Raw genomic sequence first — 72,089 nt, forward strand, 5'->3', positions numbered from 1 at the left:
CGAGTTCCAGTCATCTAGGTCTGAGTGTCTACCTAGAGCTACCGGAGACCTGTTTGAACATCCTCGCTGCTCATGGCAACCACCGCAATCCTTTAGGCAGATCACCTTGCCTTCTTCGTCGGAATATCCAAAAATCCCATCATATCTATATGCAAGGACGTGCAGCTCCTTAACGTTGCTGCTGAAAGACACAAGCGTAGAAAATGTCCGTTTTCCATAGCTCTCAACGGCTTCCGATGGATTTGGTGGATGGCTTCTGAGGTAGGGCATCAAGTCTACCACCCTTGAGTGAGTCGAGTCACTGCTAATCTCGAGGTTAACGGGCCACTCGCTCAAGCTGATTTTTGTTTTCAAATACTCCAGAAGAGCTGACTTTGTTCCTGTCCGAAGCACAACCATTCCAGATATGGCACATCTCTGGAATATAGAAGATGCATATGGAAGAAGCTCATGGGAAAGCAAATTCTTTAGATGGTGAAGTCCTCTTTCGCCTGTAAAGTCAACACTCACCAATACCCTTTTGACAGTTTGAAGTTCAACATTGGTAAGGCTATTTACAGCACTAGAAGTATTGGTTGCTTTTTTCTGTTTCACCTTCTCATTATTCATGACCTTTACTTTGCTAAAGGCACCTTTTTCACCGTCCAAGTAGCGATCAACCGCTCTGATTCCAACATATCGCACACTGAGGAGACTGTCAGCTATCTCACTATCAACTGTCTCAAGCGTATAAATATTCAGCATATCTTCGTCAGTGGATCGAAAGGGATTGAGCCTGGTTTCCAGAACAGACTTCACTTTATCAACAGCCATTTGTTGCCGCAGAACGAAGGAAGGGCGATCTTCGTGGTGAGAGGAGTCAAACTCAGTCCGGGGAACAATGCGTAGCATCTCAGTGAATGTAGACGAGACTGAGGCACAGAACGGAAGAGTTAAAGTCCACTTCACCAGTGTCAACTCATTCATGGTAATACCCGTCATTCCACCTTCCGTTTTTGAATCTAAATTAATGGTAGATTCTACAGCATGGTCTGGGGATATGCAGTTGAATTTTGCCTCTTCACATTGAACAGTCCACTGTGGAATGCCTGATCTACTTCTTGAGGTAAGCCCTGCATCTCAGCCAGGTACTCAATCAAGCAAGTGCCATACTTATAGTGACCACATGCAACTAAATAAGGAAGCATTTTGCTAGCTCCTTCAAGATGGACATCCCAGTCACCAGATCTGTCACTGTACAAAAACTGCCACAGAACCAGTACCATTTCTTTGTACTGCTTCCAGAACTTGTGGGTTTTTGAGCGTGCACGAGAAGTCTCGAACCTTTCTAACCACGGGGACAATGCGGTAAGTTTTTCCTTTAGACAGTTCAAGTTCTCATCACCCTCTCTTGAGATCTTCAGGTTTTGCAGTAAATCTCCCATTTCTTCAAAGATAGTGATGCACGATGAATCGTCTGATTCTGCGCAAAAAGCTTCGAAAGCTTCCCAGTACAGAATGGATATTGCCTCGAGGACTAACGTATGAGCAGCGAGAGCTTTATAGTACGGTTTACCACTCATCACTTTCTTTGCGGTTCCTTCCAACAGAATCCCAGCCTCGTAAATCACTTCTTCTAGACCCGAGCACTTCATTATATGACCGATGGCACCCATGAAGTTCATTAAAATATGAAGACCGCCCATTCTGAGGACAACGTCAGAATATGCTTCAGGATTTCTGACTCTCAGAGCATGAACGATTTCATATACGGCCTGGCCACATGTGACGACGGTGTAACTCAGTCCCAGTTCTCTGGCAGTTTTCTGGAAAGACTTAATGACTTCTTCCACGACTGCTGGGTTCGAGGGAGAGTGGGGAACCACTGGCAGGTATCCGATTCTGGTAACAGGAATATCACCCTTACAGCCATACACTGCTGAGAAACACTTGAAACCAAAATATGGTTGAGATTCTGCCGAGTCACTTGATACATTAATGAGCTGCATCGGCAAAGCTCTACAAAGAAGCCAGATCGTGAAAAAGTCTGAAACGGGAACTTTCTGGTCACCTGACAAACCAATGAGATCGCTGCGTTTATCGGTCGCCTCTATTTTTCTCTTGAGGTACATCTTCCCAAACTTTCCAGGCTGAATCAGATTTGAAGACGACAGGGAAGGGTTTCTGTTCCAACTTTTCTTCAAAGAACACGCTTTCTTTAGTGGGCCGTCCGTGTTTGGTTGCATAATGATGCTTGTCGTAAAAATTGGGTCAATCCGCTTTTCTGTCAATAGTTCAAAAACGAGAAGAGTTAGAGAATTTCTGGATCAGTCATTTTGTAGGACAATAAATTTCCTACCGAAGCCATTAAAAAAAAATACACCTCAGTCAGGCAAATTTTCAAGATGGATCAAGATTAATCCAAAAGAGAGATAAATTGTGTTAACTTTTTCGTCGAAATTTTGTGATTACAACTGAACAGCAAAAGATAAAAATATTTTGAAAAGAGAATATAATTCTTTATTTGATTACCTTCGATCTGAGGTATAGCTGAACAATTTTGGAGTAACCTGTATTTTTTTATCGATTTTAATATAATTTTTGCCAGTTAAGATGGATTTTTAGGGAATTTGAAGAAATGTGGATGTCGCACCCATTTGTCGACTATATAACGCCGATTTTCGTTTTCAGCATGGTCGATTGCATTAGATTGCACACTCAAACCTTCTGCTGCTTGCTGATCACCTCAATCCTTAAATATCAACATTTCTCTCGTGTGGCTCCCTGACTAGTACTAATTTTTTTTTTTTGACAATACAAAGTTTAAGTAACTCGCTATAGTCGCCAGAAGTGCAAATGCTAAAAATTATGCAGAAAAGATTTAATATATTTTTTTTTTTTGTAGAGGGTGAACAACCTTTTAATTGTGTTTTATGGCGAGGTGGTTCTTATAAACTTACTTTTTTTGTATCAATATTTCTAATTGACTTTAATTTCAATAGAACTCATCAGATTTTATATTAAATTAAAGTCCATGTCCACTACCTACCCACGACTTAGAAATTGTTGCAGTTCCCTTTAAATTGTTGGTATTTCTTTGTCCACAAGTTTATCGGAGTAACCTTTCATGTACACCCCCCCAAAAAAAATCCTAGATCCGCCCCTGACGTGGCGGGTGGGTAAATATTCACTAGGGAAAGGAGAAGTAGTACAAGGGTTATGCACGATATTGTTGGCAAAATAATAAGGAAATTTGTACTCTCATTTCCTTAAGGGTGACTATATTTGCTCTCCGAAGAAGGGAAATGTAAGGCCCTTTACCCTGTTTGAAAATAATTCTTAGACACGTTTTTTGAACTGCCTCTATTCTGTCCCACAATTCATTGGACATGCCAGAATGGCAAACAGAGAAACAGAAAAAAAAACACAAAAAAAATGTATTAATCCAAAAACGTTCAGAAATAAAATGAAAAAAAAAACAAGTTTTTGAACTGAAAGTAAGGAGCGACATTACAACTTAAAACAAGCAGAAATTACTCTGTATATTAAAAAGTTTTCTCCCTTCTCAATGCTCTCCTCCTTACGCTAAAGTTTTTTTACTGTTTTAAAAAGTAAACTTAAGAAAAAGAGTCAAACTTTAGCGTAAAGAGCAAGGTGTTGAGGGAGGAAAAGCCCCTTTGATATACGGAGTAATTACTGTTCGTTAATTTTGCTCCTTACTTTCAGTTAAAAAACTTCTTTTATCATTTTTTTTTCCAACATAAAGCGAACTTACCAGTAGAGGTAGTTTCGAACAGTTCGTGGTAACGAACTGTAGTAAGGAGCGACCCGGCTCAATAGTAACCAAAGCTCTAAAAAACATAATTTTGATATCAAGAGTTACATCTCAAGAATCGCACTGTTATGCCGATTTTAAATATGTGAGTTTCATCATCAAGTTTAGTCTTACCCATCAAAAGTTAGGAGCCTAAGAAAATTTACCTTATTTTCGAAAGTGAGGGAACCCCCCTAAAAGTCATTTAATCTTAAAGAAAGTAACACCATCAGATTCAGCGTATCACAGAACGTTATTGTACAAGTTTCAAGCTCCTATCTACAAGAATGTAGAATTTTGTATATTTTGCCAAAACACAAATCCCAGATGCGTGTTTATTTATTTAATTCTTTTTTCCAAGGGTGATTGTACCGACCCAGTGGTCTTAAAATTTTGCGAGAGGGCTCATTCAAATGGAAATGAAAAGTTCTAGCGCCATCAAAATCCTGATATAGCCATTTTATTCAGCATAGTTGAAAAACCTTATAATTATGTCTTTCAGGACGACTTACTCCCCCAAATTCCCCATGGGAGAAGCTGCAAGTTAAAAACTTTGACCAGTGTTTGCACATAGTAATGATTATTGGGAAGTGTACAGACGTTTTCAGTGGGATTTTTTGGTTGGAAGGAGGGGTTGAGAAGAGGAAGTTATGTTGGGGAAACTTTCCATGGAGGAATCTGTCATGGGGAGGAAAATTTCCATGAATGGGAGGGGGCAGGACTTTCTATCATGATTTAAAAAAACAATGAAAAAATAAATATGAAAAAGTGTTTTCAACTGAAAGTAAGGACCAGCGGTAAAACTTAAAAAGAACAAAATATATTACACATATAAGGGGTTCATTTCCTCCTAATCTCTCACTCTTTACGCTAAAGTATTTTTTAGTAATTTCAATTATTTATTCTACGGCCTTTGTGATTCAGGGGTCATTCTTAAGGATTTAGGACAAAATTTAAGCTTTAGTGTAATGAGCGAGGTATTGACAAGTGGGCGAGCCCCCCTTATACACGTAATAGATACCTGCGAATATAGAAGTTCGTTAGGTAAGCTAATTCGTAAGTTACGTATATTTTTACTAATGAAAACCATCGTAAAAAACTAAAAGCTCTAGTTGCCTTTTTAAGTAGCAAAAAATTGGAGAGCAGCTGGGTCTCCTTCCCCGCTCATTTTTCTCAAAATCGTTCGATCAAAATTATGAGAAAGCCGTTTAGCCAAAAAAATAAAAATTCAAATTTCGTTTTAATTATTCATCTGCGCAGAGCCGAAATCAAAACATGGATTAACTAAAAAAACGTTCAGAAATTAAATAAAAAACAATTTTTTTTAAATGAAAGGCAGGAGTAACATTAAAACTTAACGAACAGAAATTACTCCGTATATGATAGGGGCTGTTCCCTTCTCAACGCCTTGCTTTCTACGCTAAAGTTTGACTCTGTCTCACAACTCTCCATTTAAAAAAAAAAAAAACTTGCCATTTTGAAAAATAAAAAAATTTACTATGACGTTTAGGGGTATTTCCCCTTATTTTCCAAACTCGTAACTCGAAGAAGAGGGGGATATGTTGGGTGAACTTTCCTTGGAGGAATCTGTCATGGGGGAAGAAAATTTTCATGAAGGGAGCCCAGGATTTTCTAGTATTATTTAAAAAAAAATAATGAAAAAATATATATGAAAAAGCTTTTTTCAACTGAAAGTAAGGAGAAGCATTAAAGCTTAAAACGAACAGAAATTATTAAGAATACGATAGGCTCACCTCCTCCTAATACCTCGCTCTTTACGCTAAAGTATTTTTAGTAATTTCAACTATTTATTCTACGGTTTTTGTGATTTAGGGGTCATTCTTAAGAAATTGGGACAAAATTTAAGCTTTAATGTAAAGAGCGAGGTACTAACGAGGGGGTGAGCCCCTTCGTATACGTAATAAAAACATGAGAATACGGAAGTTAGTTACGTAAGCTAATTTGTAAGTTACGTATATCTTTTACTAATAAAAAGATTCGTAAAAAATTTAAATTTTTAGTTGCCTTTTTAAAAAACCAAAAAATCGGACGGCAACTAGGCATCCTCCCCCGCTCCATTTTTTCTCAAAATCATTCGATCAAAACTATGAGAAAGCACTTTAGATAAAAAAATAAATATTAAAATTTCGGTTTAATTATTCATCTGCGGAGAGCCAAAATCAAAACATGCATTGATTCAAAAACGTTCAGAAATTAAATAAAAAAAAACAGTTTTTTTAACAGAAGTAAGGAGCGACATTAAAACTTAAAACGAACAGAAATTACTTCGTGTATGAAAGCGGCTGCTTCCTCATCAACGCCCTGCTCTTTACGCTAAATTTTTTACTGTTTTAAAAAGCAGAGTTGAGAGAAAGAGTCAAACTTTAGCGTAAAGAGTGGGGCGTTGAGGAGGAAACAGCCTCTTTCATATACGGGATAATTTCTGTTCGTTCTAAGTTTTAATGTTGCTCCTTACTTTCACTTAAAATACTTTTTTTTTTATCTAATCATTAAAAAGTACGGATAAAGGTTCTGAAAGAATGTCTGCAAAGGCTTTAAAGGATTTGAGAAATAAACTAGCTAATTTGATCCTCCTAACTCATAAAAGCATATTGGTATTTTTAATCGTACTAATAAGAACTTTGGGAATTACTCGAATAAAAATTTAAATGATAGTTGAGATGCAACTGAATTTGGGGCACGGATTTTTACTTTGAATTTGATTTTAGGGAGTCAAGTGAGACTTAATTTTTCTTGGAATTTGGTTAGTAATTTCCGTTGGAATTTGGTAAATCGACACGGGTCTGTTTAGAGGGCATTTCCTGTCATGCCCCAAAGGATTTTGTAAAGTTTTGAAATACTTGGCTTTCCTGATTGGGAGTTCCAGGACAGTTTTTGGCTTGGTTACATACATAAATAAAATTGGGTGGTTTAATCTGACAATGAAATACAACAAACTTTCGGTTAGATCGTATAATCTCCACTTCTCGCCCATTTCTAGCTATATTTTATATTTTATTTCATATTTTAATTACCCTACATCGCTCACTACTCTACATACTACCTATCCTTTTTGAAGCTATAGCACTTTCCTTTCTACCAAAACAATAAAATCGCTACTTTACTATTTTACTTCCTCACAACCAATTAGCATTTTATTTACATGTGCCAAGACATCAATTTGGTTTCAAATATGATGTTTTCTAAAGAACATAGAGCTGGATTGCGCTCAAAACTCATCTTCAAATGCGAATCATGTCATGAGGAAGCCACAATTCTCACAGAAAAACCCCTTGCTCCTAGAAGGCTTAAAAAAAAAGACTCAACGAAAACCGTAGTCAAAAAACGGAAAAGGACTGATTTTGATAGTGTGAATACTATCAGAAAGAAACACAAAAAAGAAACAGGAACAGTAAGTGTCAACAAAGAGGTAGTGATTGGTGCAATAAATGGTGGAATGACTCACGCCCAGGTTCAAGAACGTTTCTCTACCATTGGAATAAATACCCCGTCTCAAAAAGTCTTTACGAAATTTGAGAAAGAAATTTGCGTAGAATTGGAAAAAGTTCTCTATGACTATCTTATCGAAAATGGGAAAACCGAGCGAAGGATGGCACTGGAAGCAGGTGAGAAAATTCACCCAAATGGAGCTGTTGAAACATGTGTTATAGTTGATGGAAGCTGGTGTACACGAAGTTATGGGAATAGATATCGTGCACTCTCAGGCTGTGGAGTGGTGATAGGTTTCTATTCGAAGAAACTCGTAAATCTAGGAATTAGGAACAAATATTGCTGTACTTGCGTGAAATACAGGCATCAAGTTAATAGATCTGTTCCTGAACATACATGTTTTATGAACTGGCAGGGGCCCAGTACAGGTATGGAGTCAAATATATTAGTTGACGCATTCCGAATAGCAACATCCATGCACAATCTAAGATATGCTCGATTTGTTGCCGACGGCGATTCCAGTACCCATTCTGAAATTATAGTAAGGGTACCATATGGCAGAAATGTAGAAAAAATTGAGTGTGCTAATCATGCGTACAAATGCTTGAAAAACAGACTATATAAGATGCAGCATGAAAATGCCGAATGCAGAAGATTTCTTAGTGCCGCAATAATAAAGAAAATGTGATATTTTGCCAGAAATGCAATTGTATGTGCCACCACAGAGAAGAGAAGCGTGAAGGATCTCATCAGTGCGCTGAAGGCAATTCCTCTACATTTTTTCCGTGGCGACCATAGATTTTGTCCTACACGCTGCTCGTTCTCCGGGAAAGTTCTACAGGTCAATCCTGAAGACACCCCTAGCAACATCTTTCTCAGCCATGTGTATTCAGCATTTGATACGCTGACCAGAAGGGCTCGTCTCCTGATAGGAAACCACACGAGCAACCTGGCAGAATATTTTATGAGCATAGTTGCAAGGCTTCTAGGTGGCAAAAACATCATGGTTAGCCAAAGTGCGCGATATACCACCCGTGTTAAAGCAGCAGGAATCCGATTTACGAAAGGTCACTCAGCTCGCCTTGAAATATTTCGAAGAACTGTAGGATCTACACAAGGTAGGCAGTTGAAAAAACTTACACAACAGCGGGCCATGACTACTGCTCGACGTAAAAAACTGTCTGCTAAAAAGCACCTTTTCACTAATGCTTCCACAAAACTCCCTTCAAAAGAAATCAGGGAGCCAACCGGAGCAGACAAAAACTACGGCTCGAACGCAACTGCTCCGGATCTTGATTGCAGTGCGCTCGAAATTGCAAAAACAGATTTTTTGACTCGTCTTCAATGTACTGCAACAGATATCCTCAGTATCAAAAAAGCCACTAGGCTTCAGAGAAATTCTATCGATAATAGCTGGATAGAATACAGAAAAAACAGAATTACAGCTTCCGTAGCTGGTGCTGTTTGTAAAAGGCGGTTGAAGACTGTGGGCTCATTAGTTCGGCAGCTGCTGTATCCCAGAAACCGCCAAATAAAGGCAATGGAGCATGGTCAGATGTATGAGCCTGTAGCTATTGCAGCTTTTGCAAAGAAAATGGGTTGCATTGTGAACTCTGCTGGGCTTTTCATTCACAAGGAATATGGGTTTCTAGGGGCCAGTCCGGACGGGATAGCAATTTTCCTTCGGGTGAGAAGGCTCTTTTGGAGGTGAAGTGCCCTTTGACAGCAAAAGGGCTTACATTGGAAGAGTGGATAGCGCTTAAAAAAAATACATGTCTAGAAAAGAAAGTTAATTGTGAAATAAAGCTGAAAAGAACACATGACTACTATTACCAAATTCAAATGCAATTGGAATGTTGTGACATTGATTTTGTATACTTTGTAATATTTTTAGGGGAAGAGGAATTATATTATGAAAAGATTGGTCGTGGCCGTGAATTCTGGTCTAACAAAATGCTGCCAAATCTAAAAAATTTTTATTTTGTGGCACTGTTACCAGAAATTGTCGACGGAAGGCTGCCAAGAAGTATGGAGATACGAGAACCGTTTATATAAATCCAACTGTGCTAGGTATGGGTAGTTATCATGTGTCATTACAGTCTTATCCGAATACAAATTCAGATATACAAATACTCAAGCAACAATCGAACTTTAGAATATTTTTTAATGAACCCGTATGGATAAGCTAAATAAAAAGAACAAGTTTTTTTTTAACTGAAAGTAAGGAGCGACATTAAAACTTAAACGAACAGAAATCACTTCGTATATGAAAGGGGCTGCTCCCTCCTCAACGCCCCGCTCTTTACGCTAAAGTTTTTTACTGTTTTAAAAAGTAGAATTGAGAGAAAAGGAGTAAAACTTTAGCGTAAAGAGCGGGGCGTTGAGGAGGGAGCAGCCCCTTTCACATGCGAAGTAATTTATATTCGTTTTAAGTTTTAATTTTGCTCCTTGCTTTCAGTTAAAAACATGTCTTTTTTTCATTTAATATCTGAACGTTTTTGAACTAACGCATGTTTTGATTTTGGCTCTCCACAGATGAATAATTAAAACGAAATTTCATATTTATATGGCTTTCTCATAATTTTGATAGAATCACTTTGAGAAAAAAGGAGCAGGGGAGGAGGCTTAGTTGCCCTCCAATGTTTTGGTTACTTAAAAAGGCAACTAGAACTTTTAATATTTTACGAACGTTTTTGCCAGTTGATCAAACAATTTGTGGTAACGAACCGTATGTAAGGAGTAACCCCGCTCAATTGTAACCGAAACTCTAGAAAACGGAATTTTGTTACCAATATAAACATCAAAAGAATCAGATTTTAAATATATAAGCTTCATCGAGTTTAGTCCTATCCATCAAAAGTTACATGCCTGAGAATACTCGCCTTATTTTCAAGAAAAGGGCGAAACACAAAAGAGGCACAGAATCTTAATAAAATCACACCATCAGATTCTATGTATCGGAAAACCTTGCTGTAGAGGTTTCAAGATCCTACATCTGCACTAATGAGAAATTTCGCATCGACCCAAATATACTAGAATTTCGCAAGAGGTTTTATCTGAACGGAAATTAAAAGTTCTAGTGCTCTTTTTGAGTGACCAAAGAAATTGAGGAGCAGCTAGGCCCCATCGCAAGTTCATTTTTTCCCTAAGGTAACCGGATCAAAATTATGAGACAACAATTTTGTTCAGCATAGTCGATATACCTAACAACCATGTCTTTGAGGACGGCTTAATCCCCCCGGGGAAAGGACTGCAAGTTATGAGCTTTTCTCATTGTTTACATATAGCCTAGTATTATTTATTGGAAAGTATGCAGATTTTTGGGGAGGAGTTTTCGCTCATGAGGGGGAGAGGGGGAGGGGGAGAGGGTCTTGAAGCTAAAGTATCTTTAGTAATTTCAAAAGAGCTATTCATTGTAATTAAACGGCCTTTGTGATTCATTGGTCATTTCTAAAGAATTGGAAACAATTTGAACTTTTTGCGTAAAGAGTGAGGTATTGATGAGGAGCAGACCCCCTCATATTACGTATATAAGGATCTTTGTCCCATTGTCAAAAATTTGCTCTTTACGCTAAAGTTTGACTCTTTTTCACAACTCTACTTTATAAAATCATGAAAAATTTCAGCGTAAAAAGCGGGGCGTAAAGGAGGGGACAGTCCCTTTCATATACGGAATTATTTTGTGTTAGTTTTAAATTATAAAGCAGTCCCAAGCTGCTATAAGGACTTTATACCCAGGTTTCAATAACATTTTCCATATCCACTTTAGAAGCTGAGTGCTGGCAATAAATCCTTTATCTGAAGTTTTGGGTTTTAAGGCAAATAATAATTATAGTAAGAATACCAACAACGTAGCATCAGAAACTTGTAGTCACCTACAGGATGAGTAACGAGCGTCAAAAGCTACAAATAAAAAGGATCAGTAGCAACGCCATAAAATTGGCTAACAACCCAGGTCCCCATGGATTCATGCACTATGCTATCCGCCAGCGTACTTTCAGCACTTTAATAGATCCAAAATCAGGGGGTTTGGGGGCATCTGGGGAGGTGTATCTTGACCCATAATTTGGATTCACCAGCTTTTACCTAAGCACATCTTAAAACAGTAAGAATATAGAACCTATGTGATGTCTCATAGTGATATAAGGTCGCCAATGACTGTTGTTACAAATCTATTCAAGGTAAAAATTATAGCTACAATGCTTTTTGTGGATTTGCTTCCTCTTTTTTTATTCAAAACGAATTTGCGAAGAAAACTACTTTGTTGTATGCAGAAAACATTTTACTTGTTCAATGGAAAGGGTGTATCTAAAGTTTCTGCTTTTCTAAAGCTATCGAGTATTTACGTAGACAAATTACCCTAGATAGCCTAAAGAGAAACTTATTACGACCAATACAGCAGTTTTTCTCTTCGTTCAGACAATATAGAATTGCTATGAAAAATACTGTAGTTACCCTAATATATTTATCAGAACTATAGTGGAGTTTTATGATGAACAAATGTTTGCTGTTCCGTCTGACGATGGGGAACTTAGTGCGTGGTGCAAAGTCAACCCAGATACTCGACAAGAAGTACAACAAAGCTACACACAGTACAACACAGCTACACTTGCTCCTCTTCCACCCCAATCTATTCAGAGCTTCCCTCTTTACCTAATTCAGAGCCCCCCTCTTTACCTACCACAAAGAAGTTCCAATTTCCTTTAATTTCTTTTTTCCTTCCAATTTCCTTCCCCAGTACTGTTTTTACTGCTTATATCCTTCAGATCTGCAATTTTATATGTGACATCCAGTTGAGTGAGAATCGTACTTTATTTGATATGGACTTCTCAGACGACATAGCACTCCTTTCTCACTTAAGAGAGGAGCTTCAGTATGTTATAAAGGATCTTTCAAAAGTAGGCTAATGAATGGGTTTGCCAACAAGCAGGCAGAAGACAAACATCATGTGCAATAATGTAAATAACCTATCTGCTGAGCTGCTGATAGTTATAAGAAATTGAAAAGATTGAGAAGTTTAAATATCTTGGGTGTCTATGGAGGCCTAAGTGTGAAATTGCCACACTCACTCCTTGCCCAGGAAGTGCCTTTGATAAGTTAAGAAATGTCACTTTCTCTGTGAAGCTCAAATTGAAGCTGTTCAACAGTAATTTTCTGTCATTACTAATGTATGGTTGTGAATGTTGGGTGCTGATAAAACAGTTAAAAAATTAAGCTTAGGTCACTGCTATTTCATGAGAAAGATCTATAAATAACAGTTCGAATAGTAATAAATCCTTTTATTAGACAGGGAAAAAACAATGAAAAATAGACCGGATATTTCGATCACATGTACAGTAATTTTCGTACATATCTATGTCGTACATATGGGGAAAAGATCTTTAGTGAAATAGTCCGAAAACTGACAGAAAAAAAACTATAGAAGATATTTGCTTTGCTATTCTTATTTAGTGACATTCTGTCAGGTAAAAATACTTAAATATAAAAGTTTAATAAAAAGATATTTAACTCTATTTGCAGCTACAAATCGTTTGTGGGGAGCACGCCTCACAGATTTGGAGTTTTAGCCAAAATAATCAAGCACATGCAAAAGAGACATCTGGAAGGAGAAGACCACCCCCTAAGTCTTGACGAAATATTAGATTAGACGACTCTATGCGAATGTGTGAAGGTTGGGTGCTGACGTGCTTCTGGACGCAGAGCTAACACTCTGCGTCCCACATTAAAAAGCTGATATCAAACCCAATGATAAGAAACAAAAACTACCAATAGTAGTAGAATTTTACTGCACCAGCAAGCTGCCTGAAGCCAACACAGCTACACAGACTCCTCTTCCACCCCAACCTATTCAGAGTCTCCCTCTTTACTTACTCCAAAGAAGTTCCAATTTCCTTTAAATCCTTTATTATGACCTCCTCCCACCCTATTCAGAGAAGACCATCTTTTCGTTTGGTCAAAAAGTAGGTCGACTCAGAATAGGATGGGAGGAGGTCGTAATAAAGGATTTAAAGGAAATTCACGTCCAGAAACTCTGAACTCACCAAAGTACTGAACCTCCCCCCTAACTCCCCCAGAGAGCGTGGATCCAGTCCGGTTACGTCATTCACATATCTACGACATTTACTTATTCCACCCACCAAGTTTCATCCCGATCTCTTCATTCTAAGGGTTTTCCAAGCTCCCCCCTCCAATGTCACTAGATCTGGTCTGGATTTACAATAAGAGGTCTGAGACATGAGTTCCTTCTAAACATCAAATTCAAAAATACCATACGAACGGTCACCCGTTCTTAAGTTGAAACTACCTCAATTTTTCTAATTTTTCCAAATTAACACACCTCCAAATCTCCCAAAGAGAGAGGTTTCAGTCTGGTTATGTCAGTCATATATATATGACTTGTGCATATTCTTCCCACCAAGTTTCATCCTGATTTCGCCACTCTAAGCGTTTTCCAAGATTCCCAGTTCCCCCCTGCAGCTCACCTCAGTGACACTGAATCCAGTCGGGATCTAAAATGAGAGATTTGAATTACAAGATCCTTCTAAATATGAAATTTCATTAAGATCTGATCACTCTTTCGTAAGTTAAAAATACCTCATTTTTTCTAATTTTTTGGAATTAATCCTCCCCCCAACTCCAACAAAGATAATGAATACATTCCAGTTATGTCAATTACACATATAGGACTTGTGCTTATTTTTCGCAACATGTTCCATCCTGATCCCTCCACTCTAAGGGTTTTCCGAAATTTTAGGTTCCCCCCTCCAACTCCCCCCAATGTCACCAAATCCAGTTGGAATTTAAAACAAGAGCTTTAAAACATGATATCCTTCTAAATTTTTCCAATTTTTCCGAATTAACACCCCCTCCAACTCCTCCAAGGAGATCACATTCAGTCCGGTTATGTCAATCATATATCTATGACTCCAGTTTATTCTTCCCACCAAGTTTCATCCTGATCTCTCCACTCTAAGCGTTTTCCAAGATTTTCGGTCCCCCCCCCCAACCCCCTCAATGACACTGGATCCGGTCGGGATATAAATAAGAGATTTTAGTTATAAGGTCCTTCTAAATATAAAATTTCATAAGGATCTGATCACTTCTTCGTAAGTTAAGAATACCACTTTTTTTTCTATATTTCTTTAATTGACCCTTCCCCAACACCTCTAAAAAGAGCGAATCCGTTCTGGTCATGTCAAGTACGTATCTAGGACTTGTGTTTATTTTTCCCACCAAGTTTGATCCCGATCGCTCCACTCTAAGTGTTTTCCAAGATTTTAGGTTCCTCCTCCAATTCCCACCAATGTCAACAGATCCGGTTGGGATTTAAAATTAGAGCTCTGAGACATAATATCCTTTTAAATATCAAATTTTTATTAAGATCTGATCAACCGTTCGTAAATCAAAATACCACATTTAACAAAAAATACCTTGCTTGCGGTTAAAAAAAACTTGTTCTTTTATTTAATTTTTGAATGTTTTTGAATTAAGACATATTTTGATTTCGGCTTGCATTTGAATAATTAAGGCAAAATTTGAATTTTTGCTTTGCTAAATGGCTTTCTCATAGTTTTGATAGGAGGATACTTATAAGGATAGGGATTTGGAAGGACGCCTAGTTGCCGTCCATTTTTACTTACTTAAAAAGGGAACTAGAACCTCTTTTTTTTAAACGTTTTTATTAGTAATAAATATAGGTAACCTACGAATTAGTTTAAGAAACGAACTTTTATATTTGTGTATTTTTATTGCGTATATGAAGTGGTTTGATCCCTCGTCAATAACTCGCTCTTTACACTAAAGCTTGAATTTTGTCCCATTTCCTTAAAAATGACCCCTGAATCACAAAGACCGTAGAATAAATAGTTGAAATTACTAAAAACACCTTAGCGTAAGGAGCAAGGTTTTTGGAGGAGACGGACGTCCGTATATACGTATTAATTTCTATTCGTTTCATGTTTTACTGCAGCTCCGTACGTCCAGCTGAAAGAATTTTTTTTCTAATTTTTTTTTAATAATACTAGAAAATCCTGTGCCCCCCTTCATAGAAATTCTTTTCCCCCATGATAAATTCGTCAATTGAAGATCCTCCCACGTAACCTCCCACCGCTGACCTACTCTTCCCTTCAATGCGAAAAAGTCCCCTGAAAAAATCTGTGCTTCCCAATAGCCATAACTATACGTAAATAATGGTCAAAGTCTTTAACTTGCAGCCCCTCCCAGAGGACTTTGGGGGATTAAGTCATCCCAAAAGACATAATTATTAAGTTTTTCGACTATGCTGAACAAAATGGCTGTATCAAAATTTTGATCCAGTTATTTAGAGAAAAGTGTGCTCAGGAGGGGGCCTAGATACCCACCAGATTTTTTAGTCAAATAAAAAGAGCACTAGAACTTTATTTTCCGTTATAACCTCTCAAGATATTATAGAGCCACTGGGTCGACACGATCACCCATGGGGGAAAAAAAACAACAACAAAACAAATATACACGCATCCGTGATCTGTTTTCTGACAAAAAAAATCTACACTTTTGTAGATAGGAGCTTGAAACTTTTACAGTTAGGTTTTCAGATGCGTTAAATCTTACTTTGTGATTTTTGTTAAGATTCTATGACTTTAAGGGGGTTTATCTCCCTATTTTCTAAAATAAAGCAGTTTTTCTCAGGCTTGTTACTTTTCTTGGGTAAGACTAAACTTGAAAAAAACTTATATATTCAAAATCACTATAAAAATGTGATTCTTCTGATCTAACTTATGGTGCCGAAATTTCACTTTCTAGAGTTTTGGCTACTATTGAGCCGGGTCGCTCATTATATCCAGTTCGTTACCACGAACTTTTTGAAACCTTAGGCCTTCTCCCACGCTTATTTTTTCCCCAAAGTCACCTGACCAGAATTTTGATATAACTATTTTGTTCAGCATAGTCAAAAAAGATGATAACAAGAGAGAGAGAGAGAGAGAGAGAGAGAGAGAGAGAGAGAGAGAGAGAGAGAGAGAGAGAGAGAGATATTACTTGGCAATTATAATGGTAACAAAGAGTAGGAGATAAGGATTAAGATTCAATCGCATATGTGTAAAATATTAAGCATTAAATAGTAGTTCGTTTAGGGGTGTAAAACAAACATACAACAAAGAAATAGAAATGCATGACGACATTTAAAACGATGGTATCAGTATTGTCAATAAGGCATTAACTAATCATTATTTCTTTTTAAAACTAGTGTTATAATAAAAAGTGTAAAATTTGACGAAATCACAAAATTTACTGATCAAAATTTCACTTTTTATTGCAATATAGCATTTTTTTCCGTTTTTTATATTTTTATATATATTGATTAAATGACAGAATTCACAACTTTATTAGAAAATGTCTATTCACCTTTTTCTAGACCCACCATATCTATTTATTACACGATCAGGGTCTACCTCAATATTTCGAAGTCCTGTCAGTCTTGAGTTCTTTTAGTTTGGAGCTCTTCGTCAGTATTTCCTCTTCTATTCATCCTAAGATATTCAAATAAAGACCAAAATCGTCAGAAAATATGAACTTGCAGTAAGGATCTATGTAGGTATACACTTCAAACTAAGTTAATGAGTTGAAACACCTTAAAAATAAATAATTATGTGCTCGTTACTTTTGTAATTGATAAGTATAAATCGGCGCTTTAAATTCTTAGGGTTTAATCTTTGGTAGATTTTTAATGAAAATTATTTTTAAATCTTGAAATTTTGAGATAATCATAGATTTTTAAAATCTATATATGTTAGCTGAGCACAAAAAAAAAATTTGTAATGCGGCTAAAATTTAGTATTAAGCAAAAGAACTATCCTGTAAAAGTTTTATTTATTGACAACTAATTTTGCAACTACGATACGATGGCATGTGCATAAATCAAACTGTTCGTGATAACGGATTTTTATAACAATAGTTACATAAAAAAAAAATTGTATTTAATGTTGATTTTAAATATATAAGTTTCATTAAATTAATATGCAAATTTTGTTTTTATTATTCATGTGTGGAGAGCCAAAATGAAAGCATGTATTAATTCTAAAACCTTCAGAAAATAAAAAAAAAGTTTTTTTATGTGAAAGTAAGGAGCTATATCAAAACTTGAAACGAACAGAAATTACTCCGTTTATGAAAGGGGTTGCTCCCTCTTCAACGCGCCGCTCTCTACGCTAACGTTTTTCACTGTTTTAAAAAATAAAGTTGAGAGAAAGAATCAAACTTTAGCGTAAAGAGGTGATGAGAGAAAACGGAGCTTTCGGTCCACTATGTGCCTTCAACGCTATATATTTAAATTTTTTGTTTGATTTTGGTTTCAACAAGGTGCAGTATTCTACAAAGATGTTTTAAAAAAAGTTGTATCTGTGAAAAATTTGTCATATACAAAACTTGATCTCCCTACCCCAGTACCCAAGTAACAAGGACATGTCCGGGAGGAGATTGGGGAGTTAGAACTTCCCCAAAATGTTTGTCTGACTCGCAAAAACATGACAAAAATGGATATAAGCAAATTTTTGGTGTGTTTTTTCATTTTTTTTTGTGTACCCCCTTCCTCCAAAGAAAAATCTTCTCTAAAATATTACCTGAAAAAAAAATCTTTCCGCAAAATAAACCTCGAAAAAAATTCTCGATATAGGCCAGCTTAGAATTACTTTTTTTATTTAATCAATGTTCGTTTTAAGTTTTAATTTCTGTCTTTACTTTCGTCAGAAAAAAAATGTCATAATAAAATCATATATATTGCTTAAAATGAAGGAAATAAAATTTTTCTGTAGTTTTGTTGTTATGCCAAAACAAATTTAATGTCTTACTAACTTAGCCACTAAGAATATTTGACACTTAATTGGCCATTGTTGAAAAAACTATGACGGAAATGTCTGAATTTTTTATTATTTTGAAACCAGTGAAGCATTTAAGGAAAATGACCTTTAAAGCACGTATGTTAGAATATTTCTAGAAACTTAAGACGTGACTAATTTATGTTCATGGCTTGGAATTAATTATTTATATATTTATTGTTATATAAAGTGGATATCAAGATATATATATATATATATATATATATATATATATATATATATATATATATATATATATATATATATATATATATATATATATATATGTATATATATATATATATATATATATATATATATATATATATATATATATATATATATATATATATATATATATATATATATAACCCCCTCAACACCTCGAGTTGTCCCCTCCTCAATACCTCGCTCATTACGCTAAAGTTTTTTTATGTTTTTAAGTTTTTTTAACACACATATTATCTTTGTTTTATTATTGCATAAAAATCGTAGTTATAAACCTGCTTAAGGTAAAGTTAAATGCTAAGATTCGCCAGAAAATAACACTAACAAATTATTGCTTATATCAGCCAATATTTAAAAAAAATTCAAACTTTAGCTTAAAGAGCGAGTTATTGACGAGGGGACGAACTTTCGTATATACGTAATATTAGGGTTCATACCCTCGTCAATACCTTGCTCATTACGCTAAAATTCAAATTGTGTTCCATTTCTTTAAGAATAACCCCTGAATCACAAGGGCTGTTTAATTAGAATATTAAATAAAAAAAACGAGTTTTTTAAACTGATAGTAAGGAACTATATTAAAACTTAAGACGAACAGAAATTACTCCTTATATGAAAGATGCTGTTCCCTCCTCAACGCGCCGCTCTTTACGGTAAAGTTTGACTCTTTCTCTACTTTACTTTTTAAACAGTGAAAAAGTTTAGCGTATAAAGCAGGGCATTGAAGAGGGAACAGCCTCTTTCATATACAGAGTAGTTTCTGTTCGTTTTAAGTTTTAATATCGCTTCTTACTTTCAGGTAAAAAAAAAACTTCTTAAAAAATTTGATTTCTGAACGTTGAATTAATGCATGTTTGGATTTTGGCACATGAATAATTAAAGCGAAATTTATTGCGTACTAATTTTTTTTATGGCTAAATGGCTTTTCATAGTTTTGATAGGATGGTTTTGAGAAAGAAGGAGCGGGGGAGCATGCCTAGTTACCGTCCAATTTTTTGACTATTTAAAAAGGAAACTAGAACTTTTAACTTTTTACGAACCCTTTTATTAGTAAAAATATACATAAATTACGAATTAAGTTATATAACGAACTTCTGTATTCGTATGCTTTTATAACGTATATGGGGGGGTTTACCCCCTCGTCAATATCTCACTCTTTACTCTAAAGCTTACATTTTGTCCCAATTCCTTAAGAATGACCCCCGAATCACAAAGGCCGTAGAATAAATAGTTGAAATTATTAAAATTATTTTAGCGTAAAGAGCAAGGTATTAGGAAGAGGTAAATCCATCATATACGTAATAATTTCTTTTCATTTTGAGTTTTAATGCTGCTTCATACTTTCAGTTGAAAAAACATTTTCATATTTATTTTTTCATTCTTCTTTAAAAAAATGCTAAAAAAATCCTGCGCACCCTTCATGGAAATTATCTTCTCCCACGACGAATTCCTGCATGGAAAGTTTTCTCCGCATATCCCCTTCCCTTCATCCCCTCCCCCAAACCAAAAATCCCCCTGAAAGTGTCTATACACAAAAAATGAGAGTGGGAGGGGTGTTTAGGTGCCCTCCAATTTTTGTTCACTCAAAAAGGGCAATAAAACTTTTAGTTTCCACGTAGAATGAGCCCTCACACGATAGTTTAGGACCAATGGGTCAATACAATAACCCCTGGGGAACAAAAACAACAAAAAAAACAAACAAATAAACACGCATCCGTGATCTGTCATGTGGCAAAAATGCAAAATTCCGCATTTTTGTAGATAGGAGCTTGAAACTTCTACTGTAGGGTTTTCTGGTACTCTGAATCTGATGTTGTGATTTTCGTTAAAATTCTAAGACTTTTAAGGGGTGTTTTCCCCTATTTCCTAAAAGAAGGAAAATTTTCTCTGGCTCTTTACTGTTGATAGGTAAGTCCAAACTTAATGAAACTTATATATTTAAAATCAGCATTAAAATGCAAATCGGTTACTATTGAGCTGGATCGCTCCTTACTACAGTTCGTTACCTCGATTTGTCTGAAATAGCTCTTCGACAGTTCGACAGTGGTCATTCAGGAGATGTTATGTCACACGATAAGTTTTTTAGATTAATTTGGACTTGATTGTTCAGTACAACTTTTGACAAATTTGACAAAATTCAGTTCAACTATAATGTTTAAATAGCAAGATTTTTTTTTTATCAAGGATTTTCACTTCAGGAGAGTTTAGACACTTTAAAATAAAGCTATGAATAAAAGACTTTATAGTTCTACTTCTTCTATAAGGAAAACAAAAAATAAATATTTTTGAAAACCAAAAGCTTGAGCCAAAAGAATGAAAAATATATTTGACCATTCAAGACTATTGATTTATTTCAGGGAAGTATGTCAAATGTACTCACTGTGATAAGATGTAGCAGAATATTCTTCAAATTTTTGTAGAAAAGAACAAATCACAGCTTCTTTTTTTCCTCTTCTTGCTTCTTTTGCTTTTCTTTTCCTTTTCTCATATTGCATCTAAGTAGATGCACATAAGTTTTTCTGCAGGGGGGGGGGATAAAAAGTAAAAATTCTGTTATTTGCATTAATAAATACCCAGAAATTTGGGAAAATTTGAGAATTCGTAGAAATTGAGTTTAGCCCTGGCCCTCTCCCTCCTGGTGTGATTTTCACCTTCTTATCTTTTTTTGCCCAGGCATAGTACGAAAATTCATTTTAAAACCTGTAGATTGTTTTTGTTAGTTTCATTCAACATACTTGGAAGCTTTTCTTCCACACTTTGCTTAGAGGGAATATATTTTCTGCTAGATCATCGCATCATGTTTTGACATTATGGCCGTATGATTCCATGCCTGGTTTCCAATAAAAGGAAAACCAGGCTAGGATAGCTGAATACCATTGATTCAAAATTCAAGAGTTATGCACACTTTTTCACACAGCCAATTAAAACCACTAGAATTCTCTGCATCTTCGTTCATAATTTTGGTCTTGGAAGTCAACAATTATAAGGCTTTGGTCAAAAAACAAAAAGCATATTGTACGCTGTTACCACAGAAAAATAGAGTTTGGTAGCAAAAAAAAAATGATGTGGACAAAAAATTTTACATCAGACAATAATACAGTGTTTGGGACTTCAACAGAAGAAGCTAGAAAAATACCTTCATTAATGATTAATTAGGCTTAATTTTCATAGAGAGAAAATCTGTAAGTTCTACCTCAATATCCAAAAGAAAAACACCTACTTTAAAAATTTCAGTTTAGCACCATAAAAGTTTTTTTTTATTCAGACACTCAAAGCAAGAGTGCAACCGCAAATTTAGTAACATACTGGGATTTTTTTCGAAAAAAAAATATCCAAGGTCTAAAAGATGTCAAGTTTGGGGCATCAATCAGAGGCGGATTCAAGATTTTCTTTAGGGGAGGCTTATTTTAGGTTACTTCAATAAACTTGCCAACAAAGAAATACCAGCAGTTCAAAGGGAACCTTGAAAATTATGCATCGTAGGTAGGTAGTAGAAATGGTCATAAATTTAACCTAAATTCTGGTGACGGTTAAAGTTCTAATAAATAATCTGTTGAAAATGAATTCACATAAAAATATTGAGACAAAAAATAGTAAGTTATGAAATTTAGTCCGTCATAAGAAAAGAATAAAAAGCTGTTCGTTATCTATAAGAAAAATATGATATTTAATATTTTCTGCATAATTTTTCGCCTTTTTATTTCTAACTACTATAGCAAGTGAGTTAATGTTTGTTGTCAAAACAGAATTACATCTTTTGGTGTTATGCTTTTTTTTACTATTTGTACAGGTCAAACCATTTGGTATGTCGCCTAACTCTGGGCTATCGTTTAGTAATTATGATAGTAATGAAGAATAGGAAATAAGGACTAAGATGCAACTTGTATATTTGTAAAAGATGTATTAAATATTAAATGCTAATTCTTTTAGAGGTGTAACAAGAAAAATTGAACAAATAGATAAAACTATATAGCAGACATTCAAAACGAGGGTTTTAAATATAGGCAATAAAACATTAATTAATCACTAGTTCTTTTAAAGATAGTGTTTTAAGCAATAGTGTCAACTTTGACGGAATCTCAAAATTTACTAATCATAATTTCAATTTTAATAGCAGCGTAGCGTATCTTTCCACTATTTAAAGTTCGATATATTTTGTTTGAATTAAAGAATTCACAAATTTATAAGAAAAAGTTTATTTCGGTTAACTTTTATAATTACTAGTCCTGTCAGTCTAAAGTCCTGTCGGTTTAAAGTTCTTTGTTAGCATTTCCTTTTCTATTCATCTTAAAATATTTGAGATAACCAAAATCGTCAGAAAACTATGAACTTTTTAAGGATGTTATAAGATTTTATAAGGATATAAGGAGTTGAAATACTCCTTAAAAAAACAATTATGTGTATTATTTTTGTATTTGAAAGGTGTATATCGGTGATTAAAATTCTCAGGATTTCAAGTTATTAATGATTTTTTTTTAATCCTGAAATTTTCAGATATTCAATTTAAACGTACAAATTTCAATATGTCTATTGAGCACAAAAATAAAATTTGAAACATCGGCTCAAGTTCAGCATTAAGTAAGAAAATTGTCCTGTAAAAATTTTGATTTATGAGCAACCAATTGTTGAAATATGATTGGATGGCATGTATCGAAATAAGTATAAAAATGCTCAGCGGTATATACAGCAGTTTATATAACTTTATGAACAAATTTATGCAACCCCTATACAAAAACATAGCTGTATTTTGTGACTGGTTGGTATTGAGAAGGTGAGAAATTCTGAAGTAATATTGTAGTTGTATTCCATTTCCGTGATTAACTCAAGTGGTGCGAATTTCCCTTTTTTTGGCATTTCATTAGTAAATGTTTGAAAAAAATTCGATGCCATTCCTTTGATTCCAACTGAAAATTGAAACCCATCTATACCGGTTAGAAAAAAAACATAATTATTTGCCTTTTTTAATAAAATTTTTATAAAAATACATTTTTCTTAAATGATTACTCTGACCGTTGAAGGAGCATTTTGTCTCCTATTCTTAGCTTTAAGTCTATATTTATGCGAAAATTTACTAAGGTTCAGATGCTTCTAGAGAGTTTGGCCGTTATTTTTGTGTTTTACGATGAACAGAGGAGGTGATAAGTCATATAATACAGAGGTTTAATTAAATGAAAAAAGGGCTGTTAAACTGGCCACCATTTACTCACCAAAATCCAAAACGCAAATTAATTGTATGTTTACGTTTCTCATATATTCATTTTCTGGTATACTTCGCAAAAAATGTAATGGTATCAATTTCTTTGACTGTGCCAAAGCAAAACCTCAAAATATATTTCTGACATTTTATTTAGCTCCGTTGTAACAGCACAATCCCGAGACATCATTTTGACAGCCTAAAGAAGTTAGGATTTTAAACTCCCCCTCCTTGTTATTATGAAATGATAATTTTTGTCTCCCCGTCGGCTTTTCTGGTGGCAAAGACAGATTCCCTTGGTAAATCTAATGTTAGTTAAATATTTTTAGGCGATATGTGTCATCAGTAAAATCTAACAGAGACCACACAAAGTAAGTGAAACTTTGTTTTAAACTTGTTTGCAAAAAGAAACAGTCCTAACAATTAATAACTTATTAATAACAAAACTATTTACAAAAATGGCTTTCGTCCCAACCCCAAACAGAGCAAGTGGTCCCAACCCCAAATCTACTACTACGTTAGATGGGGGCACCCCCCACTTCCACCTGGATATGCCACTTTATTACAGATATGCCAGTTTGATAGGCTGTATATTATTGTTTTGATTTGTTTGTATATTATTAGATTTGAATATTTTATTGTTTTTAATATTAATATTTGGGGCTATTTGAGTCAAATACATTATATACATTACTATATCCATAGTGTGTTTTAATTTTGTAAGGCTTCCCCATCAACACTTTTGAAATTTTAATCTTAGTGCTCTTCACAGTAATTCCAATTGAAGCAATAGTTGAAGCAGTTGTAGTGGTAGTAGTACTACTAGTAACGCGCATTTATTGGCTTTTAGTCAATTGATCTCCCCCCTTAACAATTCCCTGTAAATATTCAACTTAATTCCTCAATCCATTCCAGAAAGACACAATTTTGTGTGTTTTGATTTAGTTCAAATTTATTTTTTATATTCTCTTTAATTTTCAGCTTCATAACCTTGGTATCAATAGCACTAGTAGCATGGAAGTAATGGTAGTAATTCAAGGAGCAGTAGTAGCAATAGTAGCGTTGTATTAGCAGTAGTAGCAACATTAGTAGCTGCAGTATTAATAAAGGTAAAAAGAAACATAAAGGACACGGCACTAGACCCTTGAGATGCAAACTGGTGGTGCTGATCTCCGTTTCCAGGCCCTTCAGCTAGGACGTTTAACAGGGTCTGAGGGCCAGCCATCCTGTGATTCGCAAACCCTTCCTGCTTAACCTCCCAATGTTTCTCTAGGTTTCTATTTAGAGCAAGGTCGACTCAGGCTGAACTTACAGAATCGCGCCACTGAACCCTGTCCCAACACAAATCATCGGGCACACTGGGAATGAAAACCTCACCCTTGAGAAAAAGGTTTACTAAACTATTGTGCCAACCACTTGACCAGGATGTATTAGTATAAGTAGCAGTATAAACTTGATGCCATTCGGAAAGTAGAGCATCGCTCTTACGATGCCCAGAAAGTTTAAGCTTGATGCGATGAGCCGTTCCAAAGATGTTAGTAGTAGTAATAGTAGTAGAAGTAGTAGTAGTAGCATTAGCAATAGCATATGCATATTACCTTTTGGTCAATTGATCTTCTCCTTTAAGTACTCTGTTCAAGTTCCAACTTAGAATCCAAATCCATTCTTAAGATACGCCCTCTATACAATATGTTTGCGCTTAGTAGTGTTTTGATTTAATTCAAATTCCCTCTCAAAATTCTGTCAAATTTTCATCTTCATTTGTGTAGCCTTTATATTGTTTATAGCAGTAATAGTGGCAGTAGTAGGAGCAGTAATAGCAGCAATAGTTTTATATTAATAGTAGTAGTAACAGTAGTAGTGGGGGAGGAGCGGATCGATATCTCCAACGACACATTTACTAGTCTTTTCAACAATGCTGAACAAAATAAAAAATCTTAAAATTTTGATTGAGCTTGTTTTAGGAAATAATAGGCGTGAGGTGGCTGCCCTCCAATCACTTTTGACTCTGAAAAACCGCACTAAAACTTCTAATTTCCAATCAAATTAGCCCCATACGCAGCTTTTACTAACCCCACTCTATCCATAAAATGTTATATGTCAATAATTGTTAGCTAATATAGCTTATAGCTCTTGGCCTGAAGGCTGTGGGGGGGGGGAGGTTTTCGGTCGTTTAGACAAAATTATTGGAGCTTTCAAATATGCCGAACAAAATGTATCTCAAAATTTTTATTGGGTGTATTTGAGGAAATAATGGGCTTGGAGAGGGGCTGGCTGCCCTCTAATCACTTTTGACTCACAAAAATCGCCCAAGAACTTTAAATTTCCTATCACACGAGTTTTTTTTTGGAGGTTTTACGATAAATTCCATATAAAGTTCCTTGGTAAAAAAAATAAAAATAAATTATGCATTGTACCCACGTCTCTCTTTTGGAGTGACTGAAGGACAACGAGCCCCCCTTCACTGCCTCTTTTTTTCTCAAAATCTTCCAATCAATTTTGAAAAAGCCATTAGCCAAAAAAGTAAATCTAATATGCAAATTTATTTTTAATTATTCTTGTTCGGTGAACGAAAATCAATACCTGCATTAGTTCAAAAACGTTTAGAAATCAAATAAAAAAAAAAAAAATCGTTTTTATAACAGAAAGTAAGACGCGACATTAAAAGTTGAATCGAACAGAAATTATTCCGTATATGAAAGGGGCTGTCCCCTCCTAAATGCCCCGCTCTTTACGCTGGAGTTTGACTCTTTCTCACAACTCTATTTTTTAAAATAACAAAAAACTTAAGTGTAAAGAGCGGGGTGCTTAGGAGGGGACAGTCCCATTCATATATGAAACAATTTCTTTTCGTTTTAAGTTATAATTTCACTCTTTTTTTCCTTAAAAAAACTTATTTTTTTATTTAAATAAGAAAAAACTAGATAAAACTTAAATTAAATTATTATTTTTTATTTAATTTAAGTTTAAAGTGATGCAAGACCCTCCAGTTTCTGTCCTAGAACCGTTTTTGATATCTACTTCTTTTGCAATCCCTTAGGACCCCTGATGGATATTTCGAGAGAACTATTTGTACTTTATCTATAGTGGCTCAAAATGCATGCAAAGGAATTCTTCATAATGGGGGGAGTTTTCCAGGGGAGTTTTTTGGTGGGGTATATCAGCGACCAACAGCTTATAGTATTAGATTCTGAATGTCGATAAAAATAATTAACTTAAAAATCTAGGAAAAATTTATTTCGCAATTCTAAGACTAAAATGTCTGTTTCTTTCTTATAAGTATTTTTAACGAGGCGTATGCCAAAAACGTATTTGTTTGCCTCAGTTGACTAGAAATTTGACTCAGGTTGTCTCGCTCCGAGAGCTCCGAAATACGATTGTGTTTCAAGATATGCCAGTCTTGACTTTTGGTTGTGAGACGAAAAACTTGTGACAACTTGTGAGACGAAAAAGCTACTGTCAAAATGGATATTATCAGAAGATTGAAAGACTCGAATTTGATATTGAAGGTGTTGCAGCTGGTAAGTTTTATTCTCCCAGGCTCGCAGTTTCTGACGGGTGATGTTACATTTAACGTGTTTACTTCTTTGAAATCAGCAAAAAAAAATTTCAAGTCGTTTGTTTCATGTGTTTTTATAACAGTTCCATCTTTAGTGTTTCGATGACTATTGGGCTGAGTCGTCCTTTACTTACAGTATTTTTTTAACACAAACTGTAGAGGATCATGAACAAAGACCCCAAATATGACAAAAGCCATGTGGTAACAAAATAGTAATATTAATAATTTTTGATTCAGCATTGTTTCAAAATGTTATTTTCGCTTCAACAGGAATCTATTAATATGTCAGAAATTGCCTTAAAGATAATGTTTTTTTTCCAAATTGGTATTATGAAACAGCTCGTGCAAAGAAACAAAAAGCAAGGTGCGATTCGGCTCAATAGTAACCGAAATCTAAAAAACGGTATTTTTATATCAATACACACATCAAAAGAATCGACTTATTATGCTGATTCCAAATGTATAAAACTCATCAAACTTAGTGTTACCTATCAAAACTTAAGAACCTGAAAAAATCTACCTTATTTTTGAATCAGGGGAGAAAAACCCTCCTAAACTCAAAGAATATTGATTAAATCACATCATCAAATTCAGCGTACCCGAAAACACTACTGTAGAAGTTTCAAGACCCTTTAAATACGAATGTGGAATTTTGCTATTTTTACCAGAAGAAAGATCACGTATACGTGTTTTTTCCGTGGCGTGATCTTATACAAATAATGGTCCCAGAAGATTAAGAGAGGGTGCATTCGAACGAAATTCAAATTTCGAGTGCCCTTTCATAAGCCATAAGGACTGGAGGACAACTGTCCCCTTTCCGACGCCCCCTTTTTCTTCAAAGTTATCTGATTAAAATGTTTAGATGACCATTTATTTCAGTATAGTTTAAGGATCATATCACTACGTCCTTAGAGTTAAAATACCCCCCCCCCCAGAGTCCGCGAGGAGAGACCTTTAAATAATAGAATTTGCCCATTCCTTACGTATAATATTTGTTATTTAAGTAAAAGTAAGTATGACGGCACTAAACTTTCAAGGTCCAAACTGGTGGTGCTGATCTCTGCTTCGTGGACCTCTCAGCATTGTTTACTATTTTGAAGTACACAAACATTTATTAGGGGGTATGCTGTGCTTTGGGTGGATTTCCATAGAGAGAATCTTCCTTCAAAAGGCAAATTTCCAGAGGGTGAATTTTTCGGGGTAAATTAACACTGTGGGAATTTGACAGAATTCTAATACGAAATTATTTTTCATTATCTTATATTCACTTTTTCAACTATATTTTGCATTTGGAGATGCTTTGGAGGAATTACCCGGGAGATGTTTTCCACATATTTTTGTTTTCGGGAGATATTCCCACGGAATAAGGCATTTTCGGAGTGATCGAGAAACCGATTAGAACTTAGCGATTAGAAAGTATCCTAACGATAATTTTTTACGCTAAAGCTTCTGCAAGAAATTCTTCTAGAAGGGGGGGGAGAGATTTTAATCGAGGATAGAAATGTCATGAGGAAATTATAAGGGGTTATTACACTTTACGCTGGATGAAATTTCCTTGGAAGAGTTTCCCGTGATGGGGAGTATATCTCATGGAGGGTGAGCCAGACTTACCAGCATTATTTGAAAAAAGATCAGAAATTCAATAAAAAACTAACTGTAAGTAAGGAGCAACCCTAAAACTTAGATGGAATACAAATTATTCTACATATGAAGTCCCCCCCTCAATCCCTTGCTCTGTACGCTAAAGCTGTTAGCACTTTTAAAAAAGCTTCCTGTTCTAATCAAACGGTAGCCGTTCTTAAAAAACTGGGACAAACATTCAAACTTTAGCATAAAGAGCAAGGCATTCAGGGTGGGGGCCCGTCACATACGAAATAATTTCTGCTTGTTTTAAGTTCTAATGCTACTCGTTACTCTTAGGTAAAAAGACTTTCATTATTTATTTAATTTTACAGTAAGAACCGGTCCAACGGTAATAGCCAAGAATTGGGCCTATTAAGAAGGATAAATGTTAAAAAGAAATAATTCTTAGTTTTTAATATGAAAGCAGAAATTATTTTTAACACATTTTGAAGGCACTTCTTCTATACCTTATCCCCTCTTTTTTGCCTGGAAATATATAGCCAAAATTATTTATGTTTTCTTAGTACTGCTCTGTTTGTTGATGTTTTCATCATTGATTAAATTTATGAATACATTGTGAAAACAAAACAAGTGGCGCATGCAAAAATGCACAAGATATTACCCTTATTCTTTAATTATTACTTATTTGGATGGGGCTACCCCCTCCTTAACTTCTCACTCTGTACGCTAAAGTTTGACTCTTTGTCACAGTTCTACGTTTTAAAGTAATAAAAAACTTTAGCATAAATAGCAAGTTGTCAAAGAGGGGACAGCCCCTAAAATAAATAGAATAATTTCTGTACATTTTAAGTTTTAGCATCGCTCCTTACTCTCAGTTAAAAAAAAACTTGCTTTTTTTGCTTAATTTGAAACTAAATTTAACTAAACCTATTTGACATAGTTATTGAAAATAAAAGACTAAAAAAATGAATTGTTAAGTGATAAGACATAGCTAAAAGGAAACAATCATAAACCGTAGAATTTTTTAAAGGACAACTAGCATCCTTATAATTTAACAAAAAGATGATGTGTGAAAAACAAATATTGCTGCAAAGATGAGTGCAATTTTTAAATAATGATACAATAATCATTATTTACTACAATTAATTTTGAAATTTTTTCATCGAAGAAATATTTCAAAGAAATGTAAAGAGCTTCCTTTTGCCAAAAATGAGCAGAAATTAGGTCAAATAGCCTAATCATAAAATTACCAAAAATCACCATCAATAAATAAATTGAACTTAATACAAACAGAGATTAAACAGTTCATGGTAATGAACTGTAAATAAGGAGCGACTCGGCTCAATAGCAACCTAAACTGTAAAAAAGCTGAATTTTGATATCAATAGATACATTAAAAAAAAAAATCAGATTATTATGCTGGTTCCAAATATATAAGATTCATCAAGTTTAGTGTTAACTATCAAAGTTAAAAGTCTGAAAAAATTCGTCTTTTTTTTGAAACGAAACAGGGGACAAACGCACTCCTAAATTCAAGAAATTTTAATAAAAATTGCGATAACAGATCTCGCCTATCAGGCTCTGTATAAGTTTCAAGCTCCTATACGCAAAAATATGGAGGTTTGTCATTTTTGTCAGAAGGCAGATAATAAATATGTGTCTATTGTTTTTGGTTTTGTTTTTGTTTTTTTCCAGGGATTGAACGTATTGAAATAATTGTCCCAAATGACCTGATGAGGATGCATTCAAATAGAAATTAAAAGTTGCAGTGCCAATTTTAAGTGACCAAAAATATTTGAGGAATCTTGTCCACCTCCCACACACATTTTCTGTATAATCTGAAAATCATTCAACTGTTTGACCCGAAAAAATTGAAAAAAAAATCATTCCTCGCCTACTTGATCTTTTTTTAGTTTGAAGTTGATCTTGAGGGGATAAAATTCGTGTTTTCATATATAGGTGTAAAAGCAGCAGAATTGATGTCTAGAATAGGGTGTAATAAATGAAAGATCAACTAGCTATGTCCTTAGGAGTAAAATGACTTCCACATTCTGTGGGTAGAGACCTTTAAATTTTGAAATTATCCTTTGTTTATTTATAGCATTATATTCTTTCTTTACTTTAATACTTTAGTACTTTGATACTAGTTTTGATACTTTGATTAAAGTTCGATGTTGAAATTTTTTTTTTGAAATAAGGCATTTTCTAAAAATTTTGAAACCTTTTTTCAATCAAAAACGAACACAAATTAATTTAAAAAAGAAGTTTTTCAAAGAAAAGTAAAGACTATATTAAACTAAAGATCAGCAGATACAAATACCTGTTAAAATTCAAACTAGAAACAATAAGAAATTTCTATTATAGAATAAATGGAACCCAAAGCGAACAGAAAAAAAAATCATAGCAGAGAAAAAAAACCTACAAGTACTAACACAAATGAATAAATTAAAAGAAATTATTATTAAGGAATAAATGAAACCCAAAACGAGCAGAATTTAAATAAACAGTCATAGCAAACAAACATACAATATATGCTAATATAAATGAATAAATAAATCTTAAAACGGGTAAAACTTAAATTGAGTATGCAAATCGAACTTGAAACGAAAAAAAAATCACTGCAAGCAATAGATTGGGTTTTGCCTCCTTCTCTCAACGTAAAAGTCGAAAATCTACTGCGACATGGGCGCTTTACTGAAAACTGTATGTGCCTTGAACATTATTGGAAAGTAAAAATAAAATCAAACTGAATATTCAATATATAATGATATTAATTGTTGAAAGATAATAAGTTCAAGATTTTATTTTACTGTAATTTTATTGTCATTTTCAATGCTATATTAAATAGAAAGGAAATATTTTAATATAATTTGATTTCAGTAATTTGCCAATGATGGAGTAGGCTTTAAAATTCTACAGCTAAGTATGGGGCTAGTATCCAAACTCATGTTTGTGCTGAAACTATATTTGTCTTGAACAGTCTTGGAAATCTATATATATAAAAATAAGTTGTCTGTCTGTGGATGTGTGGATGGATGTGTCAGGTGACGTCACCTGAAAAAACTGGATCAGGTGACGTCAAAACTGAAAAAACTAAAAAAAGGCAAAAACTACAAAAAAAACTAAAAACTAATAAAAAAAATAAAAAAGCTAAAAAACTAAAAAAACTATAAAGGTAAAAACCAATAAAAAACTAAAAAAAAAACTGAAAAAACTAAAAAAGGCAAAAACTACAAAAAAAAACTAAAAACTAATAAAAAAAGTAAAAAAGCTAAAAAACTAAAAAAACTAAAAAAACTAAAAAAAGGTAAAAAACTAAAAAAAATAAAAAATAAAAAAAAACTAAAAAAAAGGAAAAAACTGAAAAATAAGCTAAAATAAAGGTAAAAACCAATAAAAAACTAAAAAGAAAAAAGGAAAAAACTAATAAATGACGACACTCAAAGAGAAAGCGACCAGGAGAAAAGGAATGTTCGATTAGCAATCAACAAAGCACCGGGACACAGGGAGTATAAATGACGACCAGGACATAAGTAAAAAAAAAAACTATCTATATATATAAAAATAAGTTGTCAAACTAAAAAAAGGCAAAAACTACAAAAAAAACTAAAAACTAATAAAAAAGCTAAAAAACTAAAAAAACTAAAAAAAAGGCAAAAACTACAAAAAAAACTAAAAACTAATAAAAAAATAAAAAAGCTAAAAAACTAAAAAAACTAAAAAAAGGTAAAAAACTAAAAAAACTAAAAAAACTAAAAACTAAAAAAAACTAAAAAAAACTAAAAAAAAAGGAAAAAACTGAAAAATAAGCTAAAATAAAGGTAAAAACCAATAAAAAACTAAAAAAAAAACTGAAAAAACTAAAAAAAGGCAAAAACTACAAAAAAACTAAAAACTAATAAAAAAAGTAAAAAAGCTAAAAAACTAAAAAAACTAAAAAAACTAAAAAAACTAAAAAAAGGTAAAAAACTAAAAAAAATAAAAAATAAAAAAAAACTAAAAAAAAGGAAAAAACTGAAAAATAAGCTAACATAAAGGTAAAAACCAATAAAAACTAAAAAGAAAAAAAGGAAAAAACTAAAAAAAATTTTCATCTAAAAAACTAAAAAAAACTAAAAAAGGTAAAAACTAAAAGAACTAAAAAAGAAAAAAATAAATGACGACACTCAAAGAGAAAGCGACCAGGACAAAAGGAATGTTTGATTAGCAATCAACAAAGCACCGGGACATAGGGAGTATAAATGACGACCAGGACATAAGTAAAAAAAAAATTAACAAAACTAAAAAGAAGGTAAAAACTACAAAAAAACTAAAAAGAAAAAAAAAATAAAAACTAATAAAAAAACTAAAAAATCTAAAAATCTAAATAAACTAAAAAAGAAAAAAAAAGGAAAAAAATAAAGGAGAAAAACAAAACTAAAAAACGAATGTATATACAGACCGGTACACCGGGATACAAATGACGACCGGGACACAGGGAATATAAATGACGACCGGGACACAGGGACACAACTACAACGGGGACACCGGGGGAAACAGGGGGATATAAATGACGACCGGGACAAAAAAACTAAAAAGAAAAAAAAACTAAAAACTAATAAAAAAACTAAAAAATCTAAAAATCTAAATAAGCTAAAAAAGAAAAAAAAAGGAAAAAAATAAAGGAGAAAAACAAAACTAAAAAACGAATGTATATACAGACCGGGACACCGGGATACAAATGACGACCGGGACACAGGGAATATAAATGACGACCGGGACACAGGGACACAACTACAACGGGGACACCGGAGGAAACAGGGGGATGTAAATGACGACCGGGACACCGGGACAGGGAATGGTCGATTAGCAATCACCATCAACAAAGCTCAAGGGCAATCATTAGAATCATGAGGTATAGATCTGAATACAGATTGTTTTCCCATGGACCATTATATGTTGCATGTTCAAGAGTCGGTAAACCTGACAATCTATTTATATGCAAAGACAATGGGACAGCAAAGAATGTTGTATATTCGCAAGTTTTACGTAGTTAAAACCATATATATATATATCTATCTATATTCACAGGTGGGACATAGGGACACAACTACAATGGCGCGTAACTATTATGGCGCGTAACGACTTACGCGCGCGGGGGGGCTTGGGGGGGGGCGCGAAGCGCCCCCACCAACTAGGTGTTGGGGTGGCGCGAAGCGCCACCCCAACAGCTAGTAACTAATAAATATTTGATATGTAATGATGTTAATGGCTGAAAGGTCATCACTTCAAAATATAACTCTACTCCAATTTTTATGTTTATTTATGTTTTGTAATAAGATCAAAAGAATGTACTTATAATATAATTCGTTCTCAGTGAAGTACCAACGACATAGTAGGTTTTAGACTTTTACAGTGAGAGAAGGAGAATTTTTAATTGTTACCTAATTCATCGAAATGGGTGATAGTCGTCATTCTACATTTTAAAACCGATTTCAGTCAGATTCTGCGTAGTTTAACACTGAATAAATATTAAAAAAAAATTTTTAATTTTACGTCGAAATAAAAGCGATTTTCATAGTCAACATAATTTATTACCCTATTCTAGACATCAATTCTGTTGCTTTTACGCCTATATATGAAAACACGAATTTTACCCCCTCAAGATCAACTTCAAACTAAAAAAAGGTCAAGTAGGCGAGGAATGACTTTTTTCCAATTTTTTTGGGTCAAACTGTTCCTTTCTTGGACTACTGATGCTTCACTGAAAGCGAATTATATTACAAATGTTTTCTTTTTTCGGTTATTACAGCATTGAAAACGGAAAAAAGATTCAGTGTCTTGGACTGATCGTGTTCCAACAATTAATAGCACTCAATATCAAATATTTATTTTGATCTTATTTGTCCTTTCCAAGGCTGTTCAAGACACATATAGTTTTCAGTAAAGCCCCAATGACGCCGTTAGTTGTAGACTGTTACAGTGAGAGAAGGAGGCAAAACCCAAACTCTTGTTTGTAGTGATTTTTGTTCGTTTCAAACTTGATTTACATATTCAATTTCAGTTTCACTCATTTTAAGATTCATTTATTTATTTATATTAGTACCTCTTGTATGTTTGTTTGCTATGATTATTTATTTAATTTTTGTCCGTTTTAGGTTCAATTCATACTTCAATAGCAAAATATTTTTATTTGTTTTAATTTTCAGTTGTACATTCAAATTAAGCCTTACTCGTTTTAAAATATATTTATTGATTTATATTAGTACCTGTTTTATGTTTTCTGACAATGATTGTTGATATAATTTTTTTTTTTTCATTTTGGATTTCATTTATTCTTTAATAGTGATTTCTCGTCACTTTGAGTTTGAGTTATTGAAGGTTTCATTTCTTCGATCTTAAGTATAGTAAACAAAAAAAAAACAAGTTTTTTTTAAATGAAAGTAAGGAGCGACATTAAAACGAACAGAAATTTCTGCGTATATGAAAGGGACTTTTCCTCCTCAACGCCCCGCTCTTTACGCTAAAGTTCGACTCTTTGTTTTAACTCTACATTTTAAAACAGTGAAAGCTTTGGGGTAAAGAGCGGGGCGTTGAGGAGGAAAAGCCCTTTTCATATACGGAGTAATTTCTGTTCATTTTAAGTTTGAATGTCGCTCCTTACTTTCATTTAAAAAAAAGTTGTTTTTTTTTGTTTAATTTCTGGACGTTTTTGAATTAATGCATATTTTGATCTTGGCTCTCCGCACATAAATAATTAAAACGAAATTTGCATATTAATTTTTTTGGCTTAATGGTTTTTTCATAATTTTAATCGGAAGATTTTGAGAAAAAAGGAGTGAGGAAGGAGGCCTAGCTGCTTCCCAATGTTTTGATTACTTAAAAAGGCAACTATAAGTTTTAATTTTTTACGAACGTTTTCATAAGTAAAAAATATACGTAACTTAGAAATTAACTTACGTAGCGAACTTCAATATTCGTATGTTTTTATTGCGTATATGAGGGGGCTCACCCCTCTTCGATACCCAGCTCTTTAAACTAAAGCTTAAATTTTGTCCCAATTCCTTAAGAATGACGCCTGAATCACAAAGGCCGTAGAATAAATAGTTGAAATTAAAAAAATACTTTAGCGTAAAGAGCGATGTATTACGAGGAGGTAAACCTCTCATATGCGTAATAATTTCTGTTCGTTCTCAGTTTTAATGCTGCTCCTCACTTTCAGTAGAAAAAACATTTCATATTTATTTTTTATTATTTTATTAAATAGTGCTAGAAAATCATGTGCCCCCTCCAATGAAAGTCTCCTCCCCCATGAGAAGTTCCTCCGTGGAAAGATCATCCCACATAACCCCTCCTCAACTCCTCCCCCCAACCAAAAAAATCCCCCTGATAACGTCTTTACACTTCCCAGTAACCATTACTATATGTAAACACAGGTCAAAGTTTGTAACTTGCAGCCCCTCCCACGGGGACTGCGGGGGAGTAAGTCATCCCCAAAGACATAGTTATAAGGTTTTTCGACTATGGTGAATAAAATGGCTATCTCAGGATTTTGATCCGGTAACTTCGGGGGAAAATGAGCATGGGAGGGGGACTGGGTGTTCTCTAATTTTTTGGTCACTTAAAAAGTGCACTAGAAATTTTAATTTCCTTTAGAATGAGCCCTTTCACGACAATCTAGGACCACTGAGTCGATACGATCACCCTGGGGAAAAAAACAAACAAAAAAACAAATAAACACGCATCCGTGATTTGTCTTCTGGCAAAAAAATGCGAAATTTCACAATTTTGTAGATAGGGGCTTGAAACTTCTACGGTAAGGTTTTCTGATACGCTGAATCTGATGATGTAATTTTCGTTAAAATTATATGACTTTTAGGGGGTGTTTCTCCCTATTTTCAAAAATGAGGCAAATTTTCTCAGGTTCGTAGCTTTTGATGGGAAAGACTAATCTTGATGAAACTTATATATTTAAAATCAGCATTAAAATGCAATTTTTTTGATGCAACTATTGGTATCAAATTCTAGTTTTTAGAGTTTCGGTTACTATTGAACCGGGTCGCTCCTTACTACAGTTCATTACCACGAACTGTTTGATATGGCCTTTACTTTTCTTTAAAAAACTTATTTTTCGGAAAGTTTTTTTTTTTTAATAATTAAGTCGATAAGAATACTTTGTGGATCGTAGAATTTTCCTAAAGCTTTTGAAGAGCCACTTCTTCAAAGCCAGTCCTAACGATACGCCTAAAATTTGAGATAATTTTTCTCAAATTCAAAGAAACAGGAGCAAGTAATTTTAATAAAGAAAGATGGTTTTCATTTGGTGTCAAAAGATCTAAAACATCACAATACAACCCTCCCTTTGATTGTAAATTGAAACGGCCAATGATTAGCTGAAAATAGCGTCACCCCATTATATCGTCCCATTCTTCTGATAAAAGATTAGTCCACGCTACTGTTGGCTCAAATTTGATACAGAGAGTAGAGTTTTGACACCAGTTATACATAAGAATGAGCTTGACAATACGTAAGGACGCTGGTGCAGAGTAGTGATGCTGGGGAGCTTTTTATAAATAGCCTTAATATTTGAGGACCACGATTGCCACCTCGCTACTACCGTAACCTGATAATTCTTTGTAATTCTGAGCTATTTCTGAGTTTTCCAGACCATTGATGAATCCATGCCACCTTGTAATAAATACGTTCTGAGACCATACTGGGTATGCATGACTTATGAAAACAAGAAAGGAAATATAAATGAAAAGAAAAAAATCAAATAGGTGAAAAAAGAGGATTTTGTCAGCCAGTAGCAAAATATGAAAATGAAAATCAAGCAAATATTTCGACAAAGACCTCCGCCAAGTCGTCCTCAGTGCTAAAAAAAATGAAAAAGAGGAAAAAAACAACAACAAAGTCTAACCTTCTTAAGTGAACTCTACGAGAGGAGAAAAGACACTGAATCAAACACCCAAAACCAACTTAGAAATCAATGAAAGAGAATTTACCAATTAGATTGAATAAGTATCCTTTGCCGTGTAACAGATTTCGCCTGTCTTCAATTTCGGTTTTCACTAGATATGTGGACAGGCTGTCTTAAATTAGACTGGGCGAGAATATTCACGGAGTGTTTTTAAATATTAAGTTGTTATAAATTGGGGTTAAGAAATATATCCATGTCTCTATTTATAACCAAATTTCTATTTATATATTTTTTTTCTCAATTGCCTCTTTAAAAGATTACGTTAGGCCATTTACGGTAGATATTAAAGTTGTCTCTTCAAAAAGAACTAAATGGTCAGAATTTTCTAATATTTCCTGGGCCAGAGTTGAATCAAAATTGTCATTTATATTTGCAAATCTCAGAGACTTTCTATTGAAATTTTGTGTTCGTGCAATCGTTCCCCTAGTTGCTGATGGGTCTTACCCATGTAAAATTTTCCATATGAATACGGAACTCTGTAGATACTACTACCTAGTAGCATAAAGTCTGTTTTATTCTTTCTCGAATTCAAAAATGTTCTTCTTCTTGTTCAGTTTTGGAAGAAACAGAGAGACTATATTTTTTTTAATTAAAAAAAGACAATTTTTTTAAATTAGTTATTTCTTTTTTTTTCATTTTTTTATTTTTTTATTTTTTTTAACTTAACCAAAAGTCTTTCAAAACTGAGCGAAAAGTTGAACATTTTCTCAACTCGAGAAAGGATAAAACGGACCTTCTACTAGGTAGTGGTGTTTACACAGTTCCATGTTCATGTAGAAAATTTTATATTGGTAAGACGCATCAACAACAAGGGGAACGATTGCATGAACAAAAATTTCAATAGATAAGTTCCTGAGATTTGAAAATAAAAATGACAATTTTGATTCAGCTCTGGCCCAGTATGTATACGAAAATCCTGACCATTTAGTTCTTTTTAAAGAGGCAACTTTAATATCTGCCGTAAATGTCTTACCGCAATATTTTAAAGAGGTAATTGAAATAAAAAAAAACATATAAATAGAAATTTGGTTATAAATAGAGACACGGGAGATATTTCCTTAAGCCCAATTTATAACAACTTAATATTAAAAGACTTTGTGAATATTCTCACCCAGTCTAATTTAAGACAGCCTGTCCACATATCTCATGAAAACCGAAATTGTAGACAGGCGAAATCTGTTGCAAGGCAAAGGATGCTTATTCAATCTAATTGGTAATTTCTCTTTCATTGATTTCAAATTGGTTTTTGTTGTTTGATTCAGTGTCTTTCTTCCTCTCGCAGAGCTCACTTAAGAAGGTTAGATTTTGTTGTTGTTTTTTTATTATTTTTTTCCTCTCTCTTACTTTTTTTTTAGCTTGAGGACGACTTGTTGGAGGTCCTTGTCGAAATATTTGCTTGATTTTCTTATTTTGCTACTGGCTGACAAAATCCTCGTTTTTCACCTACTTGATTTTTTTCTTTTCACTTATATTTCCTTTCTTGTTTTCATACGCCACCTTGTAAATATACCGATAAACATTAGATAGTAAAATGAATATACCGGGTATTACAACCCCTTTAATGTATTGTTTCTCAAATCTTAAGGGTTGGGCAGAAAATGTTAACGATCTACAAGTATTGGTGTTTTCTAGTACCACTTCTCTGGTTCAATTCAAAGTGTAATTTTTTAGCAATTCACTCTAGACACCTTCTTTTAGCACATGCCATTGTTTAGCCCCTTCACGGAAGACTTTTAAGTTATATTATTTGTTTCTTATAAAGGAAATTCTTGAAATAAAAACATCCAACAATAGACCCATTTACTCCAAACCTGACTGGATTTTTTTTTCTTTTTTATAGAAGGGCCGATTGATTTCTCAACGTACTTAAAAAAAACTTTCATAAATTAATCTAAGGACCAATTCAAGGTCCAAGGTGGGGGGGGGGGGTGTCAGAAGGTCCCAGTTCATCAAAGTCTATTAGGACACATTTCTGCTCAAGTTATTGGTACAAGCCTGAGCCCACTTAGAAAAAACATATTTTAGACTGGCTCTCAAGGCTCAAGCTGTTTTCCAAGATAGTAAAAGAATCTTTCAAGACTTGCAAGAAGGGAGTTGGTCGAATCATTTATATTTCAAAACAAAACAATACTGTGCTAATTCTTAAAAATATTTATTATCTTTTGTTAATGTGTTTGTTGTTGTATTTTCAGGTTATTTCAATATCTATTTTTGTTCTACTGGAAAGTTATGACCTTGTTTTTGGAGGATTGGAAATTATGGAATCATTGCGCCGGTATATATTTGGATCTATGACCATATTCATCATGGTATTACATGATCTTTTTACAGTAGCAAAAACTTTGCTGGGTCCTGGGAGCACTTCCTACCCAAGAGTAAGCATGCTTTATTTAATATCATTTGTTTTCAGTAAAATGCCAATTATGTAGTATGTAGACTTTTACATATTATTGTAGTATGTAGACTTTTACAACTATTGTAATTATATAGACTCTTACAGTTGGAGAAGCAGGCAGTAGAAGCGGGCCAAACTGTTCTCTGTTTTAAATATTGTAGGCATATGTGTATGAGCCATAGGCCATATGGTTAAAGGCCATCATCCTAGCACCATCCATGTTGAGGTCTTCCCATCACTGCTTCGGCAGCTTTACCATCCCCCCAACAGTCCTGAAATTTTCCCCGTTTTCCCGATGCCATTGTTTCCTTCGAGATGCAGACCTTATTTTGTCCGCTAACTATTGGGACAAGTTTTTTCTTTTTTCTATCTTCTCAAATTATTCAATTAACGATCTAAATGTGACATCTTTTTTCTGAATTTTTTTTTCTTTTCATTATTTCCTTGTTGTCTAGGTCTAAAGTAAATGATTGTTCATCGTTGTTCCAGTTTCTGAACAATAAAGTTCTGGAATAATGAGTGAAATAATGGACTGAAATATTTCAAAGCAATTACTCCAAAGGTAATTGCAAGACATTATTTATTAATTACAGACGAACTAAATATTCGGTAATAATTGCCATTTCTAACATTGGGCCTAATAATAATTAATGAGCAATTCGACTCTGTTAAATGAACTTAGGAAAGGCAAGTTTTCTTCTCATATCTAATTGCAGTTTGGTGTGATATGATTTGCAATCAAATCATTAGCATCAAACTGAGTTACCACGGAGAATCAAGTTCCAGTTATCGAATGTAAAAATGTTAAAATTGGTTGTCAACTGTCAAATATTGTACATTGTTAGTCAAATGTAGAGAATCGTTAGAAAAGAATATCAGACGTAGACTGGAGAGGCAAAAACAATCCTTGAGGGTGTCCATTACAGGCAGTAGGTAACAGCCCAGGTCAAAATGTTCAGTTAGAAAAATTGTCTCGCAAGGAGGCATTTAATATAGTTGGTGCTTTTGGTAGTGGGGGAAATGAATCTTAGAGGAGTTTCCCATATTCTGTGTAAGATTTCGCAAGCACTTATAAAGGTCAGACAAATGTCACCTGGGGTGTTTCTACTAGTGATATCCAGTTAAATAATTTTATATCTGTTCACTGTTAATTAAAAGGTTTCATCCCTATTTTGAACTGTTTTACTTTCGTCATGGAAAGGAAGTGTGGTCTTCGAAGTTATCTATATATATATATATATATATATATATATATATATATATATATATATATATATATATATATATATATATATATATATATATATATATATATATATATATATATATATCGTATATTATGTATATAAATATATTATGTATGTATTAAATATATTATAAATATATATTATATATTATATTATAAAGGAGCCTCATGAATTTATTTTACTTATTACGTAATTTTCTTATTAATTTATTTTTAGCTGGAAGTGGCTTTTACAGTTTTATTGTGTTTGATGTCTATGGTCAGTGGCTGTTTAGTCATTGATTTTTGTGTACAGTGGTCGGTCGGAGATGACAAGGACAAGTTTGGAGAGTATCACGTAGCCTTAATCTCTATGGGGGTAAGTTGAAGTCTGTAAAACGCTGAACAGCGCTACTGCATGTTCAAGGGTGCATTAAATGGTACTCATTTTTGTATATTGCATAAGCTCATATTGCTTTTTAAGGCTCATAATGCTTTTCTACGCTGAAGTTTTTTGTACTTTGGAAGGAACTTCAGATTCTAATTAAACTTCCTATGTATTTCAGGATTTGTTCTTTAAAAAATCAGGGAAAAGGTTAGACTTTAGCGTAAAGATTGGGATATTGAGGAGAAGGCAGCCCTTTTCACACAAGGAATAATTTTAATTCGTTTTAAGTTTCAATGTTGTTCCTTACTTTCAATTGAAAAAACTAACTTCGCTTTCATTTAATTTCTGATGGGTTTATCAATTAATGCCGGGAAACCTAACTACCTCTTCATGGAATATTTTCTTTTTCTCGACCATAAATTACTCCGTGGAAAACTCCTTTCAATTAAAATCCTCATTCTTGCCGGGAACTAACCGTAGACAGTTCCATCTTGACTGCAAATTTCCCCCTTGAAAATTTTCTTGTGGATTGTTCCACCCGAAAAATTCTCCTTAACATATTTTCATTAGAAAAAATACTGATGATTAATTTTATTTCTGACCCTTTTTTGAATTTTCCAAAAAATCCCCCTATGTGGACCATTTCCTTCGTGAATTGAACCCTCTTCTTCTCGACAGAAAAATCCCAGAGAGAATTAAACACTGTTGAAAATTTCCTCGGGGAAATTCCCCTAGAACCCCTCCAAACTTTTGTGTACGGATTCATACACAAAATGTATAATTACACCTGATGTAAAATTTCCTCTGGAAAGCTCACTCTCAGAAACTTCCACCTTTCAACAATGAATTGCCCCCGTAGAAACCTCCCCCCCCCTCCACTCCTCATATATATTTGTATTTTTACCAATAACAAATAGACTACTATATAAGAAAAATATGTGAATTTCGTAATATGCAGACCTTTCTCCGGGGTCTGCGGGTCATCATGTCATTCCGAAAGGCATATTTATTGAATCTTCTGACTATGCTGAAATAAATAAATATCCAAAAATTTTGATCAGACGATTTTGAGGAAAAAAGTTGGGGGAAAGGGCGAGCTGCCTTACAAGTTTATTGGTCCCTTCCATTTTTTAACTTTGCACTTTATTATTGTTTAAAAATCCCCTTTTGTAAAATAAAATGCTAAAATTGTGTGAAAACACCCAAATTAAATACTAATTTACTTCAAATTTATTACCAAAGAGGCCTAGTGGCCTTGAACCCAAGTACGTTGCTGTTCATCATTGCTTGCTTTTCATATAGTTTGACTTAGCTTAAAGGGACTCGTGTCCAACATTTTCGAATTTACCAATTTCTAAAAAGTGATAGCATAGCCCTGGACTGCTACCACAGTTCTGTGACGTCTTGAAAAAGGGGCCAAGTATACCTTTTTTTTTCCAAAAATGAGCTAAGCACATAGTTTGAAAGAAATCGAGGAGATCTGTCAACTCGTTAATTAAAAATGGTCTTACGATTAATTTTGACCGAGTTATAAATTGTTTCAAAAGGGTGTAAAAAAATAATAAGCATCTTATTTTCCATGAAACAACAAATCCAGCAATTTGGATATATTCAGCGAATTTACATCGAAATATTGACTAGGAATATGTCTTTAAAGTTTCAACTCTCTGAAATTCAAATTTGTGCGAAAGATTTTTTCATTGTGCGTTTTAATTTAATTTTACTTTTTTGTAAAGTAAGAAAAAGTAGATTTAAGCCCTTTTTGCAAAATCCCACAAAGTTATAACGGAAGTATAACGGAATAATATGATGTTGTATTGTCTATGGGGGTTCGAAATGAACTTAATCGAGTGAACAGAATTTTAGCATTTTTTTTCTTTCTGTTTTTTAATTGTGATTTAAGAATGAACTACTACAGACTTAGAAAGTTGCTGCTTACCTCTTGGAGCAATAATATGGATCCCATAATACAGGTGTTTCCAGTTGTATGAATTCTTTCAGTAATCAACCTAGAACTTTTTACAAGGTTAAACAGAACAATTTTCGGAATTTGGGATCACAAATTGAAAATTTTGAGCCCAATTAACTTTTTTTTGTAAAATAAAATTGTAAAATTATTCTTAGATTAAGAGTTTTTCAAATATCCTCTGATTTACTACCAAAATATGAAAGAGTTTGGAACAGAATGAATGAAGTCAAAAGAAATGCCAAAATGTGGGATACCAAAAATGAATTACTTCTTCAGTCCTCTTTTCTTCTATAGTGAGATCTACACTGAAAGTATGAACAGCTTTCTTGTACTTTTTCGGGAATGCGAGCATGAGACAAGAAACTGGTCAAGCAGCTCCTTTATACCACACAATTAGCTTTGGTTTGGCTGCAAAATAAATTGTACCAATATTTATTAAAATTTTTAGTTTTTATTTTGATTTTGTTTATGCAAACAAGTTTGGGCTATATATTTGCACATTAGGGGGGTGGGGTGGGGTAAAACATAGCATATATTAAATAAGCAATTGTTAGTTTACATATAATATATGCTATGCTTTATGAGCACCGAAAGCCCTTCCCCCCTTTGCAAATATATATGCGAAATTTGTTTCTAAACTATTTATATAAGATGTACCTGCATCGTAGTTTTTTTCACGAAAGAATCTAGATTCACTTATTGAGTGTGTTCTGAATAATACACAAGTACCAGTGATGATTTTGAGACTCTTTTGATTTACTTATATTTTGATTTCTGTTTTAACGATCTATTTTTATTAAAAATATTATTTTATTTGTATATGTGCTTTACTGAGGTCAGCAGTTGGATATGGAGCCGAATTATTCATTTAAGATGAATAAATTTAAATGTATTCGATAAATCCCTCATTGTTTTAAGTGTTGTTGTTTTACTTGATGGAAAGGAAGTGTCTTCTTTGTCGTTATTAGATAAAAAAAAACAATTTTTTTTTCAACTGAAAGTAAGGAGCGCCATTAAAACTTCAAACGAACAGAAATTACTCCGTATATGAAAGGGGCTGTTCCCTCTTAAACGTCCCGTGCTTTACGCTAAAGTTTGACCCGTTCTTACAACTCTACTTTTTAAAACAGTAAGAAACTTTAGCGTAAAGAGCAGGGTGCTTAGGAGGGAGTAGCGCCTGTTACCTCCCCCTGTTCCCTTTCCTCTGTTCCTTCTTCTTCTTTTAATGGCTATAATCGTACTTCTAATGAACCTAGAGTTAGAAGAAAAGTCCAAGCCAAAATCAATTGCATATTTGTGCTAAAAATCACTGATGATAATCAGATATACAAGTACTGGAGAACTTGGTAGTCTCTCACACACAAACCCCCCTCCCTAGAACTTCAAGTATATACGATCCTCACTATATCTAGGGTAATAACCATTTCTATATGTAAACAATGCTCATAGTTTTGACTTGCAGCAGCTCCGCTGGGGACTGTGGGGGATTAAGTCATCCCCAAAGACATAGTTATTAAATTTTTTGACTATGCCGAACAAAATGGCTATGTCAAAATTTTGGTTCGATGACTTTGGGGAAAAAAGATAAAAGCTTCATGTTTTCCTCATTTGTTTGTCAGCTTTATGTTAGTATAGCAAAACCTTTAAAACGTTATTTGGCTGTTTTGATAAAAAAAAATTGACTATCCATTATCTGAACAGTCCAAAATTGACTTTTTTAATTTCAGGTATTGTTGTTAATCAACTGTATTCTTTATTGTGTTGATGCAATTGTGGCTGTGTGCTACATTTACAAGAAGTAAGCCTGCTTTACTTATTTAGAGAATAAGAACATAGTTCATGCTCAAGTTGCCTTCTAAAGACTGAAATGTAACGAAGAAAAAAATTCCAATTTCTTAAGCCAATTATGAAACCTAAAGCGATTTCTGTCAAAAATCCCTCAATTGATTTTGAGTAATTTACTTGTTTTCTACATCCACAAAAAGTAAGAATGCTTTACTTATTTACAGAAAAAGAACATAGCTCATGCTCAAAGGCCTTTCTAAAGACTGAAATTTAACGAAGAAAAAAGATTCCAATTTTTTAAGCCAATTATGATACCTGAAGCAATTTCTGTCAAAAATCCCTTAATTGATTTTGAGCAATTTACTTTTTTTTTACCTTTTGTTGATGTTATGTTTTATGGATAGTTGGTTCACTTTAGAAGGTTAGATTTTATTAGTTTTTTTTCCCTCTATCTTTTCTTTGAGCACTGAGGACGACTTGGCGGAGGTCCTTGTCAAAATATTTGCTTGATTTTTTTCTTCATATTTTGCTACTGGCTGACAAAACACTCGTTGTTTCACCTATTTGATTTTTCTCTTTTCATTTATTATTTCCTTTCTTGATTTCATACTTTAATATTTCCTACTTAATATCCTTTTACCTACCTATTTTTATCATCTTGAATATAAGGAGAATATTTCCAGAAATTGCTCAGGCTTCATCAAATTATTCATTTTTTTTATCAGCATAATGTTTAAACATGTATGAAATCTCAAATGAAAATTTCAAAAAAGAAGGGCAAGTTCAAAGTTGGACTAAATCTCTCTGCTCCTTTTTGGGCTCTTATTTCCTCTGTAATGTGCATTATCAAATATTTTTCCTTCTTTCTTCCCTTTTTCTTCCCTAAATCCAAGTTTTTATTCAAAATAAAGAAATTATATCATATCATGTCATCGTCAAGACTCAACCAGTAGTTTTGTCCCTAATTAACTCCCGTGGGCTAGTTGTTTTGATTGCAAGGAAGGGGAATAGGTGAATCCCCTTCAAATTATGAAAAGTCTAATTTTTGTATCTTGTTTAAAAGATATCTTTTTTGTTATTTCAAAAGGAAAAATTAGAAGAAAATAGTTTAGTTCTTACTCCCAAATGTTTTGTGGATTGGAACTACTGCTCTGGATGTTCAGCATAATTTTTTTTGCTACTGGCTGACAAAACCTTCATTGTTTCACCTATTTTGAATTTCTCGTTTTATTTATTATTTTCTTTCTTGATATCATATGTCATGCATAGCCTGTATGGTCTCAGAACGTATTTAGGAAATATTAAGTAGGATAGTTAGGATATAGGTAGATTAAGGCCTTTGATTCTTTTGACCGAGAAATCTTGTGGAAAACTACTCAAACACTATAGAATACCCGCCGAGATAGTAGAACTGATTATCGCTCCGTACAAAGAAACAGAATGATATGTGCGAGCAGAAAACAGAGATACAAGATACTTCAAAATCCTGACTGGTTTCAAAAAAGTGTGTGTATTATCGCCACTTTTATTTATAATTAATAATTTTTATTTACAACGTATTCAGTCAGTCTACGGGCTATGAAGTAGACGTCAACAGCAAGCAGCTTACAGATTTTGACTTTGCAGATGATATAGTTCTGCTAGAAGATGATATATTACTGATTAAAGCTGCTATTCGATTAAATCTGAGAAAAAGCCCCTGAGGTCATATTGTCAATCAATATCGATAAATAAAAAAGAATGTCAAAATCTGTCTCCCACCAGCTCTTCAATGGTTTGATACAACTGTTGAACAGTTCCAAGAATTTAAATGCTTAGGAAGCTGGATTAAGAGTACTGGAGATGTAACATTTGAAATCAAGAGAAGGATTGGACAAGCATCAGGTGCCTTCAACAGACTGAAACCAATTTGGAGAAGTAACAAGAGCTCACTTCGTTTAAAATTGTGCCTGTTCAACAGCAATGTGCTGTCTATATTGATGTACGCCAGCGAATAATTGAAACTAAACCAACAACTGGAGAAACGTATCCTTGGATTCAAAATCATTTGCCTTTGAAGGGTCCTCAAAATCAGTTGGCATCAGAAAAATGCTAATAGGGAAATCCGGCTAAAAACAAACCAGCCAATATAAACCGAAATTATTGAGAAACAAAAATAGACATATTTGGTTCATGTTCTATGCATTCCCGAAGACAGACTTCCTTTTAGAGTGTATCAGTGGGAGGCTGAAGGAAGATGAAGACAAGGCCGACCAAAGCACACACTGCGGAGGCAGTATGATCGGGACCTGAAAGAGGCCAATATTTCACTCACTACACAATTGGAAAATATTACTGCAGTAGCACAACTTCGTGATGAAAGGATAGGCTTTGTCAACGCCCAATGCGCCAATGATGACTCAGGAGGATTTGAGGTCTAAGGTAAGGTATAGAAAACAGTATTAGACTCTTAAAGACCAAGCCAGCAGTTCTGATCTCTGTATCATGGCCCTGTGGCCAGGATGTTCAATAGAGGATCGGGGGCCAACCTTTCTGTGCTTTCGCACATCCGTCTTGCCTATCTTCCCCACATTCCTCAAGGTCCCCACTTTGAGCAGGGTTGACTCTTACTGAGCTTAAAGAGTTCCACCACTGATACACGTCCCAAACTCAACAATTGGACACACCAGAAATCGAACCATCACCCTTTGGACAAAGGATTAAAAATCCAGTGTGCCAAACTCAATAATGAAATTCAAGACAATACAATAGCCATTCAAAATAATTCAAATTCAAAACCATTCAAATCAATATTTATAAAAGGAAGAAAGGACTAGCAAAAACTGTTTAACCCACAGTTGAATGTTTAAAAACATGAAAAAAAGAACTTCAGCTGTTTTTAGGGCAATTTTCAAGTATTAAATATTCGTTTTAAAGTAATATTTTGGTACATGTCCCTTTAGTGTCATAGTGAATACATGTGTCTCACCGTGTCAATAAAGTTATTCCACATATACAGCTGTTGCAATATTTGTCTTTTTTTTTAAACAATTGTAATTTCAAGAAAATTTGAAATAATATTATCCGATTGCTATTTTTTTTGCAAAATTTTCTACCAGTTACGATATACTACGTGCTAAGAAGTTCCCCGCCCATTATTGACATTGAAGCTGATTTTGTAACGCACGAATTTCAGTTATGGGTTTGATACATTTTGCCAGACTTCAGGTTTAAACATAATTGTGTAATGGAGACCCGCTACCTATAGATCAGGCACATAAAGGAAAAGCAAACAAACAAAAGTAAGCCAGCGAAGAAATATATTTCATCTTCCTTCTCATGTGCAAATGGTTTGGATCATGGGTAGACTGGCTGGTGGTGGTTTTCATTGTTGCAGTCTGTGCTAGGGCTCATGCGAGCAGTTGTTTCGTAAAGTGTACCAGGGTGGGTAACTGTTTGCACATGTGGCACCGCTTGTGTATTAGTTAGAAGGGGTAATTCTGTGCAAAGACGGAGATCCCTTCTTTGAATAAATCTTTCCCTTTCTTCCTCCCTAATGTCGTTTGATATTTTAGCCTCGTTGGTACTGCTACGTATTCTGTCGCTGGAACAGCCTGAAACAGGCATTATTCCATCACTATCTTCTGCTGCTCTATATAGGAATATATTTTCTTCCGGGCACTGGTTAAAATAACTGTCCTTTCCTAGATATGTTAGTGTTTGCATTGAATCGATTACGATTGGTTCTAACCTATGATGTAGCTGGCGTTGTGTTTTTAACAAAGCAAACTACTTTCTTCCGTATATACTAGGTATGAGCGCTCTGGCTGCTTCAACTTATTTTCAACCACACCTTTGCGTTATCTACTACTCTCATAAGACTTCAATCACACTTTATCTCGTGGATACAATTCTTTCAGCCCCTTGGCTGTCTTGTTGTGAGCGCCTTATTGTCTAACTTGAGATTTCTCTGTAGATTTCTTGAAAACAACCTTTGTGAGAATTTTTAGCTCTTGTTGTAATGGCAGTGGTGTGCCATTGTCCATATTTTACTGCTCATAAGCAACTGGACTGGTGAATATGCCTTATCAACTAGAGTTTTTCGGTGCTCCAAGAATGCAAGACATGGATCTGGTTGACTTTCTGAAGCTGTTGTCAATAACTATTTTAAGTCTGGACTACAAATTCGTTCAGGCCATTGAATTGAGTGTATCGGTAACTTGGTGTGACGTGGTTGGTATCCCAGGATTCTATCAATACATAAACTCTTCTAAGCTGAATTAAGGTCCGATGTATGAAGTGATTTGAACTGATATACAATATCCGACAAAATACTTTCGAGTTCAACATCACTTGCTGTGAATTGGAAATGGCAAGCTTATCCACCTAGAAAAATGACTATAATAGTCAGTGGTGATGAGATATTCGATGCTTTTGAATATGAAAAGACCCATACCCACGCGTTGAAATTGATACTGGAGGATATTGGTATCTCCTTTGGTTGATTCATCTGATGTTAGGCATACATTTCAAATCTAGACACTGTTCACGCAACATTCGAACTCTTTCTTTGGTTTTCACAGATCCTATATGTGAAGAAAGAAGCTTTTGCACGATATTCCCGTGCATCGTCATGGGCACTATAATACGTTCGCCTTTCATTATGTTTTTTAGGGTAATGTAAGGCGTTGAGGGAGTTGCGCTTGTAAATATTTGGTAGGGAAGTCGGAAGAAGAGATAAGATTTTGGAAATTTTGAGAAGTAGGTGTAACTTAAATATAAATGATATTACAAAGTTTGTCCGGGTAGGTATGATGTATCGTGATCATCTTAAATAATTAGTTTTAATGTCATTTCAGTTTTTGTTTTGTTGCTGTATTTTTTAGCTTGTTTTGTGTATGTCACCATGGTCCAATTGGGCTTTCTTGTGAATAAATCTATCTACTATTCATCTATCTATCTATCTATCTATCATTGTTGGTATCCATCTCATCTTTGTAGTTCTAATATGGTCGAATTCCAAAAATTTGAAGTAATAGCGTCAGCTTTCTAATTGTATTTCCTTTCTTACAGTGAGAATGCAGGTAATGAAGCCACACAAATGGATTTTCCACTGGAGAGCTTGTGCGGGAACACTCTACAGGCCGGAGCTACAAGGTAATATGGCATTTCCTTTGACACACTGGGTCCCAAAACCTAAGAAAAATTTGCGAGAATTACCATTATTTGGCAATAAAACAACTATGTAAATTAAATACGAACAAAAATTATTTTAAAGATGAATATTCCGCAAAAACGGCAAAGAGCTACTTTAAACCAAAAGACGATTTGAAATGAATTCAAATACAAATCAAAGCGTAAAAAGAACAGAAATTACTGTCAATAGATAACTATAACTGAAATCAAACAGTAAATAAAATAAATAATAAAGTCAAACTTAAGACGAACAGAAACAGCGAACAGGAGTGAGGCTAACACCCCTTATGCCAGGTAAAGGCTGAAACTTCTCTTTTAGTTTATTAAAAGCCACTCTTATTTCAAGCTGAGTATATAACTGTTATAGTAAAAAAATCTTATTGAACAAGATTACTAAAACACCTATTAAAATGCGGATTGACAGTTTAAAATATTTAGTATTATTCACTCTGGAAAGTCTTGAGAATTTTGTGTTTTTAACAATTAATCTATCAGTATCCAAGACCCATTGCTGTTAAAATTTAGCGATACTTACTTGTGTAGTGAAATAGGGTGTAGTGCAAAAGTTTTTAAACTTAAAAATTTGCGGTGTTAAATATTTTTCCGTACCAACAGTGTTGCCATGGTGAAAAGGTTCCCATATGGGAACATTATATTGAGTGTTAATATTATTTTTCGAACCAAGGGACATACATCGATACACATCTTTTGTCACACTTAACAAAGGTTAGTATAAAATATAAACCAAATTTTGGCTTGGAATTGCTCATAACACCGTTGTAAGTGACTTTGGACACTATACACTCTAGATGTGTATTTATTTTGTACGTTTTGCATTGATCCTATCTCTGCTTTCATCAGTACATGAGTGGTTTCAAACAGTTCGTGGTAACGAATGGAATTTTGATACCAATAGCTACATCAAAAGAATCGAATTTTAATGCTGGTTTTAAATATATAAGTTTCATCAAGTTTAGTCTTACCCATCAAAAGTTACGAGCCTGAGAAAATTTGCGGTATTTTAGAAAATAGGGGGAAACGCCCCCTAAAAGTCATAGAATCTTAACGAAAATCACACCATCAGATTCAGCGTATTGGAGAACCCTACTGTAGAAGTTTCGAGCTCTTATCTACAAAAATGTGGAATTTTGCATTTTTTGCTAGAAGGCAGATCACGGATGCGTGTTTATTTGTTTGTTTTTTTGTTTTTTTTTTGTTTTTTCCCAGGGGTGATCGTATCGACCCAGTTGTCCTAGAATGTTGCAAGAGGGCTCATTCTAACGGAAATGAAAAGTTCTAGTGCCCTTTTTAAGTGACCAAAAAATTGGAGGGCACCTAGGCCCCCTCCCACGCTAATTATTTTCCCAAAGTCAACGGATCAAAATTCTGAGATAGCCATTTTATTCAGCCTAGTCGAAAAACCTTATAACTATGTCTTTGGGGACGACTTACTCCCCCACAGTCGCCGTGGGAGGGGCAACAAGTTACAAACTTTGACCTGTGCTTACATATAGTAATGGTTATTGGGAAGTATACAGGCGTTTTCAGGAGGATTTTTTTTGTTTGGGGGAGGGGTTGAGAAGAGGGGGATATGCTGGGGGAACTTTCCTTCGAGAATTTGTAATGGGAGAAGAAAATTTCCATGAAGGGAGAGCAGGATTTACTAGCATTATTTAAAAAAAAAACAATTAAAAAATAAAAGTGAAAAAGCTTTTTCAGCTGGAAGTAAGGAACAGCAATAAAACTTAAAACAAACAGAAATTATTACCCATATGAGGGGCTCACCTCCTTCTAATACCTCGCTCTTTACGCTAAAGTATTTTCAGTAATTTCAACTACTTATTCTACGGCTTTTGTGATTCAGGGGGTCATTCTTAATGAATTGGGATAAAATTTAAGCTTTAGTGTAAAGAGCGAGGTACTGACGATGGGGCGAATCCCCTCATATATGTAATAAAAACATGAGAATACAAAAGTTCTTTGCGTAAGCTAATTTATAAGTTACGTAAATCTTTTACCAATAAAAAGATTCTTAAAAAATTAAAAGTTCTAGTTGCCTTTTTAATTAACCGAAAAATCGGGGGGCAACTAGGCTTCGTCCCCCGTTCTTTTTTTCTCAAAATCATTCGATCAAAATTATGAGAAAGCCATTGAGCCAAAAAAAAAAATATTTACAAATTTCGTTTTGATTATTCCTCCGCGGAGAGCCAAAATCAAAACATGCATTTGATTCAAAAACGTTCAGAAATTAAATAAAAAAAACAAGTTTTTTTTAACTGAAAGTAAGGAGCGACATTAAAACTTAAAACGCACAGAAATTACTTCGTATATGAAAGAGGCTGCTTCCTCATCAACGCCCCGCTCTTTACGCTAAAGTTTTTTACTGTTTTAAAAAGAAGAATTGAGAGAAAGAGTCAAACTTTAGCGTAAAGAGCAGGGCGTTGATGAGGAAGCAGCCTCTTTCATATACGAAGTAATTTCTGTGCGTTTTAAGTTTTAATGTCGCTCCTTACTTTCAGTTGAAAAAACTTGTTTTTTTTATTTAATACTTACTAGGATGGATATGTGTAGAACCTGAGTTCCTACCATTACCTGGACCGTAGATTTTGAACTGTTGAAGGATGAAGGAAACCACTATTTTCCCTAGTGAAGCGGTTTTCTAGAGTCTTTGGTCACTGCAATTCAAATACTTGTGCTATCTTTCCACTCTATAGCCAAAACTACTCAATCTGATCAGTAGTCTTAATAACCATGTTCTTTCTTTTCAACAAATTGGTTTTCTTCGAGATGACATCTCTTCTAGTAATTTTCAAGTATGGTGAGTGTGCCAAGAAATTTATGTAAAGAAAGATAATGATTTTTGAGGATCATGGCCTGTGAGAAAATTTTCAAAGTGGACTTTGTGTATCATGCCGTTATCATGCATATCTATTGCAGTATCATGCAATAGGCATATAGCCGTTGTTGGACATTGAGGTTATCCTGACGGCTGCCCACCGCTTGCTCCCCCACTGTAAGGATCCAAATGTTAGGATAAAGCTCAAAACGAAGCTTTATTCAACGCTCAATATGAAGCTGATAGCCCCATTCTGATAAGAATTCCGTGTTGTTTTCAATATGATCATAGCACACATAGCTGTGTCCTAAAAATCAACTTCAGGCATGTTTATCTTGTGACTGCCTTGTCTGCCAGTCTAGGTAGTAATTCAGAAGGACAAAACTTCTGATAGACATTTCCGATGGAAATTTCCGGACTACGGAATCTTTTTCCAGCTTTGCATATCGTTCTGGTTTGTTTTTTCAGGGTTCTGATTTTTAGATTCCAGTTTTGAAAACAGTCCTTGCGAAAGAATTAGGTTTTTTTTCTTATTTGGACTCTTGCTGATAGAAGAGCATCGTCAAGTGATAACAACCATGTTGGGACCATGATGGACCCATGATTGCAAAAGGCCGCCATTCATACTGGAAGTCCCAGGGACTTCTTGCTGTCTGGTTCTAAGGCAGCTCAAGTACTTTGGTGTAGACTTGAGAAGATATGTTGATCTAAACAATTTCAATGATTTAAAGAACATGACAATTGGAACTTGTCATATTATGTTCTTAAAAAAGACTATTGTCGTGAAGGTTTGACTGAAGAATTCAGAAGATTCGAACTAAACTTATTAGGAGTTTCAGAAACTCATGTCCAAGGGGTAGGAAGTATGAAAATAGGTGATATAGAATTTGTTTACTAAGACAGGATGGATGGGGTACATAGACAGGGAGTAGGGCTCATGAGGAATGAGCAAGCTGCTAAGTCTTCTTTAGGCCTGGAAGACATTAATAATCGAATACTAATTGCTCATATATGACTAAAAGCTTGTCAGCTGCCTTTCAAAGGAATTTTAGTGTGTGACCTGTAACTAGCATTAGTAAAATGGAATATAATGTTGCAGATTAGCTATCCTTGATAAGAACAACTTATTTGTTACTAAATATTCTTCTGTCAATTTCGCTCTAAAATTGAATAAATACTGCCGAGTAGAAACAAACTACTAACGACTCACTTCTTAATGTGTATCATGGTTCTAATGGACAGTATTTCTAAGTGTTACTTTGAAGAAAAATCGCCACTTTTGTTAAAAAGTGTCTCAATAGTGTCACGTTTCCCGAAAAGTGCCATTTAAAAAAGTGTCAAAAGTGGCACCAAAGTGTCACCTGTGGCAACCCTGATTGTTTTCTGCTAAATCGTCTGCATCAGTAGTTAGTGTAGCATAAATATCTATTGTTCCTGCAACTCCTTGTGCCATGTGCTTCTTTTTTCTCTGCTTTAAGTAGCCTTTTGTTCTTTCTAGATTTCTTCTTGGTAGTTTTTACACTTCTAACCTCTTCTAAAAAAATTCTACATATTCAGCTTTGACTATTTATTACATCCAACGTCTGCCCTATCAGTGTCTTCATCATTTACAGGCCAGGATTTATTAATAGGCTCACTAAACCCACGCCTATGGGTTGGACAATGCCAGGGAATGGAATAAATTATCACTGAGTGAAAAATAGAATTAAAAAAATAGAATGAACAAAAATAGATTTATCGTCAAAGTGCCAGATTTACTCTGCTCTTGTGATGCCTATTCACAGAAAAGTGATTTTAAAATAAACCAGGAATTCCGATACCACTGATAAACTGACAAATGTCTCCCAAGAATGGTAGCTGAGAGTTCGGTATCACCTCTCTTTCATTACTTTTGGCTCATCAATTGCGTTCTATTAAGTGCGTCCACTATCCCCAAACTTTCCCAGAAAATCTTGCAAAAACGGAGTTGCAAAAAGACTTGGGCCTAGAATTGTCAAATCTTTAAATCATTCCCTGATCATTCATCAGAGATCTTTGAAGTTTCCTGAAATCAAAAGTGGAAGCACCGCTTGGTGGATAATACAAGCACAAATGCCAAAAATCATTAGCCAAATTCAGCTTGCAGTGTAAATATTTTTTTGACCAAGTTAAGTGTTTAATACATCAATGGGTAGGAGCATATCCAGCCTATTAATAATACCTAGGCCCTTAGGCAAGAATTAAAGACCATATATCTTTACCAAGCAAGAAGAGAAGTGGGAGGCTCCTTATCCCCCGAGAAAAATGAACATGAACTATTAAAGCCTTTCTGAAGCCACAAAGATGTTTCTGGGAAAACGCCTCGATGTTGCGGAAGTCATGCTTACGCTATTAGCCAGACCTAGGTTAAAAGCTACAAATTAATTGATCACACCCATCTTTAAGACCCTAATCTATGAAAACAAAGTAGTTTAATTGGTATTCCTGACTCTGTGGTCAGTATACCCGTGGATTGTGAAAGCATCACCAGCTTTGGCCATGGTGAAAAGAAGTTTCAGCACATTGAAACTTGTAACTACACGTTTTGAACAATGATGAACCAAGACTATTTCGGTTGGTTCGTCTTGGTGTGATTTGAGACTACCAGCCAAGAGGTTGGGCTTTTTAACTGAAGTTCTTTTGCTTGAAATTTCTTCATTCTGCGTTTAAAATGTTTATTTTAATCCAAATCGTAAATTTATTAAATTTGAGTTATGTTTGGGTGTAAATCATATTATTGCTTTATTCCACTTGCATTACTGATGTCTCCTCTAGATCACTAAAATCCTGTACACATGCTTCTTGCGAGAGTCGGAACTAAGTGGCTAATCTTCTTATTGCAATACGATTCTTTGTACTGAACTCTGCTCTTAAGTTTCATATTTGAAACAGAAATTATGCTAATTATTGAAAAAAAACTATCGGTGGAAATAATCAGCCAGTCTGTCAAGTCCCTTGCTCCCCCCAAACAGTTTGGCTAGCATTGTTCCTGACCCCTACTATAGAGAACTAGAAATATTGCTGTGAAAGACTCTAAAACTCTAGCTGAAAAAATGAAAGGGTAGAAAAAGTGAATATCGGACGCTGTATAGCCGTCTTTAAACGGTTGTTGAGCCGTTGGGATCTATATCTTGGAGTACACTCGAGTTTTGAGAACAAAACCGGGCCTGTTATTGGTAGCATCTAATGAAATGAAACTCAACCTATTAAATAGTTCCACCTCAATCTAACAAATTGTCAGACTGGTGATCCTGTTCATAGGATGGTGTAATCGGATGTTTTTGAGTAGTTTGTGGATCTTAGTAGTCAAGGAATTAATAGAGATCCACAATTTACTCAGTCTTGAAATTGCTCCCAGGTGGATAAGGATTAATTCTTGTAAAATATAATCAAAAGGTAGTAAGTGACACCTAAGCTATCCTACCCAAAGAGTATGGGTGATTTATAAGATTAGGAACTGGCTATAAAGTCAACAAAAAACTATCAACGTCATTTTGTGTTTTGTGACAACCGGCAATTTTCAACCTTTTTATTAGTTTATTTTTTCAGAATCTGGTGTAAAACACTTACTACTGCTTTACTACTGCATTTTAACAATTATACTATCTAAACAAGTTAATCTCATTATTATAATGAGAATAAAGTGTGGCCAAATGCTAGGTGGCGTAAATAGTTTTTTTTTCACAAATAGCACCGATTTTCAAAATTATAAGCTATTTTAATTGTCAAATTTGCTCTTTACTCTTAGCAGATTTTTCTTTATTTAATCCTTGCTCATTTTTTAACACAAGGGAAACAAGAGAAATAGGGGTCCATTATACTTTATAATATATTTCATTTTAATATTTTTCAAAATATACTGTCTTTGAAACCTAATTACCAAGAACAATAAGTAGAACAATGAAGATATTTTTTATATAAGATATTGGAATGCTAGTTTAAATGAATATTTTGATCCTATATCCAAGGCCCGTTCTCGCAATTTGGGTTTTACCATCAAGTACAAATGCGAGCTTTCTTAATGGCAAAATTGAAAAAAAATGTTCTATTCTTCCTGTTTCACCACATTTGCTCAGGTCATTTTATTCCCCTGATATTCAAGGTGCTTTTACGTCCTAAAATCTATCAGTCCAAGATCAGATTCTCTTGTTTCAAACTTTCAAAAGTGAAAATAAGTATACCCTAAAAATCTGTACATAGGACAGAAAAAGTATCATTGAAGAACAAAAATATAGATATATACAGTGAACACAATTTCCTTAATGACAAAGAAATCGTTAATACAAAACTTAATGCTTTATGTAATAATATTAGTACTATAACTAAATAGGTCATCTGGTTGTAGTTTGATCTTGGAAATTGATAGATAGAGATCTGATCCAAGAATTTTCTAGTTGTTCTTATTTTTATTTCCAGTATTTAATTGAGCCTCTGATAATCTACTTTTTTTTTAAATGCCTAACAAGTGCAGACAAAAATAACTAGTAAGCTCGAAATTCTAATTTTGTAACCTCATAATTCTGGTATTTGTAATTATAACATCTAACAAGCAATGAGGACATCCTATACCTTATGTCTCGGATTTACATAATAATCCATGAATTTAGTACTCCTTTCATTTATAATAACATTCAAGATTTTTTCACTTTTTAAATATTTCTACTTGCCAGCTTTAAAATAGAACTGACATAAATGTATTAAGAATTATGAGTGATATTAGTCGCCTTTCAAACAAGCTAGTACTACTTTGGGGACATTTTTCTCTGCATCAGCATGCTATTTGAAATGTCTGCTGAGAGTAGAATAAAGCGAATTTAAACAATATATATATATATATATATATTAGAATATATTCCTCACAATGTAAAATTTCGTGTGCATGTATATGTGGTACCAACCCATTCTCTTTTTCTATTTTTATTAGTCGTATCATCAGTGTGTACTACGAGACTGGTCTTTGATTTTGAGGGAATTATAGACACAAGAGAAATATTCCGAACATGCACATTTTGTGACATTTTTCTTTTTTTCCTAGAGCAATTGCAATTGTAACAAAAATTTAAAATAAAATTGACAAACGTATAATTTTTATTTATTTTTCTAGTGTGACTTCTGAAAATGATAGCATGGCCGGGATGGAAAACTGATTGAAAAATGAAAAATGGACGAATGATTGGATGAGAGTGAATAATATGATTTTTTCTTTTCTTTTATTTTATCCATTTATTTTTATACCATCAGCTTGACTTTTCTTTGTTTGAAAAAAATAAGAATTATATGTCTGTACATATTTGCTTACAATTAGAATTCAGCAAGTAGGAGTGCGTTTGAGAGCTTTTTAGTTTTCTTTGGAAAACCTCTTTGGTTCATTTTTTTTTTCCAAGAAAATTCAATTTGTGTATTTTTTTTTATCAACAAGAGTCGAAATCGGGCACAAGAGTCGAAGAGGCCATTAGTAAATAACTTGGCTAAAAAGATGTTTTTCTGCCAAAAAAGCCTATTCTGAATCCAGTTCTAGGCTTCAATTTTCTTGAAGGGCCCCACTCCTCAAGGTCATTTTGATGCGCCGTTTACAGTCACAGCTCTGGATAGGTAAACACGCTAAGGATTACATCTGACACCACTATGAAGCCACACAAGCAGAATTTCTCTTTTGGGAACAGAAATGGAGCAGGGAACTTATGGAGTAGCGAAAACTCTGAACCTTCTCGCAAGCCAACCTTCTATACCCAGTACATATTCTCCACTTCAGGGCAATGCAAACTCAAGAAACGTCTTCGTTAAATGATTCCTTGTATGGTTATGAACAATAAAGCATTATCAAGTTTGATAAATAATAGATAAAAAATAAAAATTTAAAACTAATAATAGATAAAATGATAAAAATAGTTATAAATCAATCCTATTGCTCTGGTACATCTAGAGCAAAACGACGCATAGTAATTTGACATCAGATGAAGTCAATTTTTTTTTTCATTTTCTTTTCTTTTGTACTTAACTGGCTATTTGAATGTGGTAACTGCAGTATTCTACTGTTTGAACACTACGTCTGCTCATAGGTTTCTTCTTTCTATAATAATTATAATTCCTATTTGTGGTAAATTGATCTAATCCCTATGTTGTAGATTCTCACAATAACTATAATTTCTTGCTATAATATTTTAATTCCGAGGTATTACTTATCATAATTTGCAGCAAAAGCAAGGAAAATTGAAAACATCAAGTTCCAGCTTTATTCGCATATCAGTCAAATCCTTTTTTATTATTAAAAAGATGACAAGTGATTTTCCTTATTAATAAAGGTGGGAAACTGTAACTTTCCTGTGTGAGGTTTCCCAGAACCGTTTCTTTTTGACCTGATATCATTTTTAAATTTATTTTCTGGTGCCCTCATTCCTTGTGTTTCTTCTGTTTTTCACTCTTTTTTAAAATAAATTTCTCCATTATTGGTGCCCTTGTCACATTGCCCTTCCCAAGGATTTTGCTCTACATCTGTCCCTGGTTAGAGCCATGATTAATAATTCTAGCATGCATCAATAGGACTTAATGATTAGATGCCACATTGAGGAGCACCAAACAACAGCTGTAAAAAAAACTGACAAAGCACATACACTATTGTTTACAGGTGACAAAAGATTAATTTAGCTTTGAATTAATTTTATTTGCAAATTTCTGGCATATTAAAACACACAATTAAAGGGTTCAAAATGTAAAATGACTTCAAAACTATATAGCTCAGGTAAAATCTTCAACGTCAACAAAATTTCCGCAGAAAATCAGAAATACAACCACAAACAACACATAATACAAAGATGATAATTAATAGAACAAGAAACACCAAATGTGAACACAAAAAAAATGCAACACTAACCAACTATTAGAACATAATTTGCACTTTACCGTCTGTCATGTTTTGGCATTGAACCGGTTCTGAACAGTACAGTTCTGAAACTCAGGCACAGCAAAAGACGGAAGATAAATTGTTAGATGTTTTCCAGAGGAATTACCCACGGACTGTTTTCTCTACCCATGTGCCTAACCAAATTTTGAACAGCAGGCTGTGCAAAAAATGTGGTCCTACCTGGTTTCTACGGCTATAATTATAAAGAGGTCAGTGATTAGGACATGTTTCGTGGAAGAAGAATGACCGATTTCCGAAGACCGTCCCTTTTAGCCAACCATATAGGGCCAAACGAAAACCAGGTCATTCCTGGATTGCGTGGGGAGAGGTCGTAAGGAAGTATTTAAGGACGGTATTTCTTGAGAGGGTGTAAAAAGGGAAGTTTTAAATAGATTGGGATTAATGAGTAGCTGCTGAGCAGATAGTTGGTTTTGGACAGCTTGGTTCTAAAGTGAATCAATAGCAGTAGTATTTAAACATTAAAGAGCCCTATTGTCAATTTCGCGATGGCTTCAGTTGGGAACAAGATCAAGAGTAGCACAGAATTTTAATGCACAAATATAATAGTAACCCCATCCGTCTACCAAAATTCTTTAATGAAAAATTTTTTGAAACTTATTCAACAAAACTAATTTTCAGCAAAAATTTTTACCAAATATCCAAGTTTCGTCAATAATTTTATTTGCAACCCAACGTTTTATTTCTTAGATAGAAAATATGAAAAGTGGGTGCTGCTTACAATCACTAATATATACAAACTAACAGCAGGAGACTGGGGGTATTTTGGGCTATTAGTCTACATTGTATCTTATCCTAACCTTCAATTTTTTAAACTGAACTGGCAGTTATATTTATCCGCCTGAAAACAGTGAACACGCTAATATCATGCTGAGACTTACAACTATTCTAGTTTACAACTATTCCTTTGAGTTTTTTCGCGTTGAATCTTTAATGGATTGACATTATTTGAAGGAATCCTAGGAAGAATTTTGTGTTGTCTGAGTTTTGTCGGGCTGATTGCGTTGGTTCTGGCTTAGGATAGGTAAGTTTAACTGTACAGAATCATCTATGGATTTAAGTTTTGGATGTTCAGTTTTGCATTAGGTGAGAGTCGCAAGATAAAATTAGGGTGGTGGACGGACCCAATAAGTTTTTTTCCATAGTATAGTATGTATTCAAATGAGTATATCTATTAATTCTTACTTTCTTTTTTCTCGCCAACTTTACACACTGTACGACTTTTGCCTATTATAGAGGAAGGAAACTTTGCTATTTTTGGAGACGCTACAGAAGACATGGTTTGCAATGAAAATACACGGCACATCGTGCTATATATTAATGACATTGATGTTCTTCAAGAAAAAATAAAGGCAAGCCAGAAAAATAAATTTGTTTACAGCTATACTCCCATACAATCTATTTTTATTTTAAGGTTGCTCCAAAATTTTCGAAGAATATTTTTCTCCGAAATATGTTTTCGGAGATTTCTTGGATATATATTTATATCCAAGAACTCACCCCCATAAGTCACCCCTATAAAAATAACCCCTGGAATAAAAAAATATTCTTGGAACTCTCAACTAAAATTAATTTTTCGCAACCACATATTCATATAAAGCCATAATTTGGACCTGCTCTATGCCAATTTAAACGTTTTATTGCTGCTAATGAAAGAAAATGCGTAATTTGAAATTTGAAAATGAAAAAAAGGCCTCATATTTTACATATATTTGATAAGAAGTACTACATGACCGCTAAATAGGTAATGCTGTGCGATAAAAACGCATATGCAACAAATTTTGCATCTTATGCTACAAACTCAAGGTGTGAACATTTAGTTTACTCAATCGTTTACACAGCACGAAAGAAATCTTAGAAAAAAAACCTCTAAAAATAAAGCAGAAAAGCCTGAGGAAACTTCCCACAGTTTCACGAAACCAAAGCAATAGTAAAGCCCGGTGTGATTTAGGGATTTTTAGTGATTCTCTTCAATAACCTAGTGATTTAAGTTCGTATTTAGTGATTTTTGTTCAATTTCAATTTGTTCAATTTCAAATTTGTTCATTGGGTCAGGGGTATTCAGATAGCTTTAAAGAAATGTTAAGGGGAGTGATGATCATAGGTAGTCCAATAAGGCTATCAAAGAAAAAAAATGAAGTGCAAAACACACTAGGTACATGCAGGTTGTCAAAAGCGTGTCTCTCAAGAATGGCTTAAAGTTTTGGTTAAAGGTATTTTAAAGTTGGCTTAAAGGTATTAGGTTGGAACTTTCAGGGATTGATGAGGAAATGATCAATTGACAAAAAGCAAGGTGTGTATATAATAGTTTTTTTTTTGTTTTTTTTTTGCAAAATTAGAAAATGAATAAGTTTTGTGTTTTTCAAATTGGCACCGTTAGCATCTGTGACAAGAGAACGTCCTCTTTGCAGGCAACCATTTTGTCTAATGATTAAGAATATAAGGGTAAAATTACAATTAAGCATGGACCTCTATTTTGGCTGCTAAATTGACTTTGATAGTGATCAAAAAGATGAAAATATTAATAGCAATCATATTCATGGTTTTTATTTCTAATAAGGGTGTATTTCCTATGAATGAATACTTTCAGTTTCCTCCTTCTAGAAAATAGAAGTGTATCCCCAATAGATTGGCTTTGCAAAATTTTAAAAGAATGTATAGCTTTGGCTGACTCAGGTTAATTTTTAATAATATATATAATATACAGGATATCAATTTGATAAATTGGACATAATTTATTAATCAATCACTCTTTTTATTCTTATTTCATTTCCCACTGGGAAATCTCAGAACCAAACTGGCCAAAGTCTTGGATGGTTGCTCTAAGAGAGCGGTTTAAAACAGCCTTTTTAGCCTTTTTAGGCTAAAAGGAACAGCCTTAGGGGAACAGCCTTTTTAGCCTGAATATTTGCAAGCTCTAGTTATTTAATTTCAATTGAATCCTTCAGTAAAACATTTTGGAAAGAGACTAATTGCCTATTTTCTCTTACTTGCAGACGCGATTAAAATTAGCCAGAGTCATATGTTAGTCTGCAAATTTATGTTGGTTTTCTGTTTCGGAATATTGTGTTCAAGATTCAGACCAGTGACATTAACATTTTAGGTTGGTGGCTGATTTATTTTCCTGGATTAAACTTGTCCTGGATTGACTTTTATGCTTTCAATACTTTTGGAGTGGTTAAATTTTGGATGGATCAAAATCTGATAAGTTGAGTTTTTTCACGTTGAATCTTTTTTCATTTTTTTTTTCGGGAAAAATGATATTGTTTAATTCTGCTTACTAATTCCAAAATCAAATCACTACTAAGTTACTATTACGGTCTAGTCAATTGATTTTCTATATTTCTGAAAGTAATCAATTTAAAAAGTGCAAAAAGAGACAAAAATAATGGACTTGTTAATCGGTAAAATTAAAAGAATTGTCACAAATCTGTTATGTAGAGAAATTTTACTATTTATAAATACAATGCTACCACAAGAGACATCATGTATAGGGAAGGGAAGATTCTCCCTTGTGAGTCACAATAGTAATTGAGCCAGTAAATTTGAAGCACTAAACTTAGTGCTTTTACTAGCCTACTATTTAATCACATACATGAGAACACACTTCATATCAAACATTCGACACACTTCAAGTACTTAGCAGGCACAGTAACTTCCATCTGAAATCCTTGAATAGAACTATGCATCAAAGTAGTCTTATCAACTGAAGTATTTTGGAGAATTATATCAGTCTGGATATTCACAGTAAACTCGGGGAAACTGAGACTTCAGCTTTTCCAGAGCAATTTTTTGTCAGTTGGGAGTTACTCTATGGGATTTGTAAAGTTGCTTGCAGGACAGAAGAAAAAGGACAGGGCAGAATCCAAAAGTTTTTTTGGTAAAGACCTTGTCAGTGCCACCAGAATCACACCAAGATCGGGTAGCATGCCAGAAAGATCGGAGGCTATTTGTCAAAGCCCTTTGTGCCTGACACAGAGGCACGTTAGAGGGAATAACGCACAGGTAAGAAACTATTCATTGCAGGCTACGCATTTAGAATCAGTTAATTGAGAAACTGTTGACTAGTGTACTATTAAGGGTCAGTTTGAAGGAAAATTTAAAATGTGAAAGAACTAATGAACTAAAGATAATGAATATATCAAGTTTAAGGACAAGTAAAAGAAAAACAAAGTGGTTGATATGCACTAGTATATTCCGTAGTTACTATTGTCGGCATCACAGTGCCATTTTCCATCGAAAAAAACCCAAGCTAAAAGGGGTTGTCCACGATTCAACCCCGTCTGATAAGTTGATCTTTAGAAAAAATGTTTCAATTATTTCTTATGCTGTACATAATATCTTCTTTTCGTAAATAAATCTCCTCCACGCTACCCAACAATATACATCCCTTAGTTATTCCTGTAAAAGTATATATTTGTCGCACTTTACCGTACCCTATGGTCTTGGCTTACGATGCAAAGCGGGAAAATGCCTTGATATTCGACGCTGAATCTTGCCAAGTATTTTTCAGAAAAGATGTAAGTAAGGATTTCCGTGATAATGGTTTCTCGGATATCCCTTCCCTGGCAAATACTATTGGTAGCCTGAATGTTGAGGCTGAAAGTGAGGTCTGTTGTAAAAATATTGTAAAAAGCGTAGCTGAGTGTGATGCTTCTCCTAGTATTAGAGCAGATAGTGACGTAAGTGTATTTCAATCTGATTCTTCCCCTAGTGTCAGCTTAGAAATGGATGCAAGTAAGGGCTTAGACATTAGTTCTGATTCGTCTCAAGGTTTTGTAGTACGTCTTGTAAAGAGGGATATGGTGCCTGCGCAGAGTATCAAAAGAGTTAGGGTTAGGACTCAGTTGCTGGAAGGCGCAAAATTTTCTCTCAGTTATTTTAGTCCAGTAGACCATAGCAAGCTTTTAGAAATTGAAACTCAGCTGGTAGAAATTGATGAAATTACTTTTTCGACTTATTGCTAGTAAATAACACTGATCAAGACATCCGGGTTAAGAAAGTAATGCTAGTGTATTTATATGCGGCTTCTGAAAATGAACTTATCTCGGATCCAGCTGAAGTTATCAAAACAAGCACACAGACTCCCTGCAGACATGTCAGAAACTGAATTTGCAGAATTATTTGATCTGTCGCATGTAAAAGACGAGTTTGTTCGCAAACGCTTTATAAAATTGGCTTACAGGTTTAGCGACATTTTTGCTGCTCATGAGTCGCATCTTGGGGCCTGTGAGGCTGTTAAACACATAATTAATACCGGAAATGATCCCCCAACTAAGAGTTGCCCCTACAACGTTCCTCATGCGCTTAGGGATGTGCTTAAAGAAAAAACTTCATACCCTTTTAGAAGCTAGGATTATTAAGGAGGGAGATGGACCCTATGCAGCACCGGTAATTTTGATTAAGAAGAAAAATGGGGAATATCGTATGGCAGTAGACTATCGCAAACTGAAAATAGATACCGTAAAAGATTGTTATTCATTGCCACTAATCCAAGATATATTAGATAGGATGGCCAATATTCGATGTTTTTCAGTAACGGATTTTATTTCTGGATTTTACCAAGTTCCTGTCGACCCTAATGATAGAGACAAAACCGGATTTATTGGACCTTTTGGTCTTTTTCGATTCAAACCAGCACCCTCTGGGCTGTGTAATATACCATATACTTTCCAGAGGCTAATGGACAGGGTTTTCAGAAATCTTTTGCATAAGACCTTAGAATGTTTTTTAGACGATCTCATATCCATACGGAAAATACCGAACGCCATCTAAATATTTTAGAACTAGTTTTTGCAAAGATTCGTGAAGCTAACCTCCGTCTTAAACCATCGAAGTGTAAATTTTTAGCGGAATCGGTAGTAGTACTTGGGCATCTGGTTTCGCATAGGTCTATACGTTCAGACCCGGAAAAGATCCACACTGTCGAGAAACTGGATTACCCTTCAAATTTAGCGGAACTTCATTCTGCTCTCGGACCATTTTCTTGGTTCCAGAAATATATTGCTTGTTTTTCAGAAATAGCTTCACCGCTTACTGAGTTGATTAAAAAGAACGTTCCTTTTGAATGGACATAGTTAAACAGTTCTTCTTTTTATTCATTGAAAGAAAAGCTGATTTCATCACCCATTTTAGGATTGCCTAGGATAGGAAAAGGTGACTATGTTTTAGCGAGCGACGCTTCAAATTCTGCTATTGCAGCTAAAATTTTGACGAGTTCAGGACGGACGAGAGGTTGTCACACATTACGGTTCACACAGATTAAATAAGGCGGAACAAAATTATTCTGTTACGGAAAAGGAATGTCTTTCTGTAGTTTATTTCTTCAAACTATATCGCCAGTACCTTTATGTGGTTAGATTTGAGATAAAGACTGACCACCAAAGTCTTAAGTGGCTATTATCTACAAAATTGCTGGCTGAACCAACAGCTCGCTGGGTTCTTAGTCTCCAGGATTTCGACTTTGAAGTAGCTTACAGACCAGGCTCCCAAAATAAGGTCCTTGACGCTTTGTCGCGCTTGCCAGTTGTAAACACTCTGATCGATTCTGACTCTTTTCCAATACTGCCTCGGGCTATTGACATGGAAGAACTAAGAAAGGCGCAGAAGGCTGATAAATTTTGTCCTAGCATTGTCAAGTATCTGGCTTCTAAGCACATTATGCCGTTAGATGTAGAAAAGCTTGTTATCAGGAAAATCTAGAACTTTGTTATAGAAATGTTGTTTTGTGTCATGTATCAACTTTTTCTGGTAAATGTAGAAAGAGAGAATACTGCATAGTTCCAGTCATTTGCAACAACCTCGTTCCTAAAATAATGGAGTATTTTCACGATTCTCCGTACGCTGGTCATTTTTCGACAGTAAAAACTATCTCAAGATTGAAATACCGTGTACTCTTTCCAAATATGTATTCAATTTGTAAACGTTATTACGAATCGTGTCCCACTTGTATCTCTAGGAAGCCTATGAATGTGACGCACAAGGTTCCACTCTAAGAATTACCACTTCCGTCAAATGTTTTAGAAATGATTTAGGTAGATTTAGTATGCCCATTGTCTAAAATAGTTAATGGTAATACTTACATCCTCTCCATATTAGATTATTTTTACACGCCATATTCATCTTGTTAATATTGTAGATGCCAAAGCCCGGACAGTTTTGCATGCTTTAGTTAAAAATTACTGCCACGTTATTGAATTCCCTACTTACGTTTTGTCCGATAATGGTAGTCATTTCAAAAACCAAGAATTTCAAAATTTTTGCCATAAATTGGGAATAAATTACCTTTTTACGTCACCGGAACATGCTCAAAGCAATGGAGCCCTTGAAAGAAGACATCGGGAAGTTGCCTCAATTCTTTCGCAGTTTGTCAATCAGCAACACCGAGGAGATTGGGATGCATGGACTTCTTAAGTTTCGTTTGCTATGAACACGGCTAAACATAACATGACCCAAGAAATAATTTCTTTCTCATGTTTCTGCGGGATGTCATTTTTCCTGCAGAAAACGTTATGGAACAGCAAACACTTTACGATTCTGATAGTTCTTACAAATTTGTAATGTTAATGCGATCTAGAGATATTTTTCAACGGCTCAACTCAAATATAACAGCGGCAAGGTTCAAAAAACAACAACAGTATGATAAAATAGTTCATTTTAAACCTTGTAATCCCGGAAATTTTGTTTTATTAAATATTCAATTGTCTGTGACGGTCCATATAGGGTTTTAGCAAGGGTAAACAAAGTAAACTATGAAATAAAGAAAATGGATGGGCAATTGCGCGTGCATCACAACCGACTAAAGCCGGCCGTTCTAAGAACTCCTTGGTCGTTTGAGCCCAGTGAACAACTACCAGACGCACAGACGGACGACAAGACTACTCCCGCACAACAATGGGATATCTAATTTGACTCGGAAGCTTTCAAACAGTTCGTGGTAACGAACTGTAGTAAGGAGTGACCCGGCTCAATAGTAACCAAAACTCTAAAAATAGAACTTTGGTACCAATAGCTACATCAAAATAATCATATTTTAATGCTAATTTTGAATACATAAGTTTCATCAAGTTTAGTCTTACCCATTAAAAGTTACGAGCCTGAGAAAATTTGCATTATTTTAGGAAATAGGGGAAAACACCCCCTAAAAGTCATAGAATCTTAACAAAAATCACACTATCAGATTCAACGTATCAGAGAACCCTACTGTAGAAGTTTCAAGCTCCTATCTACAAAATTTGGAATTTTATACTTTTTGCCAGAAGGCAGATCACGGATGCGTGTTTATTTGTTTGGTTGTTTTTTGTTTTTTTTTGTTGTTTTTTTCCCCAGGGGTGATCGTATCAACTCAGTTGTCCTAGAATGTTGCGAGAGGGCTCATTCTAACGTAAATGAAAAGTTCTAGTGCCCTTTTTAAGTGACCAAAAGAATTGGAGGGCACCAAGGCCCCATCCCACGCTAATTATTTTCCCAAAGTCAACGGATCAAAATTCTGAGATAGCCATTTTATTCAGAGTAGTCGAAAAACCTTATAACTATGTCTTTGGGGACGACTTACTCCCGCACAGTCCCCGTGGGAGGGGTTACAAGTTCAAAACTTTGACCAGTGCTTACATATAGTAATGGTTATTGGGAAGTGTACAGGCGTTTTCAGGAGGATTTTGTTTGGTTGGAGGCAGGGGTTGAGAAGAGGGGGATATGCCGGGGGAACTTTCCATCGAGGAATTTGTCATGGGGGAAGAAAATTTCCATGAAGGGAGCGCAGGATTTACTAGCATTACGTAAAAAAAAACAATGAAAAAATAAATATAAAAAAGATTTTTTTTCAGCTGGAAGTAAGCAGCGGCATTAAAACTTAAAACAAACAGAAATTATTACCCATATCAGGGGTTCACCTCCTCCTAATACCTCGCTCTTTACGCTAAAGTATTTTTAGTAATTTCAACTATTTATTCTGTGGCTTTTGTGATTCAGGGGTCATTCTTAATTAATTGGGACAAAATTTAAGCTTTAGCGTAAAGAGCGAGGTTCTGACGAGGGGGCGAACCCCCTGATATATGTAATAAAAACACGAGAATCCAAAAGTTCTTTACGTAAGCTAATTTACAAGTTACGTATATCTTTTACTTATAAAAAGATTCGTAAAAAATTAAAAGTTCTAGTTGCCTTTTTAATTAACCGAAAATCGGAGGGCAACTAGGCTTCCTCCTCCGCTCTTTTTTTCTCAAAATCATTCGATCAAAATTATGAGAAAGCCATTTAGCCAAAAAAAATAAATATACGAATTTCATTTTAATTATTCCTCTGCGGAGAGCCAAAATCAAGACATGCATTGATTCAAAAACGTTCAGAAATTAAATAAAAAAAAACAAGTTTTTTAAATGAAAGTAAGGAGGGACATTAAAACTTAAAACGAACATAAATTACTCCATATATGAAAGGGGTTTTTCCTTCTCAATGCCCCGCTCTTTACGCAAAAGTTTGACTCTTTCTCTTAACTCTACATTTTAAAACAGTAAAAAACTTCAGCTTTTTTGTGACGTGACGTGAGTCGGTCACGGAGCACTCGAAAGTCCCGGGTCCTCTGCGATTGCGGCCGCAACGAGAAACTCGGAGTCCGAAGTGCTCTCAATATAAAACGTTAGGTGGCGCAAATGCTATTGCAATGGACCAACCTAGTGTTAAGCACTTAATATTGAATATGTTTTTTAAGCTGTTGGAAAAGTATTTTGTCAATTTTTTTTTTTTGTTACTCACACCACATACCTGTTCCCTCTATTTTGTGTTTTTTTTTATATAAGTAATTGATACTCACCATACTTCTAGATGCAACGTCCTACAAGCGACGGCAAACCATCGCCACATCAATCGTCAGTCTTGGCTCTTTTCTACATCCATCCATATCCACTAAATTCCAAAGAGAAGCTGCACTTTGAATCTTCATTGGTCAGTTCAGAGTAGCTTCATCGACGTTATATGAGAACCACAGGTTTCGCAGACGAGACTTCTCTAAATATTCATTTCTCCATTTTCCAAACCTACTTTGAAGCATCATGTAGGCAGAAGAGGAAGCCATGGGCTTTGCCTGCAATATCTAAATAGATGAACCATTCCTATCGAAGCACAACTTAAGTAATCCTTCAAACAACTATCATCCCTGTATGTTGTACATTTAAGTCATCTAGTTATCTTCAGACGTAGCTGTCATATCCCAGGTTTGATCATTGAGCTGATTTACACATTTGACTCTGATTTACCTATTTGATTAACCTATTGTATTCTGATTTACCTATTTGATCCTGATTTACGCATTTGATCCTGATTTGTGTATTTGATCCTGATCTACCTATTTGATTTACCTTTTTGATCCTGGTTTACGCATTTGATCAAATTTACGTATTTGATCCTGATTTAAGTATTTGATCCGAGTTTACATACATATTGGATCCTTCTGGTTCTCCTAACGTCTTGCTGTCATCGAAGAGTAGCATCTGGTCATCGAAGTTCGTTTGTAAGTGAAACAGTGATATGGTGGAAACTGACTTTCCACTGTGGGTCATGAACTATCGGTTGGGTGTGGTGATAAGCAGGTCAATCATAAACTTTCAGTTACGTGAGATAATAAGCCAGTCTTTTGCAATCCAACTTCCTTCTAAGATAGAGTAAAAATTGACATTTTAAGCGCAAACTGTGCAAAATAGATAGAAGTGATTTAAACGCACATTGTATGTTTTTTAAATTGTCAGATGCTGCTAATTTTTTTGTTTCTTTTTAACTTGAACCGGGACGGTTCAAAGTAAGGAGGGGGGTGTTGTACACTAGGGTTTATGCCGGGTTAAGTAGATTCTAAATAGATGCAATTGTCACTTTCACTTTAGTTTTTGGGGCATTTTATCATTTTATCATATTTCTGGGAATATCTTGTGGGTTCTGTTGGGGCATATGTCAATTTGGGTATATATAGATAGGGGAGTGATTTAACCAGTGCAGTTCAATTTCAAGTTCAGTTGAGTAAATCTAAGTTGAGTATATTTTGATGTATTTATGTTTCTATTTTAGCTATATAGAATAAAATATAGTAGTAGCCTAGCTCTCGCTTCTGTTCAGGCGTAGGATTGAGAAAAAGCCAAAGATACTATATTACCAACAAGATTATAATACATAATACTTTTTATAATTATTCTTTCTTTTGTGGGTTCAGCTATTAATAAATTCAATGTCTTTTTCAAATATGCTGTAGCTATGAAATGAGTTGGCAGATTTTCTAATGTCGTTTTTGCGAAAACTTCTACTTTTACTTCCAACTCTATTAACTGATTTCTTGTATCATTGAGTTGGCAGATTTTCTAATGTTGTTTTTGCGAAAACTTCTACTTTTACTTTCAACTATTAACTGATTTCTTGTATCATTTTTATTGTGCATTCAAAAATTACATGAATTTTCAGCAGATATTTTTTAATTCACTGGCTGGCTTAAGCACAAAAACAGCGACATTATTTCTATTGTGGAAAACTTGTTAGTCATCCTTCACGAAGTTTACGTTTTTAGCTTTGACTGTTTAGCTTTGAAGTCTATATGGATAGATAATAGTCAGAAAAAACAAATGCTTTTTGTATATACAAATATCGATTTGGTATAATAGATGTGCCTTCTTGGATCTGGTCTTCCAGTGATAATTTATGTAAAAAGATTTTGGACTTTTTGCAGAGGGTTTACAACCCTCTGCAGCCTTTTTACCATATTGATACTGGTTAATTAGTCCATG

The 72,089-nt window shown here is 34.4% G+C and overlaps 1 protein-coding gene across 1 annotated transcript; it reads left to right on the forward strand.

Annotated features, from left to right (window-relative positions):
* The first annotated feature begins 26,927 nt into the window (after positions 1-26,927).
* Positions 26,928-58,698, forward strand: LOC136027854 (uncharacterized). The gene is made up of 6 exons (XM_065705268.1): positions 26,928-27,036; positions 39,810-39,992; positions 41,476-41,616; positions 45,322-45,392; positions 50,432-50,515; positions 58,513-58,698. The coding sequence occupies exons 1-6, from the start codon at positions 26,980-26,982 to the stop codon at positions 58,553-58,555; spliced, it is 579 nt and encodes a 192-aa protein (XP_065561340.1). The 5' UTR covers positions 26,928-26,979; the 3' UTR covers positions 58,556-58,698.
* Positions 58,699-72,089: the final 13,391 nt, after the last annotated feature.

Source organism: Artemia franciscana, chromosome 6, assembly GCF_032884065.1.
Source record: "Artemia franciscana chromosome 6, ASM3288406v1, whole genome shotgun sequence".
NCBI lineage: Eukaryota > Metazoa > Arthropoda > Branchiopoda > Anostraca > Artemiidae > Artemia > Artemia franciscana.

Excerpts from the sequence above, each read along its gene's own strand:
- LOC136027854 (XM_065705268.1), top strand. The coding sequence starts at position 26,980 with ATGGATATTATCAGAAGATTGAAAGACTCGAATTTGATATTGAAGGTG. Across the intron at positions 39,993-41,475 it reads GGAGCACTTCCTACCCAAGA|CTGGAAGTGGCTTTTACAGT; the intron begins GTAAGCATGCTT and ends ATTTATTTTTAG. Across the intron at positions 45,393-50,431 it reads GTGTGCTACATTTACAAGAA|TGAGAATGCAGGTAATGAAG; the intron begins GTAAGCCTGCTT and ends CCTTTCTTACAG.